Below are 72089 nucleotides of genomic sequence, written 5' to 3'. Positions count from 1 at the left end.
GCAACCCAGTTTTATCCCAGATAACCCAGTTTTATCCTCACGCAACCCAGTTTTATCCCAGATAACCCAGTTTTATCCTCACGCAACCCAGTTTTATCCCAGGTAACCCAGTCATATCCTCAGGTAACCCGAAGCTGTGATGTAGCTGCGACATCGCCTGACTTCTTCGAAACCGGACCCTCTTCGGCCTGGTAGACCCGATGTTTACCAGGTGCTCGGACTGCCAGCTGGTGGCCCTTCTCGACCCCGGCTGACTTTGACCAGTGCTGACCTCTGCGGGTGTTGTACTGATGTCTGCGGGTGTTGTAACTGACGTCTGCGGGTGTTGTACTGATGTCTGCGGGTGTTGTAACTGACGTCTGCGGGTGTTGTAACTGACGTCTGCGGGTGTTGTAACTGACGTCTGCGGGTGTTGTACTGATGTCTGCGGGTGTTGTAACTGATGTCTGCGGGTGTTGTAACTGACGTCTGCGGGTGTTGTAATTGACGTCTGCGGAATTTGTAACTGATGTCTGCGGGTGCTGTAACTGAGCCAGATCATGGATAAGATGCATTGAAAGCACACACTGATGAAATATAAGATCCGCAGACAACGTACGGTGTCTGCACGGGCGGGGAGGAGCTCGATGATCAGTGGGTGACTGATAGAACACATCAGTCACTGATGGGAGACATCAGCACGCGTCAGTCACCTCCCCATTTCTCTACCTTCATGTTCCCCCTCACCCACACACACCACACCCCCCCCTTCACATGTAGCTCTCCTCCCCCCCCCCCTCCTCCACCCAACCCCCCCCCCCCCCCCCACTGCGAGTCATGATATTTTACCTTGCATCCGGAAGCCAAGACAGAATGTCATATATCAAACATTATTAAATTTCCTCTTAGGATCTATCCAGCCTGAGTATCGCATGACACGCAACATCTCCCGAGATTCCTGAAACAAAATATTTCAGACATCTTGTGTAGGGCTCTCGTCCCCTTGGGATTTACATCAACACCACAAAAAAGTGTTGAAAGAACACAAATAATCCATTAAAAACCTCTGCTTGTGACAAACGTTTAAAATTATGTATTATTTCTTTAATTATTTATGATTAATTAACGTAATTGCCAATCTCTTTTTTTTTTTTTTTGGTGATTGATTATTTGCCAAGCCTCACATTCCTCCATACCTCGCCAGGCAGATCATCCAGCTATTAATTTAAGGTCTACATCATATTGGTGCCCCAATACCATTTTCTTTGAGTATGTTTCTTGTACACAAATTGAGCTTTCATTGCTGTTCATGATTCTGATGCTAAAGATCAGCTTTCACATAATATTTTTATCATTTATTCTTCACATTGAGTGAAAACCTTTTGTGATTTGATTACTATTTAATAAAGTTACCTTTCCTTGCGAGTCTTATCATTAAGACGGGTTTAGGTAAATATTTACTTCAATATTTAACATTTTTATTTTCGTTCTAACTTTTTAGATAATTGGAAATTGTGTATTTTGTAGTTTTTACAAATTCATGATGATTGTGTTTTTCAATAATAAAGCAAATAAACGTGATCTTTAAATATTATTTAACTAATTCCAACATATCACATATATATATATATATATATATATATATATATATATATATATATATATATATATATATATATATATGTCGTACCTAATAGCCAGAACTCACTTCTCAGCCTACTATTCAAGGCCCGATTTGCCTAATAAGCCAAGTTTTCCTGAATTAATATATTTACTATAATTTTTTTCTTATGAAATGATAAAGCAACCCTTTTCTCTATGTATGAGGTCAATTTTTTTTATTGCAGTTAAAATTAACGTAGATATATGACCGAACCTAACCAACCCTACCTAACCTAACCTAACCTATATTTATAGGTAAGGTTAGGTTAGGTAGCCAAAAAAAGCTAGGTTAGGTTAGGTTAGGTAGGTTAGGTAGACGAAAAAACATTAATTCATGAAAACTTGGCTTATTAGGCAAATCGAGCCTTGAATAGTAGGATGAGAAGTGCGTTCTGGCTATTAGGTACGACATATATATATATATATATATATATATATATATATATATATATATATGTCGTACCTAGTAACCAGAACGCACTTCTCAGCCTACTATGCAAGGCCCAATTTGCCTAATAAGCCAAGTTTTCATGAATTATTTGTTTTTGACTACCTAACCTAACTTTTTCGGCTACCTAACATAACCTATAAAGATAGGTTAGGTTAGGTTAGGTAGGGTTGGTTAGGTTCGGTCATATATCTACGTTAATTTCAACTCCAATAAAAAAATTGACCTCATACATAATAAAATGGGTAGCTTTATCATTTCATAAGAAAAAAATTAGAGAAAATATATTAATTCAGGAAAACTTGGCTTGTTACGCAAATCGGGTCTTGCATAGTAGGCCGAGTACTGCTTTCTGGCTACTAGGTACAACATTTATATATATATATATATATATATATATATATATATATATATATATATATATATATATATATATATATATATATATATATATTTTATTAAATATGACCGAAAAAGTAAGATTAATAATTCTAACACGAATTTTCTCAATCTTTCGTACATTATGCTTCACTGTTGGAGGTAAATCAAAAATCACTTCTCCAAAATTCATTTTTATTTCTAGTCTGACGCGACACGGGCGCGTTTCGTAAAACTTATTACATTTTCAAAGACTTCACAAATACACAACTGATTAGAACTTGCGTTTCCCTGATTTTATATCTACATTTGAGTGAGGTGGGAAGGGTGATGTGGCATTACATTTGAGTAAGGTGGGAAGGATGATGTGGCATTAGAGGATATTAATAGGGTATTAAAAGTATCAACACAAGACAGAACACGAAACAATGGATATTGAATAGAAGTGTTTGTAGAAAGCCTATTGGTCCATATTTCTTGATGCTTCTATATTGGAGCGGAGTCTTGAGGTGGGTAGAATATAGTTGTGCAATAATTGGCTGTTGATTGCTGGTGTTGACTTCTTGATGTGTAGTGCCTCGCAAACGTCGAGCCGCCTGCTATCGCTGTATCTATCGATGATTTCTGTGTTGTTTACTAGGATTTCTCTGGCGATGGTTTGGTTATGGGAAGAGATTATATGTTCCTTAATGGAGCCCTGTTGTTTATGCATCGTTAAACGCCTAGAAAGAGATGTTGTTGTCTTGCCTATATACTGGGTTTTTTGGAGCTTACAGTCCCCAAGTGGGCATTTGAAGGCATAGACGACGTTAGTCTCTTTTAAAGCGTTCTGTTTCGTGTCTGGAGAGTTTCTCATGAGTAGGCTGGCCGTTTTTCTGGTTTTATAGTAAATCGTCAGTTGTATCCTCTGATTTTTGTCTGTAGGGATAACGTTTCTATTAACAATATCTTTCAGGACCCTTTCCTCTGTTTTATGAGCTGTGGAAAAGAAGTTCCTGTAAAATAGTCTAATAGGGGGTATAGGTGTTGTGTTAGTTGTCTCTTCGGAGGTTGCATGGCTTTTCACTTTCCTTCTTATGATGTCTTCGATGAAACCATTGGAGAAGCCGTTATTGACTAGAACCTGCCTTACCCTACAGAGTTCTTCGTCGACTTGCTTCCATTCTGAGCTGTGGCTGAGAGCACGGTCGACGTATGCGTTAACAACACTCCTCTTGTACCTGTCAGGGCAGTCGCTGTTGGCATTTAGGCACATTCCTATGTTTGTTTCCTTTGTGTAGACTGCAGTGTGGAAACCTCCGCCCTTTTCCATGACTGTTACATCTAGAAAAGGCAGCTTCCCATCCTTTTCCGTCTCGTAAGTGAAACGCAGCACGGAACTCTGCTCAAATGCCTCCTTCAGCTCCTGCAGATGTCTGATATCAGGTACCTGTGTAAAAATGTCGTCAACATACCTGCAGTATATGGCCGGTTTCAAGTTCATGTCGACTAAGACTTTTTGCTCGATGGTACCCATGTAGAAGTTTGCAAACAGGACACCTAGGGGAGAACCCATAGCGACCCCATCTACTTGCTTATACATGTGCCCATCCGGGCTCAAGAAGGGTGCCTCTTTAGTACAAGCTTGGAGTAGTTTCCTCAGAATACTTTCTGGCATGTCAAGAGGAGTACAGGCTGGATCACGATACACTCTGTCGGCTATCATTCCGATTGTCTCGTCCACAGGTACGTTTGTAAACAGCGATTCTACGTCCAACGAGGCTCTTATCCCTGTGGCCCGTGCGCCCCGCAGCAAGTCCACAATTTCCTTTGGAGACTTCAGGCTGAAGGCGCAAGGAACATAAGGAGTCAGCAGGCCGTTGAGTCGCTTCGCCAATCTGTACGTGGGTGTGGGTATCTGGCTAATGATTGGCCGAAGTGGGTTTCCAGGCTTGTGCGTCTTGACATTTCCATACGCATATCCAGGTTTATATTCCCCAATGATCTTTGGCAGGTGGAGTCCGGATTTCTTGGCGTTCACAGTTTCGATCAGTTTGTTGACCTTTGCTTTTAATTCGGCTGTAGTGTCCTTCGTTACCCTTTGGAACTTAGTTTGGTCAGAGAGTATGATGTTCATTTTCGCCAGATACTCGTCTTTTTTAAGAATGACATATATTGGCGACTTGTCACCTCTCCTGACAACTATCTCCTTGTTCTCACGAAGGCTTTTAGCTGCCGCTCTAAGCTCGGGGGACAGTATGGTGCTTCTGTAGTTGCCTCGATTCTTTCCTCCTTCTGCAATAAGTTCTGCTTGTAAGGTATCTTTGGTAGTGACCTTCTTTTGTGTCTCGAGGTCGAATATGAAGGCATTTGGAGGCATTTGAGCAGAGTTCCGTGCTGCGTTTCACTTACGAGACGGAAAAGGATGGGAAGCTGCCTTTTCTAGATGTAACAGTCATGGAAAAGGGCGGAGGTTTCCACACTGCAGTCTACACAAAGGAAACAAACATAGGAATGTGCCTAAATGCCAACAGCGACTGCCCTGACAGGTACAAGAGGAGTGTTGTTAACGCATACGTCGACCGTGCTCTCAGCCACAGCTCAGAATGGAAGCAAGTCGACGAAGAACTCTGTAGGGTAAGGCAGGTTCTAGTCAATAACGGCTTCTCCAATGGTTTCATCGAAGACATCATAAGAAGGAAAGTGAAAAGCCATGCAACCTCCGAAGAGACAACTAACACAACACCTATACCCCCTATTAGACTATTTTACAGGAACTTCTTTTCCACAGCTCATAAAACAGAGGAAAGGGTCCTGAAAGATATTGTTAATAGAAACGTTATCCCTACAGACAAAAATCAGAGGATACAACTGACGATTTACTATAAAACCAGAAAAACGGCCAGCCTACTCATGAGAAACTCTCCAGACACGAAACAGAACGCTTTAAAAGAGACTAACGTCGTCTATGCCTTCAAATGCCCACTTGGGGACTGTAAGCTCCAAAAAACCCAGTATATAGGCAAGACAACAACATCTCTTTCTAGGCGTTTAACGATGCATAAACAACAGGGCTCCATTAAGGAACATATAATCTCTTCCCATAACCAAACCATCGCCAGAGAAATCCTAGTAAACAACACAGAAATCATCGATAGATACAGCGATAGCAGGCGGCTCGACGTTTGCGAGGCACTACACATCAAGAAGTCAACACCAGCAATCAACAGCCAATTATTGCACAACTATATTCTACCCACCTCAAGACTCCGCTCCAATATAGAAGCATCAAGAAATATGGACCAATAGGCTTTCTACAAACACTTCTATTCAATATCCATTGTTTCGTGTTCTGTCTTGTGTTGATACTTTTAATACCCTATTAATATCCTCTAATGCCACATCATCCTTCCCACCTTACTCAAATGTAATGCCACATCACCCTTCCCACCTCACTCAAATGTAGATATAAAATCAGGGAAACGCAAGTTCTAATCAGTTGTGTATTTGTGAAGTCTTTGAAAATGTAATAAGTTTTACGAAACGCGCCCGTGTCGCGTCAGACTAGAAATAAAAATGAATTTTGGAGAAGTGATTTTTGATTTACCTCCAACAGTGAAGCATAATGTACGAAAGATTGAGAAAATTCGTGTTAGAATTATTAATCTTACTTTTTCGGTCATATTTAATAAAATATGTCTACAGGAAAGACTGCTACCAAAATATACTAATATATATATATATATATATATCGTACCTAATAGCCAGAACGCACTTCTCAGCCTACTATGCAAGGCCCGATTTGCCTAATAAGCCAAGTTTTCATGAATTAATTGTTTTTCGACTACCTAACCTACCTAACCTAACCTAACCTAACTTTTTCGGCTACCTAACCAAACCTAACCTATAAAGATAGGTTAGGTTAGGTTAGGTAGGGTTGGTTAGGTTCGGTCATATATCTACGTTAATTTTAACTCCAATAAAAAAAATTGACCTCATACATAATGAAATGGGTAGCTTTATCATTTCAAAGGAAAAAAAATAGAAAAAATATATTAATTCAGGAAAACTTGACTTATTAGGCAAATCGGGCCTTGAATAGTAGGCCAAAAAGTGAGTTCTGGCTACTAGGTACGACATATATATATATATATATATATATATATATATATATATATATATATATATATATATATATATATATACATATATATATATATATATATATATATATATATATATATATATATATATATATATATATATATATATATATATATATGTCGTACCTAGTAGCCAGAACGCACTTCTCAGCCTACTATGCAAGGCCCGATTTGCCTAATAAGCCAAGTTTTCATGAATTAATTGTTTTTCGACTACCTAACCTACCTAACCTAACCTAACCTAACTTTTTCGGCTACCTAACCTAACCTAACCTTTAAAGTTAGGTTAGGTTAGGTTAGGTAGGGTTGGTTAGGTTCGGTCATATATCTATGTTAATTTTAACTCCAATAAAAAGAAATTGACGTCATACATAATGAAATGGGTAGCTTTATTATGTCATAAGAAAAAAATTACAGACAATATATTAATTCATGAAAACTTGGCTTATTAGGCAAATCGGGCCTTGAATAGTAGGCCGAGAAGTGCGTTCTGGCTACTAGGTACGACATATATATATATATATATATATATATATATATATATATATATATATATATATATATATATATATATATATATATATATATATATATATATATATATATATATATATATAGTTTTTTGTAGTTGTAATATATAGTGTGTGTGTAAATCACGAAAATTAACACGTGGTGAAAAATGTGACAGTATCAGACCAAGAACGAAGAGTTAAAACAAGAATTTCCTTAAGTACTTTCGTATTTAACAATCCAAATCATTATCCTGACCTCTTCCCAGTGCTATATAACCGTGGTGGCTTAGCGGTTTCTCCTGATAGTTCCTTTCCTTTCGTATTTAACAATACATCTTCACCCTTCTGAAGATATATATATGAGAGAGAGAGAGAGAGAGAGGGGGGGGGGAGAGAGAGAGGGGGGGAGAGAGAGAGGGAGAGAGAGAGAGAGAGAGAGAGAGAGAGAGAGAGAGAGAGAGAGAGAGAGAGAGAGAGAGAGAGAGAGAGAGAGAGAGAGAGAGAGAGAGAGAGAGAGAGAGAGAGAGGTGGAGAGAGAGAGAGAGAGAGAGGTGGAGAAGAGAGAGAGAGAGAGAGGTGGAGAGAGAGAGAGGTGAGAGAGAGAGAGAGAGAGAGAGAGAGAGAGAGAGAGAGAGAGAGAGAGAGAGAGAGAGAGAGAGAGAGAGAGAGAGAGAGAGACTTCACTCCTGGCCTGACAGGAGCTGGGACAGGTCCTCACAAGATACTGATATAATCAAGTGACCTGACCAAGTAAAGGTGTCCCACAGACATTCACTGGCATCGTTGCCTAATATCACCAAGGCCAAAATACCCATCAAAACCATTACATTACAAAGACATATTACAGTAAGCTTTTAGAGAAGTGAGAATTTCTCTATTTTATCCTCCTGACCTCTATAATCTTTCCCAATGTAAATACCTAAACTATAGAATTAGATTCATTCTCTTTGCGACTCCTCCGTCATTCTCTCGTGTCTCTCCTCCATTGTTCTCTTCGCCATTCTTTCGCCTCTCTCCCCTTCACCGTTCTCTCACCTCACCATAACGGGTTCTCTCATCAAGCACCTGACACTTTCTGAATGTCTCGTGGCTTCGTCTATTACCCCAGCTGAGCCGAGTGGGAAGTCTTTAGAGCTAGTGAGCTGTTGGTGTTCAGATTGGTGGTGGGGTGGTGATTGGTGGGATGGTAGTTGATGGAGATTGGTAGGATGGTGGTTGGTGGTGATTGGTGGGATGGTGGTTATGGTGATTGGTGGAATGGTGGTTAATGCTGATGGTGGTGGTACTTACCTATCACTGATTAGTTCTTTATGCTCCTCCTACCAGCCTTGTTGTACCTCTTGCGTTATAAATTTTCTATTCTGACGTTCGAATTCTTTGTCGAGTATGGCCTTACAGTTGTGGATGGAAGCGGCTTCCACCACTTCTTCCTTCAGTCCATTCAAATTGCTGACCACCTATTCAAGGTACGAGAATTATCTTATATTTCTTCGACTCATTTGCGTTTCTCGCTTCCATGTATGTCCTCTCGTCCTACTTTTACCTTAAAGAGGATATCCATGTCCACTTTGTCAATTCCTCTCAGCATCTTGCATGTTGCGATCATGTACCCCTCTGTTTCTCCTCTCTCTCAGAGTTTTGAGGGCTAGTTCCTTTAACCTGTCATCATAGCTTAGTTTTCTTACCTTGTGGTAATAATCTAGTGTGAAACTTCTGCTATTTGTAAATTTTGGTCATGTTACATAGGGTGCGGATTCCAGGTCGACGCTGCACATTTTAGTATTTGACTAACAAAGGCTGTGAGGGACTGCCTTGAAAAAGAGTCCTGGTTTATGTTTCTGAACCCCGTTCAAACGTTTGCCAGGATACCATATGCTACTGATGTTACCCAGTTTGTGTGTGCCTCTTGAGTATTGGAATTATATCCACTCGCAAATCCTTTTCTCTCTCTCCTACTACTGTATTTGCCTCTCCCTTATGAAGTTGATACCTTCTGGTGTCCTTTCTCCCTTTCCCATCTTCATTACTTTACACTTACTGGGATTCAATTCCAGCAACCATTTGTTTGTCCCCTCCTGGAGTTTCTCAAGGCCTTCTTGCAACTTCCTGCAGTGCTCAGATTGTACATTCATCGTTAGCATTGCGTTGTCTGCAAACACTGGCATGTACGATATCATTCCCTTGGCTAGCTCATTCACATCAATTAGAAAGTATAAGGGTCAAAGGGCCGACCTTTGAGGAACTCCACTTCTTACCGTCCTCCAACTCGAGCCCCCATTTGTGACGGGCTCACCATAGCCCGTGCTACTTGGGACTTTTTGTTCCAGGTAGTGAATCTTAAACAACAACAACAACAACCTCATTTGTGACTGATTCTATCCTTAAGGTCCTTCAGGAAGTCCCTTACCCAGTTCAGTGTCATCCCAGTTATTCTTCCTTTACCGTCTTGAGCACAAGCCTATCATGACGAACAGTTAAAAATGTTTTTAACAATCTAGGGAAATACAGTTTACCCAGCCTTCTTGGTCCTTCTTATTTCAGTAACCATGTCACAGAACTCCATCAAGTGTGTTAAGCACGACTTTTCCCTTATAAATCCATGCTCTCCATTTGTGACAAAGTTGATCTGCTCCAAGTGTTCAACTTTTCTCAACCTGATTACTTTTTCCATCACGTTACACACAATACTTGTCAGTGATACTGATCTGTAATGTAGTGCCTCTTGTCTGGTTCTCTTTTTTAATATTGGGAATATGTTAGCCTTTTTTTTTTTTAAATCTGGGAGGTTTCCAGTCATAAGTACTTTATTGATAACTTTAGTTAGTTGTGTGATGGTGGTGCTGGTGATAGTGGTGGTGGTGGTGGTGTGATGGTGGTGGTGGTGATAGTGGTGGTGATGGTGGGGGAGATAGTGGTGGTGTGATGGGATGCTGGTGATAGAGGTGGTGGTGGTGGCGGAGATGGTGGTGGTGGTGGTGGTGGTGGTGGTGGTGGTGGTGGTGGTGACGCTGGTTGCTATTTGGGGAGTGGTGCAAGGGTGTGGGTGGCTGTTATGGTTGTTGTGGCGGTGTGGATGGTGCTACACCCATGAGGGTGTAGTGGTTTGGTGTTAGTTGAGTGGTGTAGGTGTAGGGTGGAGGTGTAGGGTGGAGGTGTTGGGTGGAGGTGTAGGGTGGAGGTGTAGGGTGGAGGTGTAGGGTGGAGGTGTAGGGGTGGAGGTGTTGGGTGGAGGTGTAGGGGTGGAGGTGTAGGGTGGAGGTGTAGGGTGGAGGTATAGGGTGGAGGTATAGGGTGGAGGTATAGGGTGGAGGTGTAGGGTGGAGGTATAGGGTGGAGGTGTAGGGGTGGAGGTGTAGGGTGGAGGTGTAGGGTGGAGGTGTAGGGTGGAGGTATAGGGTGGAGGTATAGGGTGGAGGTATAGGGTGGAGGTATAGGGTGGAGGTGTAGGGTGAAGGTGTAGGGTGGAGGTATAGGGTGGAGGTATAGGGTGGAGGTGTAGGGTGGAGGTATAGGGTGGAGGTGTAGGGTGGAGGTGAAGGGTGGAGGTGGTGGGAGAATATGGTGCTGTTGGTGGTCGTGGTGTTAACCATTGCAGAGGTCCATAAAACAATTATGGGTTTCAAGAACAAGGCGCCGGGCAACAGCAAGATAAATAAGATGGTATTATCCAACCTACCAGTGATTGCACTCCATCAATACAAATTTATAATAAATGCAGCTCTTGCATCTGGACTATTCCCCATATACTTCAAGAATGCCACAATATGATTAATCCCCAAGCCAAGTAAACCCCCAACTCAAACTGAAAATTACAGGCCAATTTCCCTCCTCGAAGTACCAGGTAAAATATTAGAAAAAATAATCAGAGACTTGTGAAGTACATGGAAGAGGAAGAAAAGTATAACACCAGGCAGCATGGATTTTAGAAACCGCAGAAGGGCCCATACAGCTATAGCCCTGATCTACCAGCATATAGCCAACGCGTATCGAAAAAAGATCAGTGTAATATAGTGCTTAGAGACGTTTCGAAAGCCTTCGACAAAGTGTGGCACACAGGCCTAAAATAAAAGATATCTGAACTAGGACTCCCTGAGAGATTTACTGCTACTCTCTGCAGCTTTATAGACAACAGAACTGCTAGGCTTAATATCGGCAGCTACTTGGGTGACGTAATAGAACTGAAAAGTGGAGTACCACAAGGAAGCTGCCTCTCCCCCACTCTATTCAACATATATACAGCTGACCTACCCCAACCCCATCATGGAGAATACATCACATACGCTGACGATGTCACCCAAAATATATGCCAACCGGGACCATCAAAGCCGCTACTAGCCGACAAGACCAAGGCAGCAATTGAACTCATAAACAACTTTGAGAAGCAATGGAAAATTAGCACCAACAAACAAAAGTTTCAGATAATACACATTGCGAAAAGAAACCCGGACCCCATTATCCTTGACAACCGCCCGATCCAATATGCGGAGGTAGGCAGAATACTGGGATAAATAGAACAGGGATACAAATTCACGTAAGGGACCGACTAAACAAAGCCAAAGCAGCCTTAGGAAAACTGAGGAGATTCCGAAGCCTCAGTACTAACATTCAGATCCACCTATATAAGGCTCTAGTTCGGCCGCATCTAGAATATCCCCCAGTACCACTACACACCATAAAAGAAAACTAACATGCAGAAACTGCAAGCAGTACAAAATAAGGCGCTAAGGAGAGCAGCAAAACACCGTCCACCATATGATCAGACAATCCAGGAGCTCCATGAGCTCCTGAACATACAGCCACTAAACATCAGACTGCAGCACCAAGCCATCAGGGTGTGAAACACCATCCAAATGTTAGAGGACCCAATGTTAGAAAGATTGCTCCAAGATGAGACGCCCCGCTCCCACAGCTGGTGGCCCAAGAGCCTCGATTTACTAGATGCAAACCCAGCCCCATAGTACATAATTCCCAGATGAAATACTGAGATGAAATACTGTCCAGAAATCCTTCCCCCAATAATTGGAAAAATTGAGTATATATGTGTGTATGTATGTGTATATATGTATAGTTGTGTGTATGCATATGTATACGGGTATATATGTAAAGGTGCATGTATAACTCAATAAATAATAATAATAAAGAGCCTTAAACAGAACATGTGTGGAAGCATCGGAGTGCATATATATGAATGCTACACAGTATTCATCTATAGACATCAATATATGGTGAAACACATGTGAAGAACCTCTCACACACTCACAGCTCCCTGACAAAAGGGAGCCAGCTTAGCTTACCTGCCAACACCCACACATCGTGTCAGCAAGGCGGACAGCCCGCCTGCTGTCATACCTCTCACTGTATTTCCCACTTCTATACTTCCCTTCATCTATGCCTCTCCTTCCTCTTTACTCCAAAAAAAAAGGTGTTAAAAGTGGTGGTATCGAATGTCCGTCCGTCCGTCTCTCTCTGATTAAGAAGGGCGGAGATTTGGCAGGCGAAGCAGAAAGGTTCTCACACGGTCATTAATCTGATCCCCGACACCACCTCACCTGACCCGCCCCTCCGGTCTCTCCTTCCCATCCTCCTCTCTGTCCCATCCTCCTCTCCGTCCCATCCTTCTCACCGTCCCACTGTCCCCCCCCCCCCCCTCTATCCCATTCTTCCTGGCCTTTCCTTCTTATTCTTTACGATCATTAAAGGTGACTGGGGAGGAGGTGGTGAAGGGCGTTGATTAAATGAGACGAATGAACGGCTTCCTGCGGCAGGAGACACAAAATGACTGATAAGACGAGGAAGGCAGCCAAGGACTGATAACAAGAGGGGAGGAGACAGAGAGGAGGCGATAAAGAGAGAGACGGAGAAGATATAAGAAGCAGGGAGGGGCTGCGAATGTGTGGAAGCGGGTAGCAGCTGGAAATGAGTGGTAGAGAAGGAAGGGCAAGAAAATGACAGGTAAAAAGAGAATAAGAATGGGCTTGGAATGACTAAGATAATGAACGTGAAATTACCTAAGAAACGCAAAATGGAGTTGGTATGACTGGTGAGGTGGGGGAGGGGGAGCTGGAGTAAGTGACGAAGGAACAAATCCACAAGGGCCGTGATGAAGGTTCGAACCTACGTCCGGGATCATCCCAGACGCACCTTACCCTGTCTGAACTCCACCGTCACCAGTACTAAGACAACACGCCTCCCACCTCCAGCCACCACCGAACAAGCAACCTTCTTGATTGTCAAAAACCATGTGATGCTGTTCCTCAATAGAGGCTAGTGTTTAAGACGAAGAAAGAAGGAAGGATAATTAGAAGACACTGAACTGGGCAAGGGAATACCTGAAGGGCAGAAAACAGAGCCACAGTCACAGCTGAGGGCTCGAGTTGGAAGACGGTAACGAGTTCCCCAAGGGTCGGTCCCTGGAACCCTGCTGTTTCTAAATTATGTGATCTATCCGAGCAAATGAGCTTAATTGCAGACGACGAATTGATAGTGAGCAATGTAAACGCCTAGGAGGACTTCAGAAAGTTACAAAAAAGCCTTTATGTTTAAATTTACTTTAACTTCTTCCAAAGCTATTTTTAGGAGTTTATTTTCTTCTTCCATGGCTTTGCAATTTGTTTCCAATTGATTCTTATCCTTGCACAAGTCTTTCACTAAACCCTCAAGACATACAACTTTGCTATTTAAATGGTCATTACTTTCTTTCAATTTACTAATTAGTTCTACATGAGAGGTCACGATAGTATCTAATTTTACCAACTTAAAAGCACTATACCTTTATGTTCTCTGGGACACCACTCACTATCATCATCCTGTACTACTAAAAAACCTTGACAAACTCCAGGAGTGGGCAAACAAATGGTTGCTAGAATTCAATCTCATCAAGTGTAAGATAATGAAGATGAAAAAGGGAGATAGAAAAAACTGAAGGAGTCGGAAAGAGAAAAAGATTTGGGAGTGGATATAATTCCAACACTATCTCCAGAGGCACACACGTACTGGGACACATCAGCAGTATATGTCACTCTGGCAAACATTGTAACACCGTTTAGAAGCCTAACCCAGGGCTCGTTCAAGGTGATCTACAGAACCTTTGATACATCACTACTGAAATATGCAGCACAGGCCTGGAATCCGCACCTTGTGAAGGATAAACACAAAACTGAAAAAAGCACAAAAGTTTGCAAAAAGATTAGTGACAACGCTAAGAGAGCTAAGTTATGAGGATAGCTTAAGGGAACGAGACCTCATAACCTTGGAGGAGGGAGGAAATAAGAGACATGATCGCAAAATACAAGATACTGAGGAGGGAATTGACGATGTGGACAAGGGTAGCCTCACTAAAGTGGGAGAAAATAGGACGATAGGATATAAGGGGAAGCTGGCAAGGCAAATGAGCCTGAGAAATGTAAGGAAATACTCGTACTCAGTAAGGGTGGTCACTGAAGAAGGTAAGGAAGCCACCTACAGCCTCAACTTGAAGGCTTGGTTCGACAAAGAATTCGAACGGCTGAATGAGTCATTTATAATGCAACAGGTATATGGAAGCTAATAGGTGGGGCATAAGGAGCTAGACCTCATTCCCCCATGGTCACAGATAGGTAAGTACTGACAGGTAAGTACCACATCCACCCCACTGCCTACCACCCACTCCCTCTGCCACCACCACCACCAACTACCCCCCCCCCCCCTCTCTCTCTCTCTCTCTCTCTCTCTCTCTCTCTCTCTCTCTCTCTCTCTCTCTCTCTCTCTCTCTCTCTCTCTCTCTCTCTCTCTCTCTCTCTCTCTCATAACTATTCACCGCCTATAATTAAGGAATGGAACCTGTCTCTATCACACTCTCATAACTTACACACAAATCGTCTAATTATTAGTTAATTCTTTAGGTAAACAAGATAATTTTGTTAGTAAAAATCTAAAATATCTCGTATCCGGGGAGGGAAAAACTTGCTGTCGACCATAAGGTAGATATCCGAGCACCTCGGCCAGGCCGAAAGGTGAAGCAGCTTTAAATAGGATAAATATATTGCAGTGTTCTAGGGTTAAGTTAGTGGTGGTGGTGGCGAGACGCGCCATCTTGGTTTAGAGAGCGACAGAGGCGTCGTGTTGATTTAGAGAGCAAGAGAGAGTATTTCACTACTTAAATAATATGAAATTAGTTATGTTCATACCCTTTAGTTCCCCCTTGATCGTTAAGGTAACTAGTTTACCAAGGGACTAGTAGTTACTTTTGTGGGGGTACTCAAATATTTACCTGAATTTACCTGAGGGTCACTAACACCCTAGTGGCCTCTACGAGGACAGGCAGCCGACGGCTTGTCAAAGGTTCCTCCATTTATCCTGACGATTTTTGTCAAGCTTGATTTAAATATTCAACCGAGTTCGGGCATTTACGGCTTCAGCGGGTAGGCGGTTCCATGTGTTCATAACTCGGTGGTGAAAAAACATCTCCTGTTTTCTTTCCTACATGGTGGCTTGTTGAGCTTGAAACCGTTGTTCCTTGTTTGTGTTACATCTGACCTTTTCAAGAAGTGGTCTGAATCAACATCTCCCAAACTGCTCAGTATTTTAAACATTTCGTGAGATCAGCCCTGTCATGTCTGGTTTGTTGTGTTATTAACCAGACCTTCATGTTGTAATGTTTTCTGAGACTAAGGCTCGTAATGTTTGTATTCTACATAATAACGACATGAATAATTTGAGCTACAAGAAAGAGCTGAATGTTTAATTTTGTAATGTAAAATCTCGAACTGTTATAATATTTATATACTATATTAACTTGTTTCTAATGCGTATCTTATACCTGAACTATACACACTTGATCAACTGTGTGTGTCTAGTCTGTATCACTCAACACTCAGGGACATGTATAGTGAGTGGTGTATCCTTCTCGGTGTATATACACAACGTTTACTCAAGGCCAAATCTCTGTTGAGGACAAAAGTATATCTACTGGTTGATCAGTAAGCGATTGCGGTGCCTTAATAACCGAATTGGAGTGGTATTGGTTGAGGTAGTAGTAGTTATGGGTACCATGGTGATGGCAGTACCACGAGCAGCTACCATGGAACAAGCGCTGACGGTAGCAGCACCACACGCGCCAAGCTCACACACACTCGCGGCAAAAAGCCTGAACATGCCACAAAGTGCTATAATGCGCCTTTGATCACCTCAAGCGAGTTATAAGTGAAAAGACCTTTCGTAAGTGACGTAAGGGTGTAAAGGGCGTTTTTAAGTCTTTCATCTGCGAGGCGTAAATGTGGGTGAGAGCGCCATCTGGGTCGCCATCCCACACCGCAGGTGCGTTGATGTTTCTTTAAAATGTTAATGGAGATTTAAATACACGCGGTGGTGAAGCTGCCGCCATCAAATATAACTCACACTAACTCTGGCCTAATTTGGACGAAGTGGTGAATTTTCAGATATTCTACAAACGTACGTTTTAGAGGACAAAGGAGAAACCGACCCACGAGCGTGCGTGATGAATAGGGATATAGGAAATGAACAATGGGTATGAAGCTAGGACCGATGAGCTTGTCCCGTACAGAAAACTAGAAATCACATCTAGAAGTTTAAGGAACTAAGGTAAACTAAGACACCAAATGTTATTCTTCAGCTCTTGTCTTATCCGTGACAGTGCCCATTTAAGATTAAGCAGTGTACTTTAATGCATTAGACAAGAGTACTTAAATGCATTAGTCAGTGCATTAGACAGCCAACAGCTAGCAAAGCGGGGTCCAAGAGCATGAGCTCATTCCTGCAGGCACAAATTGGTGAGTACAAATAGCTGAGAACACGCACACACACACACACACACACACACACACACACACACACACACACACACACACACACACACACACACACACACACACACACACACACACACACACACACACACACACACACACACACACACACACACACACACACACACACACACACCCACACGCACACACACACACACACACACACACACACACATACACACCCACCCACACACACACACACACACACACACACACACACACACACACACACACACACACACACACACACACACACACACACACACAAGATGAACAACAGCCATTACTCCAACACCCTCCATCTCCTCCTTGACAAACTCTTCACCCCCACTAATGCATCCTCCAACACTTATTTACAATATTGTTCACATAGTTTGTATTATTCTGGAAACATATTTCTCCCGGCGAGACGGAGTGGCTACATTCTATGATTTGTCTCCTGCAGCGTATTCCAGATGCGTGTGCTTACCTAGTCTCCTGGTTTACCTGATACTGTACATCAGTGCTGAGTCTCCTGGTTTACCTGATACTGCACATCAGTGCTGAGTCTCCTGGTTTACCTGATAAAGCACATCAGTGCTGAGTCTCCTGGTTTACCTGATACTGTACATCAGGGCTGAGTCTCCTAGTTTACCTGATACTGCACATCAGGGCTGAGTCTCCTAGTTTACCTGATACTGCACATTAGGGCTGAGTCTCCTGGTTTACCTAATACTGCACATCAGGGCTGAGTCTCCTGGTTTATCTGATACTGCACATCAGGGCTGAGTCTCCTGGTTTACCTGACACTGCACATCAGGGCTGAGTCTCCTGGTTTACCTGACACTGCACATCAGTGCTGAGTCTCCTGGTTTACCTGATACTGCACATCAGGGCTGAGTCTTCTGGTTTACCTGATACTGCACATCAGGGCTGAGTCTCCTGGTTTATCTGATACTGCACATCAGGGCTGAGTCTCCTGGTTTACCTGATACTGTATATCAGGGCTGAGTCTCCTAGTTTACCTGATACTGCACATCAGGGCTGAGTCTCCTGGTTTACCTGATACTGCACATCAGGGCTGAGTCTCTAGTCTCCAGTCTTGTGGAATCCAACATTTCACAGGATGCAAACAGAGCCCTCGAGGGATTATCCAGAGTGTGTGGTGGTAACGGAGCGAGTGTGTTGACTGACGGCTCGCAAGCATACATGTGAAAACTATATTGTTTTGACCATATTTATCTGTCCAGACAATTACTATTATTATTTTTTCAATAACAGTACTGCAATATTCAAAGAAATAATGTCTATATATATATATATATATATATATATATATATATATATATATATATATATATATATATGTTCCAACCAAGGCATCGTAGAGAGAATAGAGGGTTTTCTGCCAAATATCCATATAACTAAACCTGAAGACAGCACACTCCTAGGAGCCCCCCTGGGGTTGAAAGCCATCGATGAGGTTCTTGATAAGAATATCGCCGATCTTAAGAGGATGGATGGGAGGATTGAGGATATTGATGTTCATGATGCACTCTACCTCATCACCAGATGTCTGTCCCTCCCCAGGTTAACCTACTTTCTGAGGTGTTCACCATCCTACAGTAGCCAAAAACTGGGAGAGTATGACCGGTTACTGAAATCAATGCTAGAAAAAGCCCTCAACCTCTCTCTTGATGACCTACAGTGGAAACAAGCCTCTCTTCCCGTAAGACTTGAGGGCCTCAGAGTTCGAACAGCAACGCAAATTGCTGTTCCAGCCTTCCTGTCCTCCTCATCGGCATCCGACGACCTTGTGAAGGAAATTCTACCTGCCTACTTACATCAGCCTGCAGGCGTACACGATCCCAATTTTACACGCTGTGCCACAGAGTGGGCCTCTCGTGCAGGCCCATCACCTCAACCACCTTCCTCAAAAGCCCACAAGCAATCCAGCTGGGATGGCCCCATTGTAGACCAAGTTGCTGCAGAGTGCCTGGGTGCTGCTACGAGACAAACTTGAAGACTCCCCTATCCCTCCCTCCGTTTTCTCTTTCATCGAATACTGTCTTTACTTTCCTCTTCCCTATTTCATTACGCCTCACTTGGGGGGGGGGGGCATTTCCTATGCTCCAGCGTTGAATTTATCTTCATCCTATGCTTCCTTCTATTCTCCTATGTTCCTTCTATTCCCTCCTTTTCGTGTCCCCTGCCCCCCCCCCCCCCTGTTACCTCCCTATTTTAGGTAAAAAAAATTGTATTATAACTTTATATATAAAGTAAATACGCAATATTTTTACCTAAAACTAATTAATTCAACTCGCTGATGCCGAACCAAAAGACTTGCAAATCAAAATTTCTTTTTTGAGAATTAATGAATGGAAATAAAAGCATTTGTTAATATTTTTTTACCATTAATTTTAGACTAGTCGAAAAATATTAAATGGGTATTTTAACAATCTAATTAAGAATCTCTTTACCACCTGCAGCTTTCCTGATCATGGCTAATTACTCTGTCAGTAGTGTGATTTCGAGTTTTTGGAGAAATAATTTATAAACTTTTAAATTTATACAAATTAAAACAAGATGTGTACCTAAACCAGAGGTGTTGACAAGAGGTGTACCTCTCTTGTTAGTTTACGTACACTGAGAAGTATACCCGTCTTGTCGGTCCACATACACTGAGAGGTGTGTGCAGTGTCAGTCTAGGTACAGGGAGAATTTTCTGTAGTCCTGAATTATGTTCCAGTTTAATCTATACTCGCTTCTCTTGAGAGCATGGTCCTCACTATGAGATATATAATAGTACCAAGATTAACGTAGACTTCACCGGTGGATAACGTCCAGCCTTTAAGGGCGTTACCAGTTACATTAAGTTTAATAAAAGCGTTACAGTCCAAACGGTAGCCACAAAAAAGTAATTTGTTATCTTGTGGATTCTTTACATAATGTATACATCTTGTAGATTCTTTACATAATGTATACATCTTGTGGATTCTTTACATAATGTACACATGCGTGTTAGTAAGCTCTTAAAGTGTGTGGTAATGACCCACTGTGGCGGCAAGTCCTTAACACCAACGCAAAACTAAATGAATCATTAAGTACAAACATAGTGTAATAAGTTTTATTATTTTCGAGTAAGTCAATTTGCCAATGCGGGGCAGTTCCTTTCAATACCCAACAACTCCAACTACCCCTTGTCTGTTATGTCATTCGCTAATTTGTTTCATAAATCTACAACAAAATTTCCAAGCCAGTATTTACCCAGGTCTTTTTTTTTTTAATATAAACTTGTCCAATGTACATCCATTTTTTCGTGGTTTATTTTGTGTTGATATATTCAACATCTTATTAATATTCCCGTCATTTTTTCCTGTCTTCAAGTTTTCTAATGTTTTCTAATTGTTTCTAATGTTTTTTAATGTCACTTTCATTTTCTAAGACATAAAGAGACCGAAAGCCTCACTTATTCTTTCCAAAAGAACAAGTCTGAACGAGACGGAAGATTACGAACAAGACCAGGAGATTACGAGCGAGATTGGATGACTGCGATCACGATCGAGTGATTGTGAACGAGGTCGGATGATTACGGGCGAAATCGAGAGGTTACGGACGATATCGAAAGATTACGAACGATTTCGAGAGATTACGAACGATATCGAGACTACGATCGATATCGAGAGACTACGATCGAGGTCGGGAGAGTACTAACGCATTTGGGAGATTACGAACGAGCTTAGGAGATTACGAACGAGCTCGGGAGATTACGAACGAGCTCGGGAGATTACGAACGAGCTCAGAAGATTACGAACGAGCTCGGGAGATTACGAACGAGCTCGGGAGATTACGAACGAGCTCAGGAGATTACGAACGAGCTCGGGAGATTGCGAACCAGCTCAGGAGATTACGAAAGAGCTCGGGAGATTACGAACGAGCTCGGGAGATTACGAACGAGCTCGGGAGATTACAAACGAGCTCAGGAGATTAAAAACGAGCTCAGGAGATTAAAAACGAGCTCAGGAGATTACGAACCAGCTCAGGAGATTACAAAGATGTTTTTTTTAAGATTGATCAGTAAGAGCATAAGGTCAACAAGTGTGTCAGCTTAACAAGAGCTTCAGGTTATATACAAGGCCAAGTTAACAAGTCATTGAGGGGTCGCTAGCCAGGATCAATAATAGTGAGCCCTCGACTGTGCCGGACTAACGATGCCAAATGCTTCCTTAACGACCAATTGAAGCTAACTACCAGTTCCGAGAAATGATAAATGCCCCAATACAAACTGCAAAGGCTCTTACATTGAAGTTTTATAATAAAAAAAAAAGATTGGTGGTTTCAAAGACGAATTGTTGATAATTACTGGGGTTCTCAGTTGTCGTATATCTCGCTATTTGTCTTGGGTTATTTCTCGATCATACACTATATATATCACACACACACACACACACACACACACACACACACACACACACACACACACACACACACACACACACACACACACACACACACACATAGCATAAAGAGCTACTGGAACAAATCGCTGTGTGTGGAAAAACCCGATCGCAGCGAATTTCATGACTATAAATTGAAGGATATTGCAATCCAGGCACCACCCCCATGCGCTGTGGGACTCACCCCGAGCCTCTGTCACTGTGGCAGTGGCGGTCACACTGTCGCTTGTCTGTCTGTCTGTCCGTAACAGGAGGAGGGAGAGACGGGTCAGAGAAAGGTCAATGGGCCTGTGACATGAGTACATGTGACACTAAAGTGTCTTTTCAGTCAAGTGTTACTCCATTAAGGTATTAAGTACGCCACAAAAGTCAGCGAGTAACATTGACAAGAGCTTCGAACGTAATCAGTTCTGAGTGATGTGGAGGTGGCTTCTAGTCATAAACCTTGGTGAAGGTAGCCGGTCGGCCGAGCGGACAGCACGCTGGACTTGTGATCCTGTGGTCCCGGGTTCGATCCCGGGCGCCGGAGAGAAACAATGGGCAGAGTTTCTTTCACCCTATGCCCCTGTTACCTAGCAGTAAAATAGGTACCTGGGTGTTAGTCAGCTGTCACGGGCTGCTTCCTGGGGGTGGAGGCCTGGTCGAGGACCTGGCCGCAGGGACAATAAAGCCCCGAAATCATTTCAAGATAAGGAAGGTTACTGGATGGAAGAGCTTTTATTTGTCTCCATGCAAGAGTTTGCGTGTTGGCCCGCGGGACTGAGTGAATGATGAAGTGAAATGTATGAGTCAGATTATGAGTGATGGAGTGAATGTGTGAGCGCGAAAACAAATTTCAGTGAGCAAGTGAGATGGGGACGAGCGAGTGATTTGTGTAAGCAAACGAGATGACAGATTAAATGAGCAAAAGTGAGTGACTGCAACTCATTGACTTAAAACAACGGCCAAATGCTTGTTACTAACCCCCCCCCCCCCCCCCCCCCACGCCTCCCGCAAGTTCATGAATTACAAATAAATTGCCAAAAAAATTTACAACCAACTACGTCCGAATTTTTTGGAGCAGTGCTTCGCTCTTTTCTTGTGATTGAATCGCTCATCTAAATCCTTCACGCACGTACTGCAAACACAAATAGTTGCCTATAACACCTAACCTATCTTAGGACAACTATACACAAGAATATAATATATAAATATAAAATATAATAACACTAATTCATTTCTAGAACATATTTGGTTAACGTTAAAATGAACGACTGCGACTTATGCTCAGGTGCCGCTTGGACGAGCATGGAGAATATGTTGTGCACTGAATGGAGAACACCTCACACTTGCCTCGATTGTTTACCCTCAAACTTTTCGTTGACAACTCACTTCTTATGTTAGTTTCTCACCTCTCTAAATGACCCGCGCACTCTGAATACAATTACCAACAATCTTCAGGCATCCAAAACGGATAACCGTGAGGTTAAAATAATGCTATAGGAAAAAAGGAAGTTATATCTAAACGATTTAAGAATAGTGAAGTTTATCTAGAACAACTTATCAAACCATTCAACAAGAAATAAGATAAACTAAAAAAAATTATGAATTCCGTAATAGCAGGGCAGGCAAAGACAAATCCTGAAGGGTTTTTCATATATACCAGACGAGATGAAGAGTACAATGTACACAGAGGATAAGACAAGGAGGACAAGAACAACTTCAAACAGAAAGAAAGTTAAACAAGAGGACACAGGTGGACGCTGGAAACACAAACGAGTCGAGGAAATATAAGGAAATACTGGTACCCTGTATGGGAGGTCAACGAGCGGACTGAATACAACAAACTCAAACAAATACTCATAAACAATCAATACAAATACAAACAAATAATACAAACAAACTCAACAAATACGACAACAAACTCGAGGGTCGCCCCCATCCACAACCTTGAGGCCAGACTCTCGACAAAGAATTCGACTGTCAGAATTAAATTATAGCTCAACAAGTACAACAAGACCAGTATGCGGGGCACCAAGAGCTAGACCTCACTTCCCAGCAGTCACTATTAGATAGGTACTGGTAGGTTAGTTCAAAGTTGTACCAAAGTTAGGAATACAAATTAATGCCTCCACAGTCACGCTTCCATCGTCAAGTTCCACCATCATCACGCCACCAATGTCACTCCACCGACCTCAGTAGTACGTTGAAACTTGAACAAATCCACAAGGGCCGTGATGAGGTTCGAACTTACGTTTAGGATGATCCCAGACGCGCCTTAATCGACTGCGCCATTACATGGTAGAAGAATTGCAACCGGGAGAGCTACCGTGTGTCTCGGAGAGACTGCGGGAGCCGTGTGAGAGCAGTAGCACTCCAGGTTGCAATTCTTATACCATGTCGTGGCTCACTCGATTAAGGCGCGTCTGAGATCATCCTGGACGTAAGTTCGAACCTAATCACGGATTTTGTGGAATTGTTCATATGATATATCACGCTATTGTGATTTCTGAGTATGCTGAAACTTAACTAATTTCGTTCAGACTTTAATGTGCGTCATTTAATGCTCCGAGAGAGGAGGAATGTTTTGTTTAGTTTAGTAACTGACTGACTGTCTCTGTCTAATCCTTCTGTTACGTTCTATATAGAGAATGAAACATACATTCTCTATATTCTATATTAAATTGTTCCATTCATTCTCCATATCTTTTAACTAAGACTAGGGTTCATTAAGAATGTCACTGTCTAATGAAAAATACAAACTAAGACCATTTATCGTACACCAGCTCACCTGAGGCTCTAGAAACTCATTTATTTGATGAACTAATTATTTAGAACCATAAGAAGTAAAGTAACTTTAATGCTGAATAATTATCAGTTAAGGAAGAAGAATGAGCCATGAGCCAACTGTGTGCCAGAGTCTTTATATAGTCGGTTTACTTGAGTTGATGCATATCATATTGAGTTAATAAGTTCCAGATGCGAGTCAACCAATTTCAATTTCTTTCTTTATTATGCACCCCATACCCATCCCGTGGACGGTGGTGTAAAGGATTACAGAGGCACATAATCGGTTCAGGAACTGAACCCTCTAGTTCGTTTAGCTAAGCAAATAACAATTTTTTGACGCTAGTTACAAAATTATTAATGTTATATATACATACGAGTCAACCTAAGAATGAATGATCGCTGATGGAAAGATGTTCTTGAGAAAGGCAGTTCCAGCATGAGGCTGCTCGGTGGCTGAGCGCCTTATCTTACGGGTGCCAATTTTTGGCTGTCCACGAAGTTTGGCCAGGTCAGAAACCTTAAGAATGTTGGCCTGATAGATAACAGAAAGTCCACAAACATCTTGTGGTGTTGAAGGCCTTGAGGCTCTGACAAGTCCAACCTAAACGGGTCAGCACTAGAGATGTGCCTTGTTGCAAGATTATTTTTTGTATAAAAGGTTTGTATACAAAGTTTTGTGTAAGGCAAGGTTTCTTTTTGTATTTTTCTTCTGAGTCTCTACATTTCTTTATCTTATCTCTCAGAGTTTCTCCTCCAACTTCATATAAATATATATATTTTTCTTCCTTCTTAAGCTCTGTGGAAATTTATGTTAATTAAGAGACTAACATTTGCCCATGAAGATCCTAAAATTTTCCAGGATAAGGAAATTAGAAATTAAATTTTCCCGTTGAACAGAGAAGTACAATTTTTTTAGGAGCCATTTATAAGAATTATTTAAATATAAAGTTGGAGTCATATATGCGGTATACTGCATAAAATAATATAGTGTGATATAATATTTTATACAATATGCTGCATGATACAAAATACTGTTTGATACAATATACAATATGCGTTTTATAATTTTTCTCCATAAAGGGAAAACAACCGCTGAGCGGCTTTGTGATATAGAAATGTACGCAGAAGTTTCCTACAGCACACATGTTTACCAGAGCACAGGTGTTCTCTAGAGCGTAGGTGGTGGTTTCTAGAGTGCAGGTGCTTTCTGGATCGCATGTTTTTCTAAAGAGTAAGGACTTTCTAGAGCACAGAGGCTTTCTAAAGTGCATGTGTTTATTTCCTAGAGCACATGTTTTCCAGAGCATGGGCTGGTTTCTAGATCGCAGGTATTTCCTAGGGTGCAGCTGAGGGCAAGTGAAGAGTACGACTGCAACTGACGTGTTTGGACTGAATTCGTGCAAACTTATTATTGCAGTACAGCACCTGTGTCAGGTGCTGGGAGAAGTACAGCACCTCTGTCAGGTGCTGGGAGCAGTACAGCACCTCCGCCAGGTGCTGGGAGCAGTACAACACCTCCGCCAGATGCTGGGAGCAGTACAGCAACTCCGCCAGGTGCTGGGAGCAGTACAGCACCTCCGTCAGGTGCTGGGAGCAGTACAGCACCTCCGTCAGGTGCTGGGAGCAGTACAGCACCTCCGCCAGGTGCTGGGAGCAGTACAACACCTCCGCCAGGTGCTGGGAGCAGTACAGCAACTCCGCCAGGTGCTGGGAGCAGTACAGCACCTCCGTCAGGTGCTGGGAGCAGTACAGCACCTCCGTCAGGTGCTGGGAGCAGTACAGCACCTCCGTCAGGTGCTGGGAGCAGTACAGCACCTCCGTCAGGTGCTGGGAGCAGTACAGCACCTCCGTCAGGTGCTGGGAGCAGTACAGCACCTCCGTCAGGTGCTGGGAGCAGTACAGCACCTCCGTCAGGTCCTGGGAGCAGTACAGCACCTTCGATGTAGACAACACGGCCAGTTGTCTACATCGTAGCCTTTAGACGGAGGTGCTGTAACTTTCTTCCTTGAGCGTTTTCTACAAGAAAAACGTTTGCGTTAGCTGCTGATCAGCGCTTATCGGTGGCGCTATGTTATGATTCGTAATAAAATTAATGTTCTTTCCCACAGTGCAACCGAAGGAACGTTTCCAGGAGCGTCCGCAATACAGTTCTTGGGAAACCCGGTTGTTGGGGTCCGCAATAACAGTATCGTTGTGGAGGACGGTGGCCTTATCTTCGGAGCTCAGTGCGGGCGTGTAGTTCATGGGTGTTTATCTCTTCCGCCTCTTGGGGCAACTGTGGCCGTAAACACCCCCCCCCCCCCCATCCTCACCACCACCACACAAGAACACTGATCACCTGCATCCACTACCCCCTCCCATCCTCTCACTCTTCCCTTCCCATCCTCTCACTCTCACCTCCAATCCTCTCACTCTTGTAAGGAAGGAGTATCTCCACGAGTCTGGACATTCATTCCTTACACAGTGTGCAAACATTTATGTATATAGACATTTACATATGCAGGGTCCGGGACGCTAACTTTAAAATTGGCGCCAGAGTGCCGTACCTAGCCTCGGTCTGCGCATGCGCGAGGTGACACTCACCCAAGTGTTAGAAAGTTTTTCGAAATTGTATATACATTTCCCTCATATCGTAATAAAACTTTCCAAAGAACATACAGTAATTGAAAAATGTTATTTTATTAGAATTAGAAATAAATCTAAGAACCCTATGATCTATGTACGCAAATACTGGAAAAGATTGGCAAGAGTATTGGAACGTCAGTGAGGAAGGCATAGAGAGGAGGGAAGAGGTTGAAGGTGGAATTGGGATACAAGATTACAGAGATAATCTCGTGTAGACTCACGTGGTGATGGTGAGGCCTTGTGGTCCACATGGTGTAGTAAATATGTCAGCATTATAAAAGGGTAAACATAATTTTGTAATCTGAAAGACATGCAGGCATTTATATAAAAAATAAGGAATTATAAATTAATATATTTGTAAACTTTACTGTTTACAAAAAAAATATAATTAAAATAAATAAATATACATTCTAACTTCTTAATTTTAACATAACTTGAATATAATTAAGATTATATTTCTCATCCTCAAGGAAGTTCAGTATATCAGTGTTTTTTTAACACTTATATTTTATTTAAATATGTTTGGCTTTGGGCTAATTATAACACAGGCCTTGTGCAGCCCGTCCTCTCAAGCGTTTACGTCTTAAAAATGGTCTACTAAATTGCCCGAACCTAACCTAACTGAAGACCACATAATAGAAAATATAACAGGCCGTCAATCAAGCGAGCAGCTGTGATTATATCATATCTTGGTCGCTGGGGATTTTTACCTCAAAATACGATGTACTATTCGAAAGACAGGTGACACCCGTCCTCTCGAATAGTACCTCGCATTTTGACGCATAAATCTCCCAAGGCCAAAAAAAAATGATGTATTAAAATCATAACGGCTCGCAAAAATCAACGTGGTGTGCCGTTTTCTATTCGTGAGTCCTCGAGTAGGTTAGGTTCGGGCAGTTTAGTGACGTTGAGAATGCTGGAGAGGACGGGTCGACGTATCAGGTATATCAATGTTTTCCTGTAGTTCAATTTTTAAGTATCTTGAGAAAATTTTCAATTTTCTATTATGAAATGCATCGACTGGTACCGAGTATTGAGTATCGACCGAGTCCTCTACTCGACCGATACTCAACAGAATTTAATCGTGTTATAACAGGTCCTAAAATCCTACTAAACCCTTACACGTGATCACACACGTGCTGACCCCAAGGTGCTGACCCTTATACCTCCCACTCTCTCACTCTTCCCTCTCTCACCATTCCACTTCCCTTGCCTCCCTCACTCTTCCAACCTCTGCCAGACAACTTAATATAACCCAACATTCAGCCAGGGACAAAAGAGGTGAAGTTACACTGCCGCTCAAGCCAAAAATGACGTTTAAATTACACTGATCCCGGGGCTCAACGAGCGTCGAAAACTTGAGATTCTATCCAGAATGGCGTCGGTAATGAGCTGGGATTCTACCTTAACTAGAAAACTTATCCGGGAGTCTTGGAGCCTCTTAAGGTTCCAACTATGACTTGCCATGGTTTTTAAGTTGTTAATGAGACGTAGACTAAAGTTAATATAGACAGAGAAAGAGAGAGCAAGCGAGAGACAGAGAGAGAGCAAGAGAGAAAGAGTGAGAGATGGGGCAAACAAAGACAATGAGAAAGGAGAGAGAGAGAGAGAGAGAGAGAGAGAGAGAGAGAGAGAGAGAGAGAGAGAGAGAGAGAGAGAGAGAGAGAGAGAGAGAGAGAGAGAGAGAGAGAGAGAGAGAGAGAGAGAGACAAAGAGAGTCCCACCAAAGCTCCTGGTGTACATACTATCATCGTACAAAACTCTCAACTCTTGTCCAACAACACTCTTGCCTAACATAGATCACAGCAGAAACTAAGCTTTTACACCTACAAAACTCGTCCCCCCACAGAGCTCCTGCCTTACACGGCACCAGCTCTGCTGAGACTAGTCATACTAGCCTCCACTCCCACACAGTGTAACAGATCTACGGGGGAAGATTTACCAGTTGATCCGTCTACCCACTCAGCCACGAGCTGTCGTGCCTCCAGGAAAAGGAAACATTTTGAGGAAAAAATGGCACATGTAACCATGTTAAACGGCTGTGTAAGGGGAATATTTCTTCTCGATGGCAAATATTAAAGTCACACGCTGCGTACGACAGTCACACGCTGTGTACGACAGTTACACGCTGTGTACGACAGTTACACGCTGTGTACGACAGTCACCCGCTGTGTACGACAGTCACACGCTGTGTACGACAGTCACGCTGTGTACGACAGTCACGCTGTGTATGACAGTCACACGCTGTGTACGACAGTTACACGCTGTGTACGACAGTTACACGCTGTGTACGACAGTCACACGCTGCGTACGACAGTCACACTCTGTGTACGACTGTCACACGCTGCGTACGACAGTCACACGCTGTGTACGACTGTTACACGCTGTGTACGACAGTTACACGCTGTGTACGACAGTCACCCGCTGTGTACGACAGTCACACGCTGTGTACGACAGTCACGCTGTGTAGGACAGTCACGCTGTGTATGACAGTCACACGCTGTGTACGACAGTTACACGCTGTGTACGACAGTCACACGATGTGTACGACAGTTACACGCTGTGTACGACAGTCACACGCTGTGTACGACAGTTACACGCTGTGTACGACAGTCACACGCTGTGTACGACTGTCACACGCAGTGTACGACAGTCACACGCTGCGTACGACAGTCACACGCTGTGTACGACTGTCACACGCTGCGTACGACAGTCACACGCTGTGTACGACTGTTACACGCTGTGTACGGCAGTCACACGCTGTGTACGACAGTCATACGCTGTGTACGACAGTTACACGCTGTGCACGACAGTCACACACTGTGTACGACAGTCACACACTGTGTACGACAGTCACACGCTGTGTACGACATTCACACACTGTGTACGACATTCACACACTGTGTACGACAGTTACACACTGTGTACGACATTCACACGCTGTGTACGACATTCACACGCTGTGTACGACAGTCACACGCTGTGTACGACAGTCACACGCTTTGTATGACAGTCACACGCTGTGTACGACAGTCACACGCTGTGTACGACAGTCACACGCTGTGTACGACAGTCACACGCTGTGTACGACAGTCACACGCTGTGTACGACAGTCACACGCTGTGTACGACAGTCACACGCTGTGTACGACAGTCACACGCTGTGTACGACAGTCACACGCTGTGTACGACAGTCACACGCTGTGTACGACAGTCACACGCTGCGTACGACAGTCACACGGTGTGTAAGACAGTCACACGTTGTGTAAGACAGTCACACGCAGTTTACGACAGTCACACGCTGTGTACGACAGTCATACGCTGTGTAAGACAGTCACACGCAGTTTACGACAGTCACACGCTGTGTACGACAGTCACACACAGTGTCCGACAGTCACACGCTGTGTACGACAGTCACACACAGTTTACGACAGTCACACGCTGTGTACGACAGTCACACACAGTTTACGACAGTCACAAGCAGTGTACGACAGTCACATACGGTATACCCCAGTACACACCACGTATGAGAGACGAGAAAAAGCTGCAGGAAGTCCTATAGTTAGTTTGTTGATCAACCAGTTGCGAAACTGTTCGTTCGCTACGAGAGGAAGGAGAACGAGCAACCTACAGTTTAACGATGCAGAAAACTGACCAATTCCTGCCATTGTGCAACTTGGAAAAGAATGAACATCGCAGGAAGAATAAATGACAGCAATCTTTGACTGCAGTCAGAAGTGGGAGAGCAAGTCAGACTTGGGAGAGCAAGTCAGACTTAGAAGAGCAAGTCAGACGTGGGAGAGTAAGTCAGACGTGGATGAACAAGTCAGCCGTGGAAGAACAAGTCAGTCGTGGAAGAGAGCAAGTCAGAAGTGGAAGAGCAAGTCAGAACTGGAAGAGAGCAAGTCAGAAGTGGAAGAGCAAGTCAGTCGTGGAAGAGAGCAAGTCAGAAGTGGAAGAGCAAGTCAGACGTGGAAGAGAGCAAGTCAAAAGTGGAAGAGCAAGTCAGACGTGGAAGAGAGCAAGTCAGTCGTGGAAGAGCATGTCAGACGTGGAAAAGAGCAAGTCAGAAGTGGAAGAGCAAGTCAGTCGTGGAAGAGAGCAAGTCAGAAGTGGAAGAGCAAGTCAGACGTGGAAGAGAGCAAGTCAGAAGTGGGAGAGCAAGTCAGACTTGGGAGAGCAAGTCAGACTTGGAAGAGCAAGTCAGGCTTGGAAGAGCAAGTCAGAAGTGGAAGAGCAAGTCAGAAGTGGAAGAGCAAGTCAGACGTGGAAGAGAGCAAGTCAGACGTGGAAGAGAGCAAGTCAGGCTTGGAAGAGCAAGTCAGAAGTGGAAGAGAGCAAGTCAAAAGTGGAAGAGAGCAAGTCAGAAGTGGAAGAGCAAGTCAGACGTGGAAGAGAGCAAGTCAGTCGTGGAAGAGCAAGTCAGACGTGGAAGAGAGCAAGTCAGGCTTGGAAGAGCAAGTAAGAAGAAGGAAGAGCAAGTCAGACGTGGATGAACAAGTCAGCCGTGGAAGAACAAGTCAGCCGTGGAAGAACAAGTCAGTCGTGGAAGAACAAGTCAGCCGTGGAAGAACAAGTCAGCCGTGGAAGAACAAGTCAGCCGTGGAAGAACAAGTCAGCCGTGGAAGAACAAGTCAGCCATGGAAGAACAAGTCAGCCGTGGAAGAACAAGTCAGCCATGGAAGAACAAGTCAGCCGTGGAAGAACAAGTCAGCCGTGGAAGAACAAGTCAGCCGTGGAAGAACAAGTCAGTCGTGGAAGAACAAGTCAGCCATGGAAGAACAAGTCAGCCGTGGAAGAACAAGTCAGTCGTGGAAGAACAAGTCAGCCGTGGAAGAACAAGTCAGTCGTGGAAGAACAAGTCAGACGTGGAAGAACAAGTCAGCCGTGGAAGAACAAGTCAGCCGTGGAAGAACAAGTCAGTCGTGGAAGAACAAGTCAGTCGTGGAAGAACAAGTCAGCCGTGGAAGAACAAGTCAGCCGTGGAAGAACAAGTCAGTCGTGGAAGAACAAGTCAGCCGTGGAAGAACAAGTCAGCCGTGGAAGAACAAGTCAGTCGTGGAAGAACAAGTCAGTCGTGGAAGAACAAGTCAGTCGTGGAAGAACAAGTCAGTCGTGGAAGAACAAGTCAGCCGTGGAAGAACAAGTCAGCCGTGGAAGAACAAGTCAGTCGTGGAAGAACAAGTCAGTCGTGGAAGAACAAGTCAGCCATGGAAGAACAAGTCAGCCGTGGAAGAACAAGTCAGCCGTGGAAGAACAAGTCAGTCGTGGAAGAACAAGTCAGCCGTGGAAGAACAAGTCAGCCGTGGAAGAACAAGTCAGTCGTGGAAGAACAAGTCAGCCGTGGAAGAACAAGTCAGCCGTGGAAGAACAAGTCAGCCGTGGAAGAACAAGTCAGCCGTGGAAGAACAAGTCAGCCGTGGAAGAACAAGTCAGCCGTGGAAGAACAATTAAGTCAGTCGTGGAAGAACAAGTCAGCCATGGAAGAACAAGTCAGCCGTGGAAGGACAAGTCAGTCGTGTACAGGTGTGAGACAATAGTCCTGGACGACGGTCAGCCGAGTATACATCTTACCACATCCAGATTTAAGAGCGTCAACGTTTGTTTATTTCAGTTGACTCCACTGCCATCACGCAGGCTCAGAGCCTCACTTTCTCACCACTAAACCGCGTAAGGAACTCTCTGTCCATTTTAAAGACAGAAAACCGTCTTGTAACAATTATGATTCAACCTGTGAATTTATTTCGTTTTATTTTTGCATCGTCTGCAACTCTGCTAATATTGCTGGTCAGTGAATAAATCAGTTACTTATATAAACAACAGCGGAGCCACGAAGGTCCCCTGAGGCACCTCACCACTCTCAAGGAAAAGTTCCACAATTAAATATATAAATCTTATGTGAATAAATAAACTGCCCAGAAAGAAAGCTATATGGAAGTATCTCTTATCCTCGCTTTCCATGTCCTTGGTTCGATTAGTTGACTTGTTTTCCTTACGTATGCACTCTCCTTCCCTTCCCTTCCCTATTCCCTTCTCTCTTACCCTTCAGCCTCTTTTCCTGTTCGTTCACAGTTGATGCAATAATCGCGTCAATGATGCAACGAGTCGACTCCTTAGCGATGTCGGAAAGTTGGTAACATTGTTCAAGACTCCCTCAAACTTGTGGTAACTTTGTCTCAGTGAGCAGGCAGGAGTAGCGCTATGGACGGTAATTGCCTCAGTGATCGGGACAGTGACGTAATGGACGGTAACTGTCTCAGTGATGAGGCCAGGGTAGCGCCATGGTCATGGACGGTAACTGTCCCAGTGATGAGGCCAGGGTAGCGCCATGGTCATGGACGGTAACTGTCTCAGTGATGAGGCCAGGGTAGCGCCATGGTCATGGACGGTAACTGTCTCAGTGATGAGGCCAGGGTAGCACCATGGTCATGGACGGTAACTGTCTCAGTGATGAGGCCAGGGTAGCGCCATGGTCATGGACGGTAACTGTCTCAGTGGTGAGGCCAGGGTAGCACCATGGTCATGGACGGTAACTGTCTCAGTCATCAGACCAACGTTATGTAGAATGACCCAAGTAAATGACGAGTGTGACACAATCAACTCTCACGAAACCATTATTTTGTGTGTGCAAGAGAAATAAATATATGTAGTAGACATAATAGAGGAAAAATAAATTGGTTAGAAAGGCGGGGTCCAGGAGCTAATAGCTCGATTCTGCATATACAAATAACAAATACACACACACACAGACACACATAAAAAAAACTTTGATACAGAACCGCACATGAGACTGCTGTTCAAGCTCGAGAGGCAGGCGGGGGTGGGGGGAATGGTCCTAGCATGGATAAGGAACTACCTAACAGGAAGGAGCCAGAGAGTTACGGTAAGGGGCGAGGAGCCGGACTGGCGAACAGTAACAAGTGGAGTACCACAAGGATTGGTGCTGGAACCAATTCTATTTCTAATATATGTTAACGACATGTTTACAGGAGTAGAGTCCTACATGTCTATGTTCGCGGATGACGCAAAGTTGATGAGAAGAGTTGTGACAGATGAGGATTGTTGGATCCTCCAAGAGAGCTTGAACAGTTTGCAGAGATGGTCAGGGAAATGGTTACTAGAGTTCAACACGAGCAAAGTAATGGAAATGGGACTAGGTGAGAGGAGACCAAAGGGACAGTACACAATGAAGGGGAACTGTCTACCTGTGCGACGCGAGAAAGAGACCTGGGGGTGGACGTAACACCTAATCTATCTCCTGAGGCACATATAAATAGGATAACGACAGCAGCGTACTCTACACTGGTAAAAGTTAGAACATCATTCAGAAACCTAAGTAAGGAGGCATTTAGGGCGCTTTACACTGCCTACGTGCGGCCAGTCTGGGAGTATGCCGCCTCATCATGGAGTCCCCATCTGAAGAAGCACATAAGGAAACTGGAAAAGGTTCAGAAGTTTGTAACGAGACTCGTCCCGGCGTTACGAAGGATGGGATATGAAGAGCGCCTGAAGGAACTGAGCCTTACGACACTAGAAAAGAGAAGGGAGAGGCGGGGATATGATAGGAACGTATAAAATACTCAGGGGGAATTGACAGAGTGGACATAGACGAAATGTTTACACGGAATAGTAACAGATCGAGGGGACATGGGTGGAAGCTGGAAACTCAGATGAGTTACAGAGATGTTAGGAAGTTTTCTTTTAGCGTGAAAGTAGTGGAAAATGGAATGCACTTAAGGAACAGGTTGTGGAAGCAAATTCTATTCATAATTTTAAAACTAGGTATGATAGGGAAATAGGACCGGAGTCATTGCTGTAAACAACCGATGGCTCGAAAGGCGGGATCCAAGAGTCAATGCTCGATCCTGCAGACACAACTTGGTGAGTGCACACACACACACTGCGAGAACAGATGCAGCAATCAAAAAGCATTAAGTCAACATATCAATAAGATTCATTCAACATCATTAGTAATTAACAACGTCTATATCAACGAAGCAAACCACAGAATACAGCATTAATTGGTACACATCCCGTCACATTTCTCTTTTACAAAGGTTACAAAATTACGTCATTGCCTGAAACAAACTCCTTGAGAATTCATAAGATCAATTTACTTTGGCGGAAAGAGATGAAATTCGACATTATCTCTCATAAAGCAGAGGTGGTAAATCCTTGAGGAGGAGGAGAGTAGTATTCCTTGAAGGGGGGGGTGGTTAGGAGTCAGCCACAGGATCCCTGGTGATTCTCGCCCTTATCTTGAGATGATTTCGGGGCTTAGCGTCCCCGCGGCCCGGTCCTCGAACAGGCCTCCTTTTTGTAACACACCCCCCTCAGGAAGCAGCCCGTAGCAGCTGTCTATCTCCCAGGTACTTATTTACTGCTAGGTAACAGGGGCATCAGGGTGAAATAAACATTTTGCTCATTTGTCTCCGCCTCCACCGGGGATCGAACCCGGAACCTCAGAACTACGAATCCGAAGCGCTGTCCACTCAGCTGTCAGGCGCCCCAGCCCTTTCTTAATAACTTTTCTCTATCTTCATCTCATTATTATACACATTAGAAACACTCACCTTTTTTTCTCCCTGAAAAGATTTATTCGGCGGTGGAGGACAAAGGTTACAAAGGTGGAGGTTTGGAGCTTACCCATAAATACTGTTGATACTTATTGGTTAGTCATTTCTGCCACTGTTGTTGTTTTTACTCGTCAGTAATGACCCGCGTTGTTTTGTTGCGACCTTCTGCCACCGTCTGTGGCTCACACTGTGCCTCTGGGTGTGGCGTCTCCTGCACTCTGCTACAGCCTAACCAAATCTCATATAACCTAACAAAACCTGACCTTACCTCGCGTAATCTGGTAGAAACCCACACTGGTGGCGGCACAAACTGGTAGAAACCCCACACTGGTGGCGGCACAAACTGGTAGAAACCCCACACTGGTGACGGCACAAACTGGTAGAAACCCACACTGGTGGCGGCACAAACTGGTAGAAACCCCACACTGGTGACGGCACAAACTGGTAGAAACCCCACACTGGTGGCGGCACAAACTGGTAGAAACCCCACACTGGTGGCGGCACAAACTGGTAGAAACCCCACACTGGTGACGGCACAAACTGGTAGAACCCCACACTGGTGGCGGCACAAACTGGTAGAAACCCACACTGGTGACGGCACAAACTGGTAGAAACCCACACTGGTGACGGCACAAACTGGTAGAAACCCACACTGGTGACGGCACAAACTGGTAGAAACCCACACTGGTGACGGCACAAACTGGTAGAAACCCCACACTGGTGACGGCACAAACTGGTAGAAACCCCACACTGGTGGCGGCACAAACTGGTAGAAACCCACACTGGTGGCGGCACAAACTGGTAGCACAAACAATACAAGATCACACCAACAAAATTTAACCCAATGTCTTGGAGACTTTCCAAGGGACTCGGTTGCACAGCTCCAGACACCAGTGTCACCGGTGGATGAGGACCCAACCAAAGCTGCTCCACAGCCATATCAGGAGGAAAACAGCAGTGAAGGAACAAGTGATGAAGCTGCGGAAAGGGGAGAACAGATACACAGAGAATGACAAGGAGGTGTGTGAAGAACTCAACAAGAGATTCCAGGAGGTCTTCACAATAGAACAAGGAGAAGCCCCTGCACTAAATGAGGAGGCGGCAACCTTGGAAACCTTGGAGGAATTTGACCTCACCAGTGATGAGGTCAAAAGGTGTCTGCTGGAGCTAGATGTGACAAAGGCTGTTGGGCCTGATAGAATCTCACCATGGATACTAAAGGAAGGTGCAGAAGCACTAAGTGTGCCACTCTCTATGGTGTATAACAGGTCACTGGAAACAGGAGACTTACCAGAAAGTTGGAAGACAGCTAACGTGGTCCCAATATACAAAAAGGGTGACAGGCAAGAGGCACTGAATTACAGGCCAGTTTCCTTAACTTGTATACCATGCAAGGTGCTGGAGAAGATCGTGAGGAAAAGGCTCGTAGAGCATCTGGAGGGAAATAACTTTGTAACGCACCACCAACATGGGTTCAGAGATGGTAAATCGTGCCTCACAGGGTTAATAGAATTTTATGACCAGGCAACGAAAATTAGGCAGGAAAGAGAAGGGTGGGCCGACTGCATTTTCCTGGATTGCCAAAAAGCCTTCGACACAGTACCCCATAAAAGGCTGTTAAAAAAGTTGGAGCAACAGGCAGGAGTAAAAGGGAAGGTGCTCCAGTGGATAAGGGAGTACTTAAGCAACAGGAAACAGCGAGTAACGGTGAGGGGGAAGACATCAGAGTGGCGAGATGTCACCAGCGGAGTCCCACAGGGCTCAGTACTTGGACCCATCCTGTTTCTAATATATGTGAACGATCTTCCAGAGGGTATAGACTCATTCCTCTCGATGTTTGCTGATGATGCAAAAATTATGAGAAGAATCAAGACGGATGAAGATAGGCAGAGACTACAGGATGACCTGGATAAACTGGAGGAATGGTCTAGAAAATGGCTGCTGAAGTTCAACTCTGGAAAGTGTAAGGTGATGAAATTAGGCGAAGGGAGCAGGAGGCTGAACACAAGGTATCATCTGGGAGGGGAAATCCTGCAAGAATCAAATAGAGAGAAGGATCTGGGGGTTGATATCACACCGAACCTGTCCCCAGAGGCCCACATCAAAAGAATATCATCAGCGGCATATGCTAGACTGGCCAACATAAGAACTGCCTTCAGAAACTTGTGTAAGGAATCTTTCAGAACCCTGTATACCACTTATGTAAGACCAATCCTGGAGTATGCAGCTCCAGCCTGGAGTCCATACCTAGTTAAACACAAGACAAAGTTAGAGAAGATTCAGCGGTATGCCACCAGGCTCGTCCCGGAACTGAGAGGATTGAGCTACGAGGAAAGGCTAAAGGAGCTGAACCTCACATCCCTGGAAAACAGAAGAGTAAGGGGAGACATGATAACCACCTACAAAATTCTCAGGGGAATTGACAGGGTGGACAAAGACAAACTCTTCAGCACGGGTGGGACACGAACAAGGGGACACAGGTGGAAACTTAGTACCCAGATGAGCCACAGAGACGTTAGAAAGAATTTTTTCAGTGTCAGAGTAGTTAATAAATGGAATGCACTAGGAAGTGATGTGGTGGAGGCTGACTCCATACACAGTTTCAAATGTAGGTATGATAGAGCCCAGTAGGCTCAGGAATCTGTACACCAGTTGATTGACAGTTGAGAGGCGGGACCAAAGAGCCAAAGCTCAACCCCCGCAAGCACAATTAGGTGAGTACAATTAGGTGAGTACACAAGCAGAATATACACTACAAAGTAACTAAAAGTATACAGACTCTCAATAGCAGTTAATACTCAAAGAGGGATTCAATAATATAATTTTAATTCTAACTCATCGGAAAAGACAAGAACCACATCACATTAAAATGTATCTTTAATACTCAGAAGAGATCAGTCACTGAGCCTTCCGCCGCCAGCAACAGTACGATGAAACGTGATCCATGGTCAGAACGCTCTCCTGAAAACTGTCAATCACTGTTTTCTCCCCTCACTTTCCCCGAGAAGCAAGAAGCACAAGAAGACGCTCCCAAAATCAAGGCACGACTTGGCACGGAATCCTGTGACTGCTCGCAGGAGTTGTAGACCTCTCAAGCCCCTGCCAGACCCGGAGGCAAGCTAGCACCAAGGCTCAGACAACATCCTCAAGAGAGCTCCAGGCGCTCACTTACTGCAAACGAGCAAATTCCTGGTGCTTGAGATGCTAACCCGGACTCCTTGCTTCCTTGGCCCAAGGGGACGTGAGCACATCCCAGGGACCCCCTCCCCCATCCTCTCCCTCCCCTCACGGCCGAAAGTAAACAATTATCCATTAACAAAAGCAGCCGAGGAAAACAACCTGTGTTTGCGCGTTAGTAATGGTCACTTCGCTTCCTGCTTCCCCTTTCTTCCCTCACTCTCTCTCTCTCTCATACCTTTCTCCAACTCCTCCCTTTCTTTTCCATCCTCTCTCTTCCCCTTCTATTTGCTTTTTCCCCTCCCTATTGATATCTAAATGTCTGGCTTCCACCCCTCTCATCTCTCTCCCTCTCTCTCTCTCTCCCACTTCCCCCACTTTCCCTCTCTCTTCTCCTCTCCCTCCCTTTCTACTTCTCTCTTCCATCCCAATCCCTCTTCGCGTCACCTTCTCCCCATATTGGGTCAATCTTTAGAGCAGCGATACAAAAACCCTTTAAAACAATTACAAAATTCAGGGCAAGTCTCGGGTTGCGTCATGTGATATTTTGTACCAGGAAAAAATGCCTCAGGTTCCTCGCTTGTTGCGTAAAAATTGCCATCCAATATTTACCTTTAAAGAATAAAAATGAAAGTTCAGTTAAATGTCAATAGTGAATTTAATATATAATTTAAAAAATATGTTAAAATAAGTTAAAATATATATTGAAATCACATCAAAATTGGAAAAAAAAAAACATTTTCACACATTAAATGATCTTTTGTTAATTAACTTAGCAAGAATTTAACAGGAAGTGGTGTAGTTTAAGGTACAACTGTAAAAGTTGATATCGTCAGAGACATGACAATAAGTCACTTAAATATATAGATATAAACAACAAATGAACAATTACGTGATGTATCAATGAATCATTTTGAGGCAATGGAGCGACTTTAACCGGCGGTCTGGTCATTCCCAGACACCTGCTTTAACCGAGGGATCACCAGAACGTAATTAAACTTTTTAATTACACTCCTTACAAATAATACAAAAACTGCCAGCAAACTGAATTGCAAGGAATACACACAACATAATTGGTTTTGGGGGAACATCCCAGTTTGAAGTACCGTGATAACAGGTAGTTCAGGCTAGGATGACTGGTATTTCAGGCTAGGATAACCGGTATTTCTGGCTATGATATCCGGTAGTTCTGGCTGGGATAACTGGTAGTTCAGGGTGGTCAGACATGCAAAGCCACCTACCACGCAAGAAAAAAGTTTAAAAACTTCTTTTAACAACAAATAAAACAAATTTATCGCCAAGAGGCTAGGTGTGATTCAAACCAAATCTCTCTCTCTCTCTCTCTCTCTCTCTCTCTCTCTCTCTCTCTCTCTCTCTCTCTCTCTCTCTCTCTCTTTCATCTGTCCCATTGAACTACAATTTGCAATAAGAACGGCTGAGTATAATTCTCTTCCACATAGCCAAGATGGGCAAAAGTTGCTAATGCAATTATCTCCGTGTGAGTCTTAGCAATTACAGGCAACACTTGGAGTAAAATGTAGGGCATCTTAACGATCAAAGCGACCACCTAACTGCCCAAACATGCCCGCTACACCCTCCATTTTCTTTTATTACTGAAATATTATCGTATGGTTATTATACGCGTGATAAGAGTAAATAAAAAACTATGATAGTAATGATAAAATAATATTATAATAAACTACCTTCCATAATGATAAAGAAATATATGTAGTAAACATTTGGACACCGTTGAACAGAACGGTACCAAATCTTGCATTGCTTTCTGCATGCGAGAGGGAAAATAAAGATAGATAAAGAGATTTATCTTTATCTACGATAGATAAAAAGCGCTAAGATACAGCGTCATTATGCTGTTGTACCCTTCATAGTTACAACCAGACGATAGAGAACCACGATAACCCTGATATAGAGCGAATCCCAACGATAGATGGAGCCCTAGTATAGACAAAATACAACGATAGATAGAGCCCTTCTACAGACGGAACCCCACTATATATAGTGTATCAAAATATGAGAGAAATCATGCAACAGAAGCCAACAGAATGCAACTGTGGCAAGAGGCAGAACCCACTCTAAGAATACCTTATCGACAGAACTGTTTTTACTGTAATCAAAAGTCCATCCATTAATCACAGCACCAAAAGTATATATTGACTGTCAAAGAACATACATTACATGAGCAGAGAGGAAGGGGGAATCACCACTAAACAGATTACCATGTTGTGGGCCATTAGGTATCCTGTTATCTGTGGAGTCAGTATAATCCTACGTAATCCCGTGTAATCCTAATCAGAGTAGCGACAGGCGGTCCCTCGGGGAGGGAGAAGGGCTCACGGGAGGGACGTGGAATCCAATGCAAACTTTGTCTTTCACCTTAGGAGGCAGCGAGGGAAGGAAAATGTTGCTCCAGAGGATAAATGTTCACCGTGTTATTGTATTCGTTATTACAATGTGTTCTCGTAGCTGCATATCATCTTGACTGCTCTCCCTCTCTCGCTCTCTTTCTCTCGCTCTCTCACTCTTTCGCTCTCTCCATATTGTCCTTTTTTCTCTTCATTCTACTCCTCCTTTTCCTCCTTCTCTTTCTCCTCTTCTATATCTTCTTCTCCCACATTTATTCCTTCCTCATCCGAGACACTGTTCGTATCCCCCTGTCTTGCCGCCCAAAACCACTCTCAATAGAAATGAAATTTTCTAATGGACTCTAGCACACCCTTATTGGCATCGTTCCGTTGTTAACTCTAATTATAGAACATTGTTTTCTTGCTAATAATGGGAAACTTAGACCACTGTTGACTTGGTTGATTAGACCATTGTTATTGAAGTTTCTCGTCAGATTGAGACCTAGAGAGAGAGAGAGAGAGAGAGAGAGAGAGAGAGAGAGAGAGAGAGAGAGAGAGAGAGAGAGAGAGAGAGAGAGAGAGAGAGAGAGAGAGAGAGAGAGAGAGGAGAGAGGAGAGAGGAGAGAGAGAGAGAGACTCTCTCTCTCTTTCTCTCATTACCTCCCTTGACTGAAGATAAACGAAATATCTCAAAAAAATGTTCACAAAATTATAAGCGTTGTAGGGAAACTATTTTTTTATAGACATTTTGATTAACAATTTTTTTTAATTATTTGGTTTAAACAAGAGACTGAATTTAAGAGTTCATGCTCGACTGTCTCTTATTATCAGTAACAGTAGCAGCAACAATAGTAGTAATAGTAATAGGTGTAGACGTAGTAGCAGCATTAAAAGTGTTAATAGTAGTAGAAATACTAGTAGAAGAATGAGTAGTAATTATGTAAGTTGCTGTGGGAGTAATATTACATGCGACAATAGCAATAAAATTGAAGAATGATTTATTTCACTTTCTTCAGGTACCCGTTCTCCCCTTCTCTTTCCCTTTGTGCCTCGCTCTCAACACTATTTCCTCCCTCGCACCAGCCCTCCCCTTCCCCTCTCTCTCCACCCTCTCTTTCTCCTCCCTCATCTCCCCTTTCATCACGGCCCGGTAACCCCTCTACGCTAAAACAGCAGCCAGCAGTCGGCCCCAACAAGGCTCAGCACTCTACCACCACAACAACACATGTGTCAGCCAGGTGATCAGCAGACGGGTGTCAGCCAGGTGAGCAGCAGACGGGTGTCAGCCAGGTGATCAGCAGACGGGTGTCAGCCAGGTGAGCAGCAGACGGGTGTCAGCCAGGTGATCAGCAGACGGGTGTCAGCCAGGTGGTCAACAGACGGGTGTCAGCCAGGTGATCAGCAGACGGGTGTCAGCCAGGTGATCAGCAGACGGGTGTCAGCCAGGTGAGCAGCAGACGGGTGTCAGCCAGGTGATCAGCAGACGGGTGTCAGCCAGGTGATCAGCAGACGGGTGATCAGCAGACGGGTGTCAGCCAGGTGATCAGCAGACGGGTGTCAGCCAAGTGATCAGCAGACAGGTGTCAGCAGTTACCTCTAAGGTAACATTACCTTAGACGGTAATGGTAACGTCTATTTACATTATTAAGGATATGACAGCTGTAGGCTCACGCGGATATCGTCATTTCACGTCTTTCTCTTTCGTAAAGATGACTGCATCTTAATAATGTAGCTCGTAAAGATGGCTACATCTTTAAGTGCTACAAGTGATCGTCATTTTCACATCTTAAGAGACGCAAACAACCATTTCTACAACGATTATGAGCTCCAAATGTCCATTAATTTCAGACTTTCTCTTCCCCCATTCCTGCCTGGGTGGCGAATGGGAATTCGCTCTCTTTTATATATGCTTGCCGCCCTGTTTATTACTTTATCTGTGAATCTTCCGTTTCGTCTTTGATTCAACATATATCTCTGATGTGCACTTTTCAATCTCTCAGTCATTTTTGCATGTACTCTTCTGTATTTTTTTTTTATTCACTAAATAGTTAAGTGCGCTTTGTCTGTATGTCTGTGTCTGTCTGTCTGTCTGTCTCTCTCTCTCTCAGCTCTGGCTAATATAACTCACGTCACGTCCTAATGTTCCAGCTGCCTTGGTAATACTGATTAAGCAAGCCATTAGTCTCTGAATGTTGTGTTTCAGTTGACGCTCACCCTTGTTGACACAGTTAATGGTCCCTCCTACATGCTCAAGGCTTGTAAGCCGGACCCTCATTGGTCCCGCCTTCCTAGATGGGTCGTTAAACGGGCTCTGAGAGGCTATACCTGCCTTGACGGGATGCAAAGTGAGCGCCTATTTGTAGTTTTCAATTTTGCAAAGGTGTGAGACGAACACTATTGTTCCCTCATAAGAAGGGATTGATTGTTCCCTCATAAAATGGGATTGATTGTTCTTATAACAATTCTGTTAAACAAGCGGTTTTGTTTCTCTGGCCTTCATGGGTTATGAGTACCTAATTGGTGTCCCTTAAATTACACTAAATCCAACACAGAATGGTTGCTGGTGTTCCAACGAGTTACAGGAGTGACTGTGCCGTGCAGCGTCCAGCCATAAGCGAGTGTGAGACGGGCTGGTGAGTCCTCTCTATTCCATTTGGCGAGGGAAGAAATTTGCGCTAATTAGTGTTTTGAGAGAATAACGATGATTGTGACTCGTGTGTGAATGCAAGGCGGCCACTGGACTTACCAGCTTTGACGCGGTTTAAGACTCGAGTTAATTAGCCACTGGAGCCGTGTCAATGTGTGAAGTGTGGGTGATTGGTGTGAGGTGGGCGGTGATTGGTCTTGAGAACCTTGATGGGGTGAGAGGTGGGCGGTGATTGGTCTTGAGAACCTTGATGGGGTGAGAGGTGGGCGGTGATTGGTCTTGAGAACCTTGATGGGGTGAGAGGAGGGCGGTGATTGGTCTTGACATTATTGATGTGTACAAGTGGATTAATGGGCATAACAAGGGATGATATTAATAAGGTATTTAATGCATCAACACAAAATAGAACATGAAACATTGGATATAATTTGGATAAGTTTAGATTTAGGAAAGACCTGGGTAAATACTGGTTTGAAACAGGATTGTTGATTTATGTAACAAATTAGTGGGTAAAGTAGTAGACGTGGGATCACTTGATTGTTTCAAGCGTATGTTAGACATATGAGTTTGGATATAAATGGTAGTTACTAAGTATGGGCCAATAGGTCTTTTCGCAGTTTCCTTAATTCTTATGTTATCACGATGGGATGCGGAGGTGATGGATGGTGGAATGGTCTTGACTACCATGATGGAGTGTGGGGAGGGTGTTGGTCGCCAGGATAGTGGTTGACTGACCTCTGACGCCACGCTGGAGTTGACGACGGGGGAATGCGGTGATAGTTATAATACGAAGACACCCACCCCACACTTCTGAAGATGAAGGGAGCGGCGACGATGTTCTGTGTGGCAATGGTCCGCTAACTTCCTATATTTTCAGAAGTGAAATTGAGTGTCTAATTTTCAGGCCTGTCATTGTGACCATCCGTCAATTATAATGTGTTGTTGACGCCATGAGTGAGACGAGCACTGACTGGTCTCTAATGCCTTCTCAACCTCTAAAACAGATGACGATAATGTCAGAATGCTCAGATGGATATAAGAGTTCCGCTGATTGCAGCAGCGTTGGGTGACAGAATGGAAGAATAATGCTGATTGGCCCGCAAGGCTTTGACAAGGTGTAAGACAGACACTGATTGGCTGGTGATGGTGTCAGTATATACGACGCATTGATTGGCCTAAAGTGGGCAGACAGAGGGTTGCCTGCACGTTGATTGGTTCGAACTATGAGGGCACAAGATTGCCACTGATAATATTCTGTTGTTTAATGCATTTATATTATATTTACCTTCTGTCCAATGTATTGTTATTTGTCACTTACTTTTGGCTTTTTTTCAGAGTTGGTGGGGCCCATTAAGATATCTTTTGGTATTGGGAAGGAGTTTTCAATGAGAAAATCAGTAGGAGCCATGAGGAGGATTCGAACCTGCACACTGGGTACTCTCAAGCCAACCCGTCCTCGACTCGAGTCCATTACATCCAGCGGTCGACCCCAAAGACGCATTCATCAATTTTAACATGCTGTTCATTTGAAACTGGAATTTTCTCAAATATAAATTAATATTATATTAGCATATTGTATATATATAGGCATAGGTTAGGTTAGGTTCGGTGTTTAGGTTCTGTTGGCGATTATTTGTATTTGTGGTACGTGGGTGGTTTATAGCGTTGTGGTTCGAACAAAATTCGTCAGTGAAGCACTTGTTCCGGAAGTGTTCGAACGTCATCAGTTGTGAGTCGTGTGTAAACCGTTTTTCATTCATAAACAGAGGGTTTGGCGGGTGCATGGAATCACTTTTGGGTCTATGTTTGGAGGACGGGCTGCCCAAGCATACGCTTTATACCCCGGAACCACGATATACTAAACGTAATGTAACCTGGGATTCAACTGAATCTTCTAGGGTTGCCGAGGCTTCCACTGATACCAAATCAGGGTTCACACACCTCCCGCATACACTGTGGTGTGGCTCCCACGATCTTCGTCGCCCCTAAATCAACACAACACTGTGGTGTGGTAGAGTTCTTCCCCCCCCCCCCCCACCAACTAATGATATATCAAGTTAATGTCATTTCTTTGTGCAAGGGTTTTCAGATCTATTTTTCCAGTCAAATCACGGAAACAAAATATACACTTCAGCTGACGATAAGCTTTGCATCATCTGGGGTCGAGTTATCTGGTTAAACTTACAATGGAAATAATCTATAGTAAAGCTTTGTGTAAACAATCGATTGATCAAAGTCATCTGGTTTGTCGCGACGACTCCATGAACGACAACACTGGTCGTCTCAGAGGTGCGTCAAAGTGTATGTACACTGGTACGTGGGGCAAAGCATCAGGTGAAAGGAAATGTGCCCAAACACTCCACACACACACACACTCCTCTCTCTCTCTCTCTCTCTCTCTCTCTCTCTCTCTCTCTCTCTCTCTCTCTCTCTCTCTCTCTCTCTCTCTCTCTCGTTCCTCCAGCACTTCATTCGTCCATTTTACAAAAAGCATTCCAGGTTCATTTAGGGTGTGGAGGAGAATTGAGATACACGACACAAGTTAAGAGTTCAGCAGAGTCCATTATCCTTGATGGATGAGCTGGCGAGTTGTGAAGCGTGGCTTCCCTAGACTTTTATCATCGGGGGACCTGGCCTCTGTGTTCAGGGACCTGGCCTCTGTGTTCAGGGGACCTGGCCTCTGTGTTCAGGGGACCTGGCCTCTGTGTTCAGGGACCTGGCCTCTGTGTTCAGGGGACCTGGCCTCTGTGTTCAGGGGCCTGGCCTCTGTGTTCAGGGACCTGGCCTCTGTGTTCAGGGACCTGGCCTCTGTGTTCAGGGGACCTGGCCTCTGTGTTCAGGGACCTGGCCTCTGTGTTCAGGGACCTGGCCTCTGTGTTCAGGGGACCTGGCCTCTGTGTTCAGGGGACCTGGCCTCTGTGTTCAGGGGACCTGGCCTCTGTGTTCAGGGGACCTGGCCTCTGTGTTCAGGGACCTGGCCTCTGTGTTCAGTGGACCTGGCCTCTGTGTTCAGGGGCCTGGCCTCTGTGTTCAGGGACCTGGCCTCTGTGTTCAGGGATCTGGCCTCTGTGTTCAGGGGACCTGGCCTCTGTGTTCAGGGGACCTGGCCTCTGTGTTCAGGGACCTGGCCTCTGTGTTCAGGGACCTGGCCTCTGTGTTCAGGGGACCTGGCCTCTGTGTTCAGGGGACCTGGCCTCTGTGTTCAGGACCTGGCCTCTGTGTTCAGGGGAAAGCCTCTGTGTTTAGGGGAGCTGACCACTGTGTTCAGGGACCTGGCCTCTGTGTTCAGGGGAGCTGACCACTGTGTTTAGGGATCTGGCCTCTGTGTTCAGGGGAAAGCCTCTGTGTTCAGGGGACCTGGCCTCTGTGTTCATGGACCTGGCCTCTGTGTTCAGGAGACCTGGCCTCTGTGTTCAGGGGACCTGGCCTCTGTGTTCAGGAACCTGGCCTTTGTGTTCAGGGGAAAGCCTCTGTGTTCAGGGGACCTGGCCTCTGTGTTCATGGACCTGGCCTCTGTGTTCAGGGACCTGGCCTCTGTGTTCAGGGACCTGGCCTCTGTGTTCAGGGGACCTGGCCTCAGTGTTCAGGGACCTGGCCTCTGTGTTCAGGGACCTGGCCGCTGTGTTCAGGGGACCTGGCCTCTGTGTTCAGGGACCTGGCCTCTGTGTTCAGGGGACCTTGCCCCTGTGTTCAGGGGACCTGGCCCCTGTGTTCAGGGGACCCGGCCCATGTGTTCAGGGGACCCGGCCCCTGTGTTCAGGGGAAAGCCTCTGTTTTCAGGGGACCTGGCCTCTGTGTTCATGGACCTGGCCTCTGTGTTCAGGGACCTGGCCTCTGTGTTCAGGGGACCTGGCCTCTGTGTTCAGGGACCTGGCCTCTGTGTTCAGGGACCTGGCCTCTGTGTTCAGGGGACCTGGCCTCTGTGTTCAGGGACCTGGCCCCTGTGTTCAGGGGACCTGGCCCCTGTGTTCAGGGGACCCGGCCCCTGTGTTCAGGGGACCTGGCCTCTGTGTTCAGGGACCTGGCCTCTGTGTTCAGGGGACCTGTCCTCTGTGTTCAGGGACCTGGCCTCTGTGTTCAGGGGACCTGGCCTCTGTGTTCAGGGACCTAGCTGGCCTCTGTGTTCAGGGGACCTGGCCTCTGTGTTCAGGGACATGGCCTCTGTGTTCAGGGACCTGGCCTCTGTGTTCAGGGGAGCTGGCCCCAGTGTTCAGGGGACCTGGCCTCTGTGTTCAGTGGACCTGGCCTCTGTGTTCAGGGGACCTGGCCTCTGTGTTCAGGGGACCTGGCCTCTGTGTTCAATGGACCTGGCCTCTGTGTTCAGGGGACCTGGCCTCTGTGTTCAGTGGACCTGGCCTCTGTGTTCAGGGGACCTGGCCTCTGTGTTCAGGGGACCTGGCCTCTGTGTTCAGGGGACCTGGCCTCTGTGTTCAGGGGACCTGGCCTCTGTGTTCAGGGGACCTGGCCTCTGCGTTCAGGGGAGCTGGACATTACGGACCATTGTATTTATATTATATTTATAGTTCTTATAGATGTAAGAACCAGTTCAGTTTTACATCTATACACGAGCGAGTTTGTGGATCAATTTTGTATTTACAAGACAAACACCATTTATGCTTTTGATTACGAAAAGCAAACAAGCAAAATAAAAGTAAAATTTCTTGTCTTAATCCCCCCAACTTGTCCTTGAAGGATGCTGCAAAAAAAAAGTTAAAAACAAAAATGAAATCCCCTCAAAGTTATAATCTCCACGAAGTGACGCAGAAAAAAATCAGTGTTTAAGTTGGAATATAAACTTTAAAAAATGAGGTAAACGAGAGATAAAACACGCAAGAAAACGTGTTTGTGGGGTTCAGAAGTGGGAGATGGTGAGTGTGTTTGTGGGGTTCAGAAGTGGGAGATGGTGGGTGTGTTTGTGGGGTTCAGAAGTGGGAGATGGTGAGTGTGTTTGTGGGTTCAGAAGTGAGAGGTGGTGGGTGTGTTTGTGGGGTTCAGAAGTGGGAGATGGTGAGTGTGCTTGTGGGGTTCAGAAGTGGGAGGTGGTGGGTGTGCTTGTGGGGTTCAGAAGTGGGAGGTGGTGAGTGTGTTTGTGGGGTTTAGAAGTGGGAGATGGTTGGCAGTGATGATGCTTGAAAAATATTTACGTGCAAACCAGAATACAGATTAAGGAATAAGGACAATGAAGGTCAAAAGGCTGGCGGGTGGCGTTAGGATTATAAATTGCAACACAATTCGTTTTACTAAAGCTTTTACTTGACAGTAATACTTGCCGCTTGACGAGGCAAAAAAAAAAAGGAGGGGATTGTGAGGGAAGGTGCATATAATTTTTTTGTCAGGGTTAACAAATAGAATGCATTAGGAAGTGATGTGGTGGAGGCTGACTCCATACACAGTTTCAAATGTAGATATGATAGAGCCCAATAGGCTCAGGAACCTGTATAGCTGTTGATTGACGATTGAGAGGCGGGACCAAAGAGCCAGAGCTCAACCCCCGCAAGCACAATTAGGTGAGTACACACAAACTCCTGGGGTTATACATAACTTACCTCCATATTTACAATCACGGAATCACTGGCAGACACAGATATGATGGAGAGGGTTTAAACGATCATCTCTCGCTTCCAGTGGGATGTTGATCCCTCCACGAGGACCCCCGTCCCTCTCCTAGGACCCCATATCTCCCTCAAGACCCACGTCCCACCCCAGAACCCCCCATCCAGCCCCTAGGGCGCCCCACCCCACAACCAGGAACTCCTCCTTAGTTAAGAATCAGGGTTTTTGTCTGCGCTCTGGCGGCAACATGTCTGGCTCGGGTATTTGACTTCGTCCAGTATCTTGAAAGTAACGTTTCTCGCTGACCTGAAGAGACGCGCCCTGATGGCTGGGTAGGTCACGCTGATGGAGGGTGGGGCGCGCTGATAGTGAGTGGGGCACACTTAACAGGACTGTAGGTCGTTGTGACAGTTGGCAGGGTACCCTGATATTGGGTATCATACTTACTCCCTTATACAAGAAGTGGGTTTGCCCCAATATGTGGGTGGAGTGCATTGATACACAGGGAAACAGTATTGGGCGTTAGGGCGTCCTGATAGGCAATATCGATAGGCAATACCTTCCCACCTGACCTCCCCAGACCTAGCCCTGACCTATTTCCCCTGCAGGCTTCCTGCTCTCCCTCCTCTCTGCAATATAATTCGCAATCGCTGACTTCAATCGACAATAATTTTCAAACAAATAAGTCTCAAATAATCTGAAATGGAAATTCAACTCCATAATCGCTGCTTGGAGCCGGCGTAGCGAGGCTTACAGGGACCTTTTTCCATGCATAACATCAGCCTTCACTCTCCCAGCCCACCTGCCAGGCTATCACGTGTTGAAGGTCGGCGCCCGCCTCGCTCCACCAAAATTTATACAGAACTTAAGCAACATTTCCTGAAAAATATCAACTTGACGATTATCCATCCGATTGGTATTTTTCTGACGGATATTCTCCTGATGGATGTTCGTACGAGTGATATACTTCTGATGGATAGTCGGCCGTGCCATATTATCCGGGTACAACCCGTTCTCGCAAATTTAATAAGTCAATATTGACTTATTAAATATGTGCATACGTGACATACTTAACATAATAGTTTCCCTTGAAAAGCGTCATAGAAAACACCGACCTTACCTAACCTACTTAGTATGTTAAGATAAGCATCTTATTGCTTCGTAATTACAATTATTACCTAACCTATACCTATAATAGGTTAAGTAACAATTGTAATTACGAAGCTATAAGATGCTTATTTTAACATACTAAGTAGGTTAGGTAAAGTCGGTGCTTTCTATGAAGCTTTTCAAGGGAAACTATTATGTTTAGTGTGTCACCTATGCACGCAACTAATAAGTCAGTATTGACTTATTAAATTTGCGAGAACGGGTTGCCGGGTAGGTACTTGTGCAGTAGATATTCGGCTGGTAGGTACTTGCCTGGTAGAAATATATGACGTATAATCGGCAGGCAGATATTCGCCTGTCATATAATCTCAGGGCGGACATTCTCCTTAAGGGAATAGTTGCTTTAACTATGCGAGTATACGGCTTGTAGGTAGACGGAGCCGCGTCTGCCTCCAGGACAGAGTCCGTGGAGCAGGAGGAGGAGGGGACGGGAGGGACGGCATCAATTTGAATAATAAAGGCGTGAAGTTAAGAGGGAAAAAGCCTGTGGGGGAGAGGGAAGGAGAAAGAGAGAGAGAGAGACCAAGGTGTTCAGACAGCGCTCAGAGCAGCAATAACAGCCAAACAATTCAACAGAGGTTAACGGTGCCTTTAACCTGTGGACTCTCCCCAAGCAAGATCTCCCAGCGTTTCAGTGATCCTTACTGGCCGATTACTACCCACGGAGACGAGAACGAGCGTGTAAATGATAACACATTAGTACAATTGAAACCAATAAAATGACTGTTTACCTGTTTTCCTAAATTAAAGGAACATCAACTTTAACTATCAAGGAGCCGAAATATTCTCTTGAAAAAGTACTCGAATTGCCCATGAACTCAAAACCATGTGCAATTTACATCACAAGTAAAAATATTACAAATAAAACAGTAATATTTTCTGTCTCTATCTCTCACTTTATCTCCCCTTATATCTTTCTTTCCTCGTCCCTTAGACTTGGGACCGGGGAAACATTCCCGTAATGGCCGACAATCATGAGGCTCGGAAGGACCCATTTTTTTACCATTAGATCAAACCATTAACTTTAAACTGTCGGAAGCTTAGACGGTCGTTCACTGTCCATATGAACCTTAGCGTGAGCGACGGTCTGGCTCTCCAGGCTGGCTCTGGCTTCTACTATATCTTTTATTTCTGTGTTCGTGTCATGGGATTCAGATACGACTTACTATGCGCTTAACTAAGCCCTTTTTTTATGGGCTGGGTGAGTGAGCGCCGAGCCTTCCGTTGTGTGTGTGCGGGGGGGGCGGTGAAGCCTGTCCACCCCGACCAGGAGACAGCCCGTCCAGTGACTCTCCGGGGGGAAGCGCCCGTCGCTCTCCGCTAGATCACTTTAGTTCACATCTTGGGAACACTGACCCATGTAGCTCCCTCCTACAGCACACTACACTGACCCATGTAGCTCACCCCTACAGCACGCTACACTGACCCATGTAGCTCACCCCTACAGCACGTTACACTGACCCATGTAGCTCCCCCTACAGCACGCTACACTGACCCATGTAGCTCCCCCCCTACAGCACGCTACACTGACCCATGTAGCTCCCCCTACAGCACGCTACACTGACCCATGTAGCTCCCCCTACAGCACGCTACACTGACCCATGTAGCTCCCCCTACAGCACGCTACACTGACCCATGTAGCTCCCCCCTACAGCACGCTACACTGACCCATGTAGCTCACCCCTACAGCACGTTACACTGACCCATGTAGCTCACCCCTACAGCACGCTACACTGACCCATGTAGCTCCCCCTACAGCACGCTACACTGACCCATGTAGCTCCCCCTACAGCACGCTACACTGACCCATGTAGCTCACCCCTACAGCACGCTACACCGTAGACTCTTTCCCTACTCTGGCTAGCTACAATTATTGAACCTGTTATGATAATAATTAGTCACAAGTAATTCCCACTGTACTTTTGTTGTTGTTGCTTGTTGGAGTGAATCCAGAGTGACCGAGCTTGAAGAGGAGGGGGGGGGGGGTAAAGAGAGCGTAGGGTACGGTTGAGAAGTATGGTTTTATGGGTTGATAGTCAACCCGTCCTCAACTCTAAAGTCCATTCTTCCAGCGGTCGACCCCACAAACACATTCATAAATTTGTACATGCTGCTCATTCAAACGGAAATTTTCTCAAATATAAATTAATATTATAATGTATTGGCATATTGTGCATATATAGGCATGGGTTAGGTTAGGTGTTTAGGTTCTGTTGGCGATTATTTGTATTTGTAGTACGTGGGTGAAGCATTTATAGCGTTGTGATTCGAACAAAATTCGTCAGTGAAGCACTTGTTCCGGAAGTGTTCGAATGTCAGCAGTTGTGAGTCGTGTGTAAACCGCTTTTCATTCATAAACAGGGGAGTTGGCGGGTGCATGGAATCGCTTTTGGATCTTTGTTTGGAGGACGGGCTGGGGTGAAGCATTTATAGCGTTGTGGTTCCAACAAAAGTCGTCAGTGAAGCATATGTTCCGGAAGTGTTCGAACGAAATCAGTTGTGAGTCGTGTGTAAACAGCCCGTCCTCCAAACAAAGACCCAAAAGTGATTCATTCCACACCCTCTGTTTATGAATGAAAAACGGTATACAAACGACTCACAATTGATGAAGTTCCAACACTTCCGGAACTTTACTGACGTGTAAAGTGCTTTACCAACAAATTTTGTTTGAACCACAACGCTGTAAATGCTTCACCCACGTACTACAAATACCAGCCCGTCCTCCAAACAAAGATCCAAAAGTGATTCCATGCACCCGCCAAACCCCCTATTTATGAATGGAAAGGGGTTTACACACGACTCACAACTGCTGACGTTCGAACATATCCGGAACAAGTGTTTCACTGACGAATTTTGTTCGAATCACAACGCTATAAATGCTTTACCCACGTACTACAAATACAAATAATCGCCAACAGAACCTAAACACCTAACCTAACCTAATCTATGCCTATAAATGCACAATATGCTAATATATTAAAATATTAATATATATTTGAGAAAATTCCCGTTTTGAATGAACAGCATGTTAAAATTGATGAATGCGTCTGTGGGGTCGACCGATGGCTGTAATGGACTCGAGTCGAGGAGGGGTTGGGTATAAACAGTTTTTCATTCATAAACAGGAGGTTGGCGGGTGCGTAGAATCACTTTTGGGTCTTTGTTTGGAGGACGGACTATGATGGGTGTTGAGGATGGGTGGTTTTGAGGGATGAAAGGAGTCGAGGGCTAGGGTTGAGAGGCGGGTTGGGTTGTGGATTTATTCGTTGCCTTGTTGGGTTGAATGTTATACACAGTAGGCACTGCTGTAGTTTTATTGATTAAGACAACAAGGTGTATAACTGGCCAGCCGAGGTCCAACCTACTCTGAGTCTGTGACAAAATACTGAGATCTGCTGCAAGCACGGCTGGTGCTCCTCTGTCTGGCATGACGTCAGAGGCCTACTCGCCTGTGAGTGGTTATGTCTCAACCGACATACAATTTGAGTATAACAGATTAGTTGGTTTTGGGGGTAATTGGAAATTGGGTGGGATATGGATATGGGGGGGGGGGTTTGGGGGTTGGTGTTGGGTGCGTGGGATATGGGGGGGGTTGGTGTTGGGTGGGTGGGATATGGGTGGTGCTTTATATCATGTTAATAGGTGCTAACCAGCTACTGTGTTGGGTGCAATGTTTACGATGGTCATTGAGGGGTAATTTCAGCAGTTATTGCGACAGTTAGTAGATCGTTAAGCACCTGCGAGCATTCTAAATCAATGATGGGGCGGCTGGTGCTTCGTCACTGTGTTGCAGCCCAAGGTTTAATTGTGTGTGAGGGGAGGATGGGGTGAAGAGTGGGGGGAAGAGAAAAGGGTGAAAAGAGCAAAGAAGAGACCCGGGTGCAGCCGGGTACCCTCCTAGTTAAATAATATGCAAATATCTAATAATTATATGGTCACTGATTGAAATTGAAATTGAAATTGAAATAAGTTTATTGAGGTAAAATACACACAAAGGGATGAGGTAGCTCAAGCTATTCTCACCCCATTCAGTACAACGTGTTAATATATACATAGCCACACATCACAAACAATAAACATATTACCAAACATTCTGAGAGGTAAACATATACATTTCCTCCTTCACAAGTAGTATGGTATCAGACGTACACACAAATACTTTTTATGACCTAGGTATACTGTATAGACAATTTGCAAGACACCTGCAGATAATTCAACAAAATATTACAATCTTGGTGCAAAATTCTTATATCTCTCAAGAATATCATCAACCTTTCCGTTGTGACACATCCAGGCTATTTGTTCAGGAACAGTCCTTATCTCAGTGTTTCTATATACATTAATCAACGGACAATCAAGAATATAATGGGCAAGGGTGTGAGACCTTAACATACCACATAGTTTACACTTCGTGTCATTACCATGAACATCTATCCCATATTCCCAGTAATATTTGTACCCAAGCCTGAGCCGCATGTACACAGAGTCACTCCAAGCATTTCTCCTTTTACCATAAGTGAAATGGGTGTTTTGACTCACATACATGTAGTGTTGCATGGTTTGACTTCTCTCATACATTATCTCTCTCCTCACTGATTGTCATCGGTTTACAGGCAATGACCATGCGAGATACCTGACCCAGAGGTCACTCGGGTCATACAGCTGTGAGGTCACACTGTAGCCGAGGGGTCAGGGATACGCTCTTAGGGTTATTACTTTTTACAGAGATTGCATATATTTCACGTTTATTTATATATTTTTCTGACGTGTTTCGTTGCAAACACGCTCAGCCTCGGTGACTCCAACAACGGTAGGTTATTAGGTAGGTCCTCATCTCTCGTGCCTATTTATTGCCTGTCTCTACTTCCTCATCACAATCGACTTGAGAATGGTCCAGGATGGACCGAAACGTCGTCGTCCCTTCACATTCTAGTTTTTTTTTTTTTTTTTTTTTTTTTTTTTGAGTAAAGAGGAAGGAGAGGCATAGGTGAAGGGAAGTATAGAAGTGGGAAATACAGTGAGAGTTATGACAGCAGGCGGGCTGTCCGCCTTGCTGACACGATGTGTGGGTGTTGGCAGCTAAACTAAGCTGGCTCCCTCTTGTCAGGGAGCTGTGAGTGTGTGAGAGGTTCTTCACATGTGTTTCACCATATATGGATGTCCATAGATGAATACTGTGTAGCATTCATATATACACACTCCGATGCTTCCACACATGTTATTCTGTTTAAGGCTCTTTATTTTATTATTATTATTTATCGAGTTGTCATACATATTGTTTATCGAGTTGTTCATACATACACATATATGAACTGTTCCTATATATACATATATAACTCATCTGGGGATTATATACTGTGGGGCGGGGTTTTCGTCCAGAGAATCGAGGCTCTTGGGCCACCAGCTGTGGGAGCGGGGCGTCTCATCTTGGGGTAATCTTTCAAACATTGGGTCCTCTTAACATTTCGATGGTGTTCCACACCCTGGAGGCTTGGTGCTGCAGTCTGATGTTTAGTGGCTGTATGTCCAGGAGTTCGTGGAGCTCCTGGATTGTCTGATCATATGGTGGAGGGTGTTTTGCTGTTCTCCTTAATGCCTTATTTTGTACTGCTTGCAATTTCTGCATGTTAGTTTTCTTTATGGTGTGTAGTGGTACTGGGGGATATTCTAGATGCGGCCGAACTAGAGCCTTATATAGGTGGATCTGAATGTTAGTACTGAGGCTTCGGAATCTTCTCAGTTTTCCTAATGCTGCTTTGGCTTTGTTTAGTCGGTCCCTTACATGAATTTGTATCCCTGTTCTATTTATCATAAGTCCCAGTATTCTGCCTACCTCCGCATATTGGATCGGCTGGTTATCAAGGATGATGGGGTCCGGGTTTCTTTTCGTAATGTGTATTATTTGGAACTTTTGTTTGTTGGTGCTAATTTTCCATTGCTTCTCAAAGTTGTTTATGAGCTCAATTGCTGCCTTGGTCTTGTCGGCTAGTAGCGGCTTTGATGGGCCCGGTTGGCATATTATTTGGGTAACATCATCAGCGTATGTGATGTATTCTCCATGTTGGGGTTGGGGTAGGTCAGCTGTATATATGTTGAATAGAGTGGGGGAGAGGCAGCTTCCTTGTGGTACTCCACTTTTCAGTTCTATTACGTCACCCAAGTAGCTGCCGATATTAAGCCTAGCAGTTCTATTGTCTATAAAGCTGCAGAGAGTAGCAGTAAATCTCTCAGGAAGCCCTAGTTCAGATATCTTATATTTTAGGCCTGTGTGCCACACTTTGTCGAAGGCTTTCGAGACGTCCCTAAGCACTATATTACACTGATCTTTTTTCGACACTGCGTTGGCTATATGCTCGTAGATCAGGGCTATAGCTGTATGGGCCCCTCTGCGGCCGCATCTAGAATATCCCCCAGTACCACTACACACCATAAAGAAAACTAACATGCAGAAATTGCAAGCAGTACAAAATAAGGCGCTAAGGAGAAAGATTATGTTTGAAAGATTACTCCAAGATGAGACGCCCCGCTCCCACAGCTGGTGGCCCAAGAGCCTCGATTCTCTGGACGAAAACCCCGCCCACAGTATATAATCCCCAGATGAGTTGATATATGTATATATATTGTAGTGTGTGGTCTGGTCATCATACTTGATCCACGTTATTGTGACTCATCGCCTGCAACGGTAGGTTAGGCTCGCTTCCCACTACAGTCTGCTCGTCCTCTACTCTGCACCCGGGTATGAAAGTAGTACCCTGCAGAGTACAGTTGTACACTGACGGCAGTGAGTACACTGTGTATACCAGTGTTTATGTCACACCTATAATGGTAAACTACACTTTGTTTTTCCACTATATACTATCTTTCAAATTCTAAGCTAAATGTTTCTATATCAAACATAAGCTTGATTTAGACTGCTGAACACTTGTTTAGTCCCGCCATTATTGCAAATTGTTACTTTAAGTTGTTACGATAAATGGTCGAGATTCTGATATATATCAACACAGATAATAGACATTGCAATCAATCGATAGATTTAAAATTTACTAACTGGGACAAGGAATGAAGAATACTCCCACATGCCTCAAGCACTCCCACCCGCCCCTTCCACCCCCCTCCCTCCCCCTAATGTCCCAGCCATCCCCCACTCATAACTGGGTTTTATTTCCTACATTCATGACACAAGTAGCTATAAAACATTATCAGAGATTTAACAACTTTATTAAAGACAAGATGACAGTCAATAAATTAGAATTATAACATAAACTGAACATAAAAATTAAGTTATTGCTTGCAACAACAGACAATACCAAAGACATCCAATTATGAAACACAAACAACAGTAATTATAGATGTATCCTGTAAGGACTCCACCCAAGGTAGATTCATCCTGATGTGGTGTCCGGCAGTCGGGTGGAAACATTATGCCAGGATCATCATCAGGGAATTTCCGCAGCGCCAAGTCACGCGAGCCAGTGTTGGCATCTGAAGCCTGCCCAGCCTATAGCATTCGCAGGGCCCTATGGGATCTTGCTGCAAAGGTTTCCTCAAGATGTTATTTATTTATGGGCGACGACGATCGCGGGATCGAATGCCCCCTCGACGACCCTATAATGTCTTCAAGAAATCGTGTATGATGCGGGATGGGCTTTTCCAAGAAGAGTGTTTGTATCCTTGAGATCCTGGGAAGACAGCCGTCGGGTTTTGGTAATTCCTGGAACGGTGAGAATAACCAGAGGGGTAACCTGAGGGGTATCCTGAAGGGTATCCTGAGGGGTATCCTGAGGGGTATCCTGAGGGGTATCCTGAGGGGTATCCTGAGGGGTATCCTGAGGGATATCCTGAGGGATATCTTGAGGGGTATCTTGAGGGGTAACCATGTGCAGGGTAGTTGGCAGGGATGCTGGGCTGGTAACTACTGCCATCTGAGGAGATGAATATACCCACAGTCAGTATGGTGATGTATATTATATGGATGCTTGTAAATTCACACATATATAAACAAAAAATATACACTAAACGAATTAAGAAAATCTGCGGGATACCCGGGACACCGTGCACCTTCCCGGGGACACCGTACACCGTCCCCGGGACGCTATGAATCACCCGGGGACGCTATGAATCACCCGGGGACGCCATGAATCACCCGGGGACGCCATGAATCACCCGGGGGCGCCATGAATCACCCGGGGACGCCATGAATCACCCGGGGACGCCATGAATCACCCGGGGACGCCATGAATCACCCGGGGGCGCCATGAATCACCCGGGGACGCCATGAATCACCCGGGGACGCCATGAATCACCCGGGGAGGCCATGAATCACCCGGGGACGCCATGAATCACCCGGGGACGCCATGAATCACCCGGGGACGCTATGAATCACCCGGGACGCCATGAATCACCCGGGGACGCCATGAATCACCCGGGGACGCCATGAATCACCCCGGGACGCCATGAATCACCCGGGGACGCCATGAATCACCCGGGGACGCCATGAATCACCCGGGGACGCTATGAATCACCCGGGGACGCCATGAATCACCCGGGGACGCTATGAATCACCCGGGGACGCCATGAATCACCCGGGGACGCCATGAATCACCCGGGGACGCCATGAATCACCCGGGGACGCCATGAATCACCCGGGGACGCCATGAATCACCCGGGGACGCCATGAATCACCCGGGGACGCCATGAATCACCCGGGGACGCCATGAATCACCCGGGGACGCCATGAATCACCCGGGGACGCCATGAATCACCCGGGGACGCCATGAATCACCCGGGGACGCCATGAATCACCCGGGGACGCCATGAATCACCCGGGGACGCCATGAATCACCCGGGGACGCCATGAATCACCTGGGGACGCCATGAATCACCCGGGGACGCTATGAATCACCCGGGGACACTAAGAATCACCCGGGGACGCCATGAATCACCCGGGGACGCCATGAATCACCCGGAGACACCATGAATCACCCGGGGACACCGTGCACCTTCCCGGGGACACCGTACACCGTCCCCGGGACGCTATGAATCACCCGGGGACGCTATGAATCACCCGGGGACGCTATGAATCACCCGGGGACGCTATGAATCACCCGGGGACGCTATGAATCACCCGGGGACGCTATGAATCACCCAGGACGCTATGAATCACCCAGGACGCTATGAATCACCCGGGGACGCTATGAATCACCCGGAGACGCCATGAATCACCCGGAGACACCATGAATCACCCGGGGACACCGTGCACAGTCCCGGGGACACCGTACACCGTCCCCGGGACGCTATGAATCACCCGGAGACACCGTGCACCGTCCCGGGGACACCATGAATCACCCGGGGACACCGTGCACCGTCCCGGGGACACCGAACACCGTCCCCGGGACCCTATGAATCACCCGGGGACACCGTGCACCGTCCCGGGGACACCATGAATCACCCGGGGACACCGTGCACCGTCCCGGGGACACCATCAATCACCCGGGGACACCGTGCACCGTCCCGGGGACACCATCAATCACCCGGGGACACCGTGCACCGTCCCGGGGACACCATCAATCACCCGGGGACGCCATGAATCACCCGGGGACGCCATGAATCACCCGGGGACGCCATGAATCACCCGGGGACGCCATGAATCACCCGGGGACGCCATGAATCACCCGGGGACGCCATGAATCACCCGGGGACGCCATGAATCACCCGGGGACGCCATGAATCACCCGGGGACGCTATGAATCACCCGGGGACACTAAGAATCACCCGGGGACGCCATGAATCACCCGGGGACGCCATGAATCACCCGGAGACACCATGAATCACCCGGGGACACCGTGCACCTTCCCGGGGACGGTGTACGGTGTCCCCGGGACGCTATGAATCACCCGGGGACGCTATGAATCACCCGGGGACGCTATGAATCACCCGGGGACGCTATGAATCACCCGGGGACGCTATGAATCACCCGGGGACGCTATGAATCACCCGGGGACGCTATGAATCACCCAGGACGCTATGAATCACCCAGGACGCTATGAATCACCCGGGGACGCTATGAATCACCCGGAGACGCCATGAATCACCCGGAGACACCATGAATCACCCGGGGACACCGTGCACCGTCCTGGGGACACCGTACACCGTCCCCGGGACGCTATGAATCACCCGGAGACACCGTGCACCGTCCCGGGGACACCATGAATCACCCGGGGACACCGTGCACCGTCCCGGGGACACCGAACACCGTCCCCGGGACCCTATGAATCACCCGGGGACACCGTGCACCGTCCCGGGGACACCAAGAATCACCCGGGGACACCGTGCACCGTCCCGGGGACACCATGAATCACCCGGGGACACCGTGCACCGTCCCGGGGACACCATGAATCACCCGGGGACACCGTGCACCGTCCCGGGGACACCATCAATCACCCGGGGACACCGTGCACCGTCCCGGGGACACCATCAATCACCCGGGGACACCGTGCACCGTCCCGGGGACACCATCAATCACCCGGGGACACCGTGCACCGTCCCGGGGACACCATCAATCACCCGGGGACACCGTGCACCGTCCCCGGGACGCTATGAATCACCCGGAGACACCGTGCACCGTCCCGGGGACACCATGAATCATCCGGGGACACCGTGCACCGTCCCGGGGACACCGTACACCGTCCCCGGGACGGTATGAATCACCCGGGGACACCGTGCACCGTCCCGGGGACACCGTGCACCGTCCCGGGGACACCATGAATCACCCGGGGACACCGTGCACCGTCCCTTGGACACCATCAATCACCCGGGGACACCGTGCACCGTCCCGGGGACACCGTGCACCGTCCTGGGGACACCGTGCACCGTCCCGGGGACACCGTGCACCGTCCCGGGGACACCGTGCACCGTCCCGGGGACACCGTGCACCGTCCCGGGGACACCGTGCACCGTCCCGGGGACACCGTGCACCGTCCCGGGGACACCGTGCACCGTCCCGGGGACACCGTGCACCGTCCCGGGGACACCGTGCACCGTCCCGAGGACACCGTGCACCGTCGCGGGGACACCGTGCACCGTCCCGGGGACACCGTGCACCGTCGCGGGGACACCGTGCACCGTCGCGGGGACACCGTGCACCGTCGCGGGGACACCGTGCACCGTCGCGGGGACACCGTGCACCGTCGCGGGGACACCGTGCACCGTCCCGGGGACACCGTGCACCGTCCCGGGGACACCGTGCACCGTCCCGGGGACACCGTGCACCGTCCCGGGGACACCGTGCACCGTCCCGGGGACACCGTGCACCGTCCCGGGGACACCGTGCACCGTCCCGGGGACGCCATAAATCACCCGGGGACACCATAAATCACCCGGGGACACCATAAATCATCCGGGGGACACATAAATTATCTGGGGGTCACTGTAAATCATCTAGGGACATTTTAAATCACAGAGGGACACTATAAATCACATGGGGACACTGTAAGTCACCTGGGGACACTGTAAGTCACCTGGGGACACTGTAAGTCACCTGGGGACACTGTAAGTCACCTGGGGACACTGTAAGTCACCTGGGGACACTGTAAGTCACCTGGGGACACTGTAAGTCACCTGGGGACACTGTAAGTCACCTGGGGACACTATAAGTCACCTGGGGACACTATAAGTCACCTGGGGACACTATAAGTCACCTGGGGACACTATAAGTCACCTGGGGACACTATAAGTCACCTGGGGACACTATAAGTCACCTGGGGACACTAAATCACCTGGGGACACTAAATCACCTGGGGACACTATAAGTCACCTGGGGACACTATAAGTCACCTGGGGACACTATAAGTCACCTGGGGACACTATAAGTCACCTGGGGACACTATAAGTCACCTGGGGACACTATAAGTCACCTGGGGACACTATAAGTCACCTGGGGACACTATAAGTCACCTGGGGACACTATAAGTCACCTGGGGACACTATAAGCCACCTGGGGACACTATAAGTCACCTGGGGACACTATAAGTCACCTGGGGACACTATAAGTCACCTGGGGACACTATAAGTCACCTGGGGACACTATAAGTCACCTGGGGACACTATAAGTCACCTGGGGACACTATAAGTCACCTGGGGACACTATAAGTCACCTGGGACACTATAAGTCACCTGGGGACACTATAAGTCACCTGGGGACACTATAAGTCACCTGGGGACACTATAAGTCACCTGGGGACACTATAAGTCACATGGGGACACTATAAGTCACATGGGGACACTATAAGTCACATGGGGACACTATAAGTCACATGGGGACACTATAAATCACATGGGGACACTATTAATCACATGGGGACACTATAAATCACATGGGGACACTATAAATCACATGGGGACACTATAAATCACATGGAGACACTATAAATCACATGGACACTATAAATCACATGGAGACACTATAAATCACATGGAGACACTATAAATCACATGGAGACACTATAAATCACATGGAGACACTATAAATCACACGGGGACACTATAAATCACACGGAGACACTATAAATCACATGGGGACACTATAAATCACATGGGGACACTATAAATCACATGGGGACACTATAAATCACATGGGGACACTATAAATCACATGGAGACACTATAAATCACATGGGAACACTTATAATCACCTTGTATAATATCGAAGGGCGATATAGGTGGGTACTGAGGAGAGTAGTCGTACTCCGGAGGTCTGGCGTCAACGAGAGCGGCTCCCACCGCCAGCAGCAGCAGCAGCACCAGGGTACACCTCTCCAGGCGGGTGGGCATGGTGGCCGGCATGGTCAGGTCAACTAGTTATGAACCATTTGCGCCTCGCACCGCGGTTTATATATCCGTTTGCTCCCCCCCCCCCCCCCCCCCACCTTACCCCTATTTTATATCCTTCTTATTCCCAACCGTCTCACGCCAGGAGACATCTTCCGTCACGCAGGGTACAGTCGCACCTCCACCGATCTCCGTATCATCTCTTGATACTGGTAATGGCTCAAAAGGGCCACCACTTACGGGCTATTCATGCCCGTGCCACCTCTTGGGTGGCTTAATCTTTTTCAATCATCGATCAACCGTCTCACTTCCCACTAATCTCTCTGACCACTCCCACCAAACTGATCCCCTCTTGTTCAGATCGTTAATGTACATGATGACACCAAAGCAGTTGAGATAATATGTCTGAAACTCCGGAAGATTTTCTAAAAAGTTCCTCATAGAAGGTTTTTGAAAATAAAATCGCATGGAACAGATATGCAATGAGACTGAAAACTCCTAACTGGGCGCAAACAACTGGCACTGAGTGTTCAGAACTCACACGGGCGTGATGGGACAAGTGGAGTGCCGCAAGGCTCAGTGTTAGGGCTTATGTTTTTATATTTGCTCTCGATGGTGTCATAATCAGCACAATATACAACTGTGCCGACCCTAAACTAGGCAGCAAAAGGTCCAACACCCTTAGAGCGACAGAGAGTGTGAACAAAAAAAGTATACAGACTTAGTCCTAGTACATTGATGTGACAAATGGTTTATGGTGAATGCTGAGAAAATGTTAAGCTCTTCACTTTCGAAAAAAACGAAATCGGTAAACTGTTAAATGAGCTTTAAAATGTTAACAAAATCAGGACCCAATACCCGGTTATGGGTATGGGGGTCTATGCCACCCTTCCCCACCCTACCCAGCCACACCCAGCCACACCCTACCCTGTCCCACCCAGCCACACCCTACCCTGTCCCACCCAGCCACACCCTACCCTGTCCCACCCAGCTATACCTCGACCAGCCACACCCTGACCTACCACAACATGACCTGACATACAATGACCAGCCGCACCCTAATCATCTTTCAACCATCATCATCTCGAACATACTCTTCTTTGCATGTGAATATTCGCCACCTGTTGGTGACGTTTCTCCCCTGGTGGTGATTGACTGACGACAGTCAATATGTTTTTATATTTGAAAACTGTCAATATGACAGTTTTGTCATACTGACAGTCAATATGACAAACTGATAAGCATATGACAATATGACAAACTGTCGATGACAGTCAATAGGTTTCATATTTGAAAAATATAAAAAAAAATTATTTATATATGGAACTGTTTATGTACTCATGCCTGGCACAAGAGGTGGTACAGGCAAGAGTAGCCCCGTAGGTGGTAGATGTTTGGAGTGAATGTGATCTTTGGTCGTGTAACGTCTTCAAATGTCTCTGGGTCCCTCCAACACATTCTTGCAAGACATATTTTGTAACATAAATTAGATTTCTCGTAGATCCTCTCTTGTTATAAGTTAAACTACATTTGTACATTTCTTCCCATCTTTTGTACTGAATGGATTAATTCATTAGCTCCCTCGCCTTTAATCAGTCTAATCGCCGAAGCTACATTTATCCGTAATCATCCTTAATACCCCCTGCAAGTTCAATCCCATTTAATATTCCTTAATCTATTTTCACAAGAACAGATTAAATTTACTGGAATTAACTTCGTCATCCTTGTGTGTACCTGTTCAAGTAAATTTATGCCCATTCTATACTATGGCGACCAAACCTGAAATGAATAATATATATGGGCCTAACACGTGCATGACAAAGCTGAAAAATGCAATTTTACACCAATTACTGCTAACGCTTCTAGTAATAAAACCCAACATCTGCATTTATGCATTGATTTTAAGATCCGTACTAATCATATCTCCCAGTAGACCATTTCATTCTAATGCGGCTAAATACGGCTTTAAACTAGCTGTGAGCATACGGAACAGTTTACCAGCACATATAATACAGTGTGGTACAGCACCCATACGGAACAGCTTTCCAGGAGACAATACAGTATGGTACATTAAATACACTAGACAAGCAATTCTCAAGTCCGCGACTCACCTTGTTTTTAACACAAAAGCTTTCCACAAACAGCCCAGTTTGGATTTAATGGTCTGTTACTGTCTGTAATCCTTTTTAACCGTGAGTGAGGTCGCCCACACAATGATCGTGAGTCACAGTGAGGTGGCGAGAGTCAGGTCACATACCCTTTACAATGGACGTTAAGGTAATTGACCAATTATTTGACACAAACAATATACTTACTTTCCATAAAGCGGCGCCACATTCACAACCTTCCACGATTCTTGTATTCTGTTGATTCAAATTGTTTACTAAATATGTAAGACAAGAGCTCACTATGTTAAGCATTAGATTCAAGTTCAAGTTTAGATTCTTTAAGGACTCCTGGTAAATACTTCACCAGGTAAATATTTGTTCAACAAACTACTCCTTGCCAACCACTAAACTGGTCAACGTGTCCATTCCAATTCACCTGGGATGAATGGGTCTCGAACCGTGTCCCTCTGCATTACCTACATCGGTTCATTCACCCGCGGATATGCTACCAAATAACAGCATATCCGGCAAATAACAAATAATTGTAAATTCGACACTTATTTACAATATCCTCTTTGTATTTATCAGTAACTTAACCTGTCACTTTTCTTAAGAACATAACATATATGTTTAACCTAAGAACATACGTATTTATGAAATTACAGAAAGCCTTTTGGCTATACGAGGCTGCTCCTATTAAATAGAATGAAACTCATTCACATACATGTCTAACCTACGCTTGAAACAATCAAATAATCCAATATTGTGTTAACAAGAAATGTACCCTACAAATTAACTATTGTGTTTGTGCTATACAGCCCGTGTCATCCTGATCTACACTTGTGATGATATCCAGCGACCAGTGAATGGGTCTTTGATAGGTCTCCTGAATTGTTTTACTACGAAATCTAAGGAAATAAAAGATAATAGAAGCTTACCTTATATTGGAGGTCGGTCCCACGAAGCAACCGTCCATGTCCATTCTATCCAGCAGTCGACCCCAAAGACGCATTCATCAATTTTAACATTATGATCATTCACAACAGAACTTTTCTCACATATAAATTAATATTATTATTATATATTAGCATATTGTGCATAGTTAGGCACTGGTTAGATTAGGTGTTTAGGTTCCGTTGCCGTTTATTTATATTTGTAGTACGTGGGTGAAGCATTTACAGCGTTGTGGTTCGACAACCCGTCCTCGACTCAAGTCCATTACATTCAGCGGTCGACTCCACAGACGCATTCATAAATTTTAACATGCTGTTCATTCAGAACAAGAATTTTCTCAAATATAAATTAATATTATAATATATTAGCATATTGTGCATATATAGGCATAGGTTAGGTTAGGTGTTTAGCTTTGGTTGGCGATTATTTGCATTTGTAGTACGTGGGTGAAGCATTTATAGCGAAGTGGTTCGAACAAAACTCGTCAGTGAAGCACTTGTTCCGGAAGTGTTCGAACGAAATCAGTTGTGAGTCGTGTGTAAACCGCTTTTCATTCATAAACAGGGGGTTTGGCGGCTGCATGGAATCACTTTTGGATCTTTGTTTGGAGGACGGGCTGATTTGTAGTACGTGGGTGAAGCATTTATAGCGTTGTGATTCGAACAAAATTCGTCAGTGAAGCACTTGTTCCGGATATGTTCGAACGTCAGCAGTTGTGAGTCGTGTGTAAACCGCTTTTCATTCATAAACAGGGGGTTTGGCGGCTGCATGGAATCACTTTTTGGATCTTTGTTTGGAGGACGGGCTGAGTTCGAACAAAGGTCGTCAGCGAAGCTCTTGTTCAGGAAATGTTCGGATGTCATCGGTTGTGAGTCGTGTGTAAACCGTTTTTCATTCATAAACAGGGGGTTTGGCGGGTGCATGGAATGGACTTTGGGTCTTTGTTGGGAGGACGGGCTGGATGAAGATCGCTTTACCTGTGATGAAAAGAAAACGAATTATTGAGGTGCTTCACTCAAAGGCAGTTAGTCATATAAATCCTCATACACCACATATTTAATATTAGTACATTATTTAGTACACTTTAATCGCATAGATACACATCACGGACACGATGACACTTTAGGGTGCAGGAACACACTAATCCTATATATATAGGCAGCACAGACAAGGTGTCCACCACACCATTTGGTCACCACTTGGTCCGGGAGACATCTCCCGTTACGCAGGGTGCAGTTGCACCTCCACAGATCTCCAGTATCAGCTCTCGATACTGGTAATGGCTCAACAGGGAAACCACTTACGGGCTATTCATGCCCGTGCCACCTTTTGGGTGGCTTAATCTTCATCAATCAATCAAGATGAAATACACAACCCTGCTCCTGTGCCAGGTAAGTCCACAACGGGCTCACCATAGCCCGTGCTACTTGGAACTTTTGTTCCAAGTAGCGAATCTTAAACAACAACAAGGTGACATAATAATTCACGGGCTATTCATGCCCGTGCCAACTCATGGGTGGCATAATCTTTATCAATCAATCAAGGTGACATAAGAACATAAGAATAAAGGTAACTACAGAAGGCCTATTGGCCCATACGAGGCAGATCCTATTTATAACCACCCAATCCCACTCATATACATGTCTAACCCACGCTTGAAATAATCAGGGGACCCCACCTCCACCACGCCACGTGGCAACTGGTTCCACAAATCAACAACCCTGTTACCGAACCAGTATTTACCCATGTCTTTCCGAAATCTAAACTTATCCAATTTATACCAATTGGTTCGTGTTCTGTCTTGTGTTGATACTTTTAATACCCTATTAATATCTCATTTGTTATGTCCATTCATCCACTTGTAAACCTCTATCATGTCACCCCTAACTCTTCGCCTTTCCAGTGAACGCAATTTAAGCTTTGTTAATCTTTCTGCATATGACAGATTTTTAATTTGGCGGGTTAACTTTGTCATCCTATGCTGGACACGTTCAAGTGAATTTATATCCATTCTATAGTACGGCGACCAAAACTGAACTGCATAATCTAAATGGGGCCTAACCAGAGCACGATATAGCTGAAGAACAACACTAGGTGTCTTGTTACTAACGCTTCGATTAATATATCCCAGTGTCCTATTTGCCTTATTATGAACATTTATGCACTAATTTTTTTGGTTTTAAATTCTTTCTCAATCGACTTGAGAATGGTCCAGGACGGACCGAAACGTCGTCGTCCCTTCACTTTCTAGTGTGTGGTCTGGTCAACATACTTTAGCCACATTATTGTGACTCATCGCCTGCTTACTAATCATAACGCCCAGATCCCTTTCGCAATCCGACTTCGCAATCTCAACACCATCTAGCTCGTATCTTGTAACTCTATCATCATTACCTAGCCACAAACCCTTACATTTATCAGCATTAAACTGAATCTGCCAATCTTTTGACCATTTCAAAACCCTATTTAGATCGCCTTGAAGTGATAATGAGTCTTTTTCAATGTTTATTTTCCTACCGATTTTTGTATCATAGGCAAATTTGCAAATGATACTGCCCAAACCTGAATCTAAATCATTTATATATATTATGAATGACAGAGGCCTCAGGACAAAGCCACGCGGCACTCCACTTACAACATTTTCCCACTCTGACTTAACCCCATTTATACTGGGTCCGTCTAATTACCAAAAACTACCACATACTACACACGCTTCAGAAAACTTCCTGGCAATACGTTAGTAATGAATAAATATGATATATTAAGTTAGGCTGACCTAACCTAACCTAACCTAACTTAACCAAACCTAACCTAACCGAAGCTTGGATCGTCGACTTGATTTGGCGTCACCAGCTTTTTATTTTCGTCTAATTTCTTTATAAAAAGATACTTTTTCAGATTAAAATTATGTTTTTCGTGTTGTACATTCAGCACCAACATTATAATGAGTAAATATATCATATTTATTCATTACTAACATATTGCCAGGAAGTTTTCTGAAGCGTGTGTAGTATGTGGTAGTTTTTGGTAATTAGACGGACCGTTTATACTCACTCTCTGTTTCCTTTGGAACAGCCATGCCCTAATCCTACTTAATATAGCACCCCCAATACCAGGAGCCTCTATCTTTTTAATCAGTCTTTCATGTGGCACTGTATCAAAAGCTTTGTTAAAGTCAAGGTACACAATATCGCAAACTTTACCACTATCAACTGCCTCAACTATGCTGGAATAAAATGATAGCAAATTTTTAAACATGAACGGCCATTTGTAAAACCATGTTGCGACTCATTTATTAATTCATGTTTTTCAAGATGAAGACGAATAGCATTTGCAATTATCGATTCAAATAACTTTCCCACAATATACGTAAGGCTAATTGGCCGATAGTTTGACGCAAGTGATCGATCTCCTTTCTTAAAAAATGGTATTACATTAGCTACCTTCCATGACTCTGGCCTGACTAATGATTTATTAAATATGGTAGACAATGGATCGCAAAGCTACTCTTTGCATTCTTTAAGCACCCAGGCAAACACTTCGTCCGTTCTCTGAGAGAGAACTCTATCAACATCAGAGGTCCGAGACTGTTCAACACGCTTCCACTACACATAAGGGGCATAACTGGCCGACCCCTCACAGTGTTCAAGAGAGAACTGGATAAGCACCTCCAAAGGATACCTGATCAACCAGGCTGTGACTCATACGTTAGGCTGCGAGCAGCCGCGTCCAACAGCCTGGTTGATCAGTCCGGCAACCAGGAGGCCTGGTCGACGACCGGGCCGCGGGGACGCTAAGCCCCGGAAGCACCTCAAGGTAATCTCAAGGTAAGGTAGGCCCTGGGGATTTGTTTGGTTTGAGTTTCACTGTTTGTTTAACAACATCCTCCTTGTTAAACTAGTCGTAGCTCAGTCGATTAAGGCAGCATCTGGGATGCTCCCGGACGTAGGTTCGAATCCTCATCATGGCCCTTGTGGATTTGTTCATAAATTTATAGTATTATATATTAGCATATTGTGCATTTTTAAGTGTAGGTTAGGTTAGATGTTTAGGTTCTTTTAGTAATTATTTGTATTTGCAGCATGTGGGTAAAGTATTTATAGCAACCCGTCCTCGACTCAAGTCTATTACATCCAGCGAACGACCCCACAGACGCGCCTGACAGCTAGGTGGACAGCGCTTCGGATTCATAGTCCTGAGGTTCCGGGTTTGATCTCCGGTGGAGGTGTAGACAAATGGGCAAAATGTTTCTTTCACCCTAGTTACCTAGCAGTAAATAGGTACCTGGGAGTTAGACACCTGCTACGGGCTGCTTGCCGGGGGAAGGGTGTAACAAAAAAAAGGAGGCCTGGTCGAGGACCGGGCCGCGGGGACGCTAAGCTCCGAAATCATCTCAAGATAAAATCTCAAGATAACGCATTCATAAATTTGTACATGATGTTCATCCAAAACGGGAATTTTCTCAAATATAAATTAATATTATAATATATTAGCTTATTGTGCATATATAGACATAGGTTAGGTTAGGTTAGGTTGCACACAGAAATCACAATAGCGTGATGCATCACATGAACAAATCCACAAGGGCCGTGACGAGGGTTCGAACCTACGTCCGAGAGGATCCCAGACGCTGCCTTAATCGACTGAGCTTCGACATGGAATAAGAACTGCAACCGGGAAATCAACTTGACCTACCACGGGTCCTGCAGCCTCTCCGAGACAAACCAGGTTTTTACACAATTCCCCCATGCACCCGAGCTCTATCAACAAGCTGTTCTACCTCTTCGCCCTTACTTCATTAAACACAGAAATCACAATAGCGTGATGCATCAAATGAACAATTTAGCTCAGTCGATTAAGGCACGTCTGGGATTCTCTCGGACGTAGGTTCGAACCCTCGTCACGGTCCTTCTGGATTTGTTCATAGGTTAGGTTAAGTGTTTAGGTCCTGTTGGCGATTATTCGTATTTGTAGTACGTTTGTAAGGGGAAGCCGGTCGGCCGAGCGGACAGCACATTGGACTTGTGATCCTGTGGTCCCGGGTTCGATCCCGGGTGCCGGCGAGAAATGGACAGAGTTTCTTTCACCCTATGCCCCTGTTACCTAGCAGTAAAATAGGTACCTGGGTGTTAGTCAGCTGTCACGGGCTGCTTCCTGGGGGTGGAGGCCTGGTTGAGGACCGGGCCGCGGGGACACTAAAGCCCCGAAATCATCTCAAGATAACCTCAAAATATACGTGGGTGAAGCATTTATAGCGTCAACCCGTCCTCGACTCAAGTCCATTACATCCAGATGTCGATCCCACAGATGCATTCATAAATTTTAACATGCTGTTCATTCAAAACGGGAATGTTCTCAATTATAAATTAATATCATAATATATTAGCATATTGTGCATATATAGGCATAGGTTAGGTGAGGTGTTTAGGTTCTATTAGTGATTATTTGCATTTGTAGTACGTGAGTGAAGCATTTATAGCGTTGTGGTTCGAACATAATTAAAATTCGTCACTGAAACACTTTTCCGGAAGAAGTTCCGGAAGAGTTCGAACGAAATCAGTTGTTAGTCGTGTGTAAACCGTTTTTCATTCATAAACAGGGGGTTTGGTGGGTGAATGGAATCACGTTTGGGTTTTTGGAGGACGGGCTGTTTACAGAGTTGGGATTTGAGGCAGCCCGTCCTCCAAACAAAGATCCAAAAGTGATTCCATGCACCCACCAAACCCCCTGTTTATGAATGAAAAGCGGTTTACACACGACTCACAACTGCTGACGTTCGAACATATCCGGAACAAGTGCTTCACTGACGAATTTTGTTCGAATCGCAACGCTATAAATGCTTCACCCACGTACTACAAATACAAATAATCGCCAACAGAACCTAAACACCTGACCTAACCTATCCTATGCCTATATATACACAATATGCCAATATATAATAATATTAATTTATACTTGAGAAA

The 72089-nt window shown here is 45.2% G+C and overlaps 2 protein-coding genes and 1 long non-coding RNA gene across 4 annotated transcripts in view; 2 read left to right on the top strand and 1 right to left on the bottom strand.

Annotated features, from left to right (window-relative positions):
* LOC123748058 (uncharacterized) overlaps positions 1-1560 on the top strand; it is a 6662-nt gene extending 5102 nt beyond the window's left edge. For both annotated transcript variants that reach the window (XM_045730262.2, XM_069321649.1), the window contains exon 4: positions 124-1560. In XM_045730262.2, the coding sequence (XP_045586218.2) occupies positions 124-127 (4 nt within the window). In that variant the 3' untranslated portion in view covers positions 128-1560. The remainder of the gene's footprint in view (positions 1-123) is intronic.
* A 28901-nt stretch (positions 1561-30461) lies between these two features.
* On the top strand, positions 30462-32207 carry LOC123748069 (golgin subfamily A member 6-like protein 22). The gene has a single exon (XM_045730273.2). It carries the CDS (start codon positions 30462-30464, stop codon positions 32205-32207), a length of 1746 nt encoding a protein of 581 aa, XP_045586229.2.
* A 25234-nt stretch (positions 32208-57441) lies between these two features.
* LOC138363165 (uncharacterized) lies at positions 57442-66223 on the bottom strand. Its single transcript, XR_011228032.1, has 3 exons — positions 66111-66223; positions 65380-65427; positions 57442-58161 (listed from the first exon to the last, which is right to left on the bottom strand). It is a non-coding gene; the product is annotated as an uncharacterized lncRNA (long non-coding RNA).
* Between the last annotated feature and the right edge of the window lie 5866 nt (positions 66224-72089).

This window comes from Procambarus clarkii, chromosome 10, assembly GCF_040958095.1.
Source record: "Procambarus clarkii isolate CNS0578487 chromosome 10, FALCON_Pclarkii_2.0, whole genome shotgun sequence".
Lineage (NCBI taxonomy): Eukaryota > Metazoa > Arthropoda > Malacostraca > Decapoda > Cambaridae > Procambarus > Procambarus clarkii.
Note: the sequence above shows the minus strand (reverse complement) of the source record. Positions and strands in the feature narration are given on the sequence as shown.

Coding starts and splice junctions, on each gene's coding strand:
- LOC123748069 (XM_045730273.2), top strand. CDS start 30,462: ATGACAGCAATCTTTGACTGCAGTCAGAAGTGGGAGAGCAAGTCAGAC.